The following is a 71771-nucleotide window of genomic DNA, read 5'->3' as shown; positions in this document are numbered from 1 at the left end:
GCCCAGGAAGGTAGGGCCTGCATCTGAACGCTGTCTGGGCCTCTGGAGAAGCAGTGCTGTCTTCTGTGCTGTTGACACATGAGCTGGGGAAACACTGGGTAAATTGTAGAACATACCTTCCTCCCCTAGACACACATGACAGGCCCCACAGAGTCCCATAAAGGAAAAGACTAATCATGACTGGAGGATCTGAGAAAATCTTTTAGAAGAGTGGACATTTGCACTGGGTATATCACAGGTGAGATCACTGTAATATGTGGCTAAGGCATATGCTCCAGGATGAGGTGGACATTTGAGCTGGGTATGTAACAGGTGAGATCACTGGGATATGTGGATAAGGTATAAGCTCCACGGTGCGGCCACACCCTCTACCCATGTCCACAGCAGGCATTGCTAATCAACCACGGCACTCTTTTCCACCCATCCCAGACTTCACCTCAAAATCCTCCTGCACTCAGCACTCCAGGCAGCCACCAACAATTGATTCACATAGGAACACATGGTAAAGTGTATGCAAGATCATCTCTGACCTATGGGAAGTGGAGGAGGAGGAGGAAGAGGAGAAGAAGAGTAGAGATGAAGCAAGCTTGGGCATCAAATGTCAGGCTGAAAAACTTCTTCCTCTGGCTATTTGATGATATGAAGGATATTACTAATTATTTCAGGTGTGATCATGGAAGTGTGGTTATGCTTTTTTAAAAGTCCTTATTTTTTAAAGAAAAATGCTAAAATATTTATGGATGAAATAGAACAACATCTGAAATGTACTTCAATAGTAAGTCCTAGACAATGAGGTGGGAAGATGGAGAGGCAAGACGTAATAGCCATACAATGGAATATTATTTAGCCATAAAGAGGAGTGAAGCATTGATGCATGCTACAACATGGATGAACCTCAAAAACATTATGCTAAGAAGCCAGGCACAGAAGGTTATATATTATCTGCTTCCATTTAAATGAAGTATCTAGAATAAGTAAATCCACAGAGACAGAAAGCAGTTTAGTGGTTTCCAGGAGATAGAGGGATGATAAATGGGGAGTGACTCTTTAACGTGTTGGGTCTTCTTTGGGGGTGATGAAACTTTTGGAACAAGATAGTGGTAATGGTTATACACTCTGAATGTACTAAATCTTACTGAATTACACATTTTAAAATGGTTAATTTTACGTAGTGTGATTTTCAGCTCAGTTAAAAAATATTTTCACCCAAAATAAAAATGCTGTTTTACCAAAAAAAAAAAAATTATAAAATTAATGGGAATTGAAGACGTAAAGACCAAGAGTCTGGAGGGAGGGGACTGCCCTTCCATGAGGCAGAGAGAACAGTAAGTTCAAAGGCCCTGAAGGGAGAGCACGTGTCTCATGGCAGATCATTCAGGGATCATCAGGGTCTCACTCAACAACTGTGTGTGCCAGCCTCTGCTCACCACGTGACCCCACAGAAAGTCCGCATGCAGCTTTGCAGACAGGCAGACCCTGACTGTGAAAGGTGGCATCTATGATTTGGAAGGGAGAACCAACAACTAACAGAAAAAGGCCAGCTGCCACACGTTAGCTGCCTCCCAGGTCACTTCATCCCCCCAAGGCTACCACATTTTGTTGCTGTCATCTTCGCTGGAATCCCAGCCTTGCCTGAATGGCCCCTTGTGCCTTGCCTCCTATCTGCCCTCCTGTGAATTTGCAGAGAGGAGGGCCAATTCTAATGGTCTGATTTTGCAAACCAGGGAAATCCTATGATTTGAGCATCAAAGCCTACATCTATATAAATAAATAAAGACCTTCCCACTCCTGCCAACCCTCTCTGTGCACAAACCCTCTGTCTGATGGGAACTGTCCCCGTCACTTTCTAGCCCAGCTCCATGGCCAGGCTCCATGGAGGCCACATGCAACACGCAAACTACAGAGCCAACTATGCTGGCCTGCCTCAACCTGCCCACCCTTCTCAGCATGGTGCGATGTTCAGGCCTCTCTGGGATGCTGGATGCTGTAGCAGGCAGCAGCTGGATCCCTATTTGCCACTTACTTGGACAGGGAGAGAGGAGGGTCTGAGAGCAGCACCCTTCCTGCAGTGCCATGGTTGTTAAACTTGAGCACCCATCAGAAGCACCAGGCCCCACATCCAGAGTTTCTGATGCAGTAGGCTGAGGTGGGGCCTGAGAATCTGCAGTTGCAACAAGGTCCTGGGTGATGCTGATGCTGCTGGCCGGGAAGCTCACTTTGAGAATGGCAGCTTCAGTGGTTTAGCATCGTAAGATGTCCATAGAGCTCAGACAACACTGGTTTGCAGGGAGGAGATACCCTGGGATTCTGGGTCTTTCTTGGGATCCTGCAGCCTCCACTCCAAGGTTGTCAGCCTCTCTCCACACAGCCCTGTTTCTGGAGGAAAGAGAAGCTCCTAGCCAGCTCTCTGCATTTCCCTCCCTAGGCTCTCAACCAAACCACCGTAATTACTGGCTATCAGGATTCTCAGTGCACACCAAGGCATCACCTACCAGAGTACAAAGTGTTTCCTGTTCATTAGTTCGTGGTTCATTAGTCTGTGACTTAGACAGGTTTTATGCCCATTTTGCAGCAGAGAAAACAGAATCAGGACGGTCAAGTAACCTGTCTGAGATCTCACAACCACAGTATAGTGGGGCCTGGAAGAGGACCTGGGCCTTCTACTTCTAAACCCCATACGATTTCTATACTGCCACAGTGGTATCCCGCACAGAAGCCCTGTATCCTAAGCCAGGGGCCTTATCACAAAGTCCTGCTCTTAGAGGACTTACATGAACACCTGCAAACCAGAGTCCCAACAGCTATGATGTGGCTGATCCAGCGGACTGAGGTGCCCTAGGAGGGCACCTAATGAGGTTTTGGGATCAGAGTTAGGCTTTTGAAAGAGATAAGCCTAAGAGAAGTCTTAAAGAGGCGTGAGCCAGTGAGAAGGCAGGGCTGGGGAAAGAATGGTGTGCTAGGCGAGGGAACAGCAGATGCAAAGGCCGAGAGGTAAGACAGATCAGGCACATCTGAACAACAGAAACTACAGCAGCTGGAGCACAGGGTTCTGCTAGGTGACGAAGGACAAGGCTGAAGAGATTGGCAGATCCTATGCTTAAGCATCTCACAAAACAAGAAGTTTGAGTTCACATCAATGCATTGCCGGCTGGCAGGCTGTAAATTGGTGCCACTTTCAAAACTGTTTGGCAGCATCCACAAAAACTAAAACATGCTGACCCTTTGATTCAACAATTCCACCCTGTGTAGAAGCCAGAAGAAACAAGTGCTTGTGTCCACCAAAAGACACGCCCAAGAGTGTTCTCAACAGCACTATTCATAACAGCCAAAAACTGGGATCGATCCACTTGTCCATCAACAGAACAGACATGGTACAGTCGCACAAAGGAAACCTACATGGCAATGAAAAAGAATGAACTCACAACCTGTATGGATCTGTGGATCTCGCAAACTATCAGGCAAAAGAAGCCAAGACACAAAAGAATCCACACTGCAGGATCCATTTACGCAAAGTTCCCAAACGAGCAACATTTAGTATGGTGCTGGGAATCATGCTAGGGGTTACCGCTGGAGGTAGGTATGGCTGGAAGGGGCACACAGAGAGCTGCTTGGGTTCCAGACGTGGCCTCTGCCTGCACCTGAGTGGCGGTGCCATGGGTGTGTGCACACATCACATACACCTAAGGTTAGGGCACTCTACACTTTACTGCTACACTTCATAGAAATCCCACTGGTCAGACTGGGCACGGTGGCTCACGCCTGTAATTCCAGCACTTGAGAGGCCGACGCAGAGAGATTGCCTGAGTTCAGGAATTCAAGACCAGCCTGGGCAACATGGCGAAACTCCGTCTCTGCTAAAAAAACACAAAAAATTAGCCAGGTGTGGTGCTGCATGCCTGCAGTCCCAGCTACGTGGGAGGCTGAGGCATGAGATTCGCTTGAACCTGGGAGGCAGAGGTTGCAACCTGGGTGACAGAGCAAGACTCTGTCTCAAAAAACAAAAAACTGTTGTTCTACATCCTTATCATACGTATACTATACCTCAATTTTTAAAAATGCTAAAAGGAGAAAAGGGTTCAAAACAAAGACCAGGGGAGAGGTGCAGGGTGGGGCACTGAAGCCTTCAAACCAGGGAAAAGAAGCCATCAGGCTCCTCCCTCCCCAATCCCCCAGCCCCATTCCTGAGCTGCCCACTTTCTCCACCAGCCTAGTCCTCCGGGCTGCTGTCCTCTCTGTTCCCTTTTATGTCCAATTCCCATCCTCATAAGAGCGGGCCATTCATATTATGACCCCGTCATGCCAAAATCCCTGCTGGCTGCCTTGGCCTACTGTACCAAGTATTCCACGGTCTTCTTGCTCTGGGGCCAGCTTGTCACCTCCCCAACCAGGGGGTTAGCCTCCTTGCATGCAATCACCACCTAAGACGGGTTTAAAGGCATGCAAGAATCAAACACAACAGCGGAAGCCTATAACATTTCAAGGCAAAGTTTCCATTCTTTGGGGGAGGTCTTTCGGGGATTCTACTTTCAAAATAATATAACCTTCAAAAAAGAAAAGCTCCTTAATCCTCACATGAAAGACAAATTGCCTCCAGTCCAAGGCTGTTTCTCGTTGACACCTGCAGAGCCCTTCACAGGGTGCAAAGCCATTCAGGTGCAATGTGTTGCGGATGTGTTAAGGATCTTGAGATGGAGAAGTTTTCCTGGATTCTTGGGGAGGGCCTTAAATGTTATCACAAGGGTCTTTATAAGTAGAAGACAGGGGGAGATGTGATCCTGAAGACAGAAGAGAAGAGGCAGTTGATGGAAAAAGAGTCAGAGAGAGATGAGACACTGCTGACTTTGAAGAGGCAGGAACAGGCCACAAGCCAACAAATACGAGGGGCCTCTGGAAACTAAAACAGGCAAGTCAACAGATTCTGTCCTGGAGCCTCCAGAAGGAACGCAGCATTACCAGTGCCTTGAATTTAGCCCAGTGAGACTGCATCAGGTTTCTGGCCTCCAGAACTGTAAGACGGTGCACATGCATCGCTTGAGAGTGCTCACTTCATGTTAGTTTGTCACAGCAGCCCTAGGAACCCCACAGGCCTCCTTATGGTGCTTTCAGCTCCTGAGCGTCAGAACAGTTTCTCAGTATTCCCATCCCCACCCTAGTGCTGTGGTATGCAGCAGGTGCTCAATGAATGCTGGTTCTATGAAGGGTGGCAGCCTAGGGATACCAACACAGAGTAACTGAGAATATCAAGGGCATGGAGCTCCCATACTTGTAGCAGAGATGATGCAAACACGTGCTTGCCAGGAGCGCAGATGCCGATGCTGTTGTCGTTATTAATATCCTCCTAGGCACCTGCTGGGCTCCGACCTGACCATGGTCTTCTGTCGAATTCTTAATTTCTTCCTCCCTCAAAGAGCAAGAACAATTTAAAAAGAAACCACCCTGGAAAAAGCTTTAGCTGGCCAGAGTGGAACCACGGCTGTGACAGCGTCCCTTGTTACTGATGACAACATTCACCCACCGAGCTGAGCCTGGGTGTGAGGCTTCCTGTCTGCCTGGGGCTTGGCTCGCCATCCAGGAAACCACCTGTTGCAGGCGCCTGTGAAATGGGAGCCAGGCAGCCTAGCCATGGCGATGGCCTGTAAACAGATTTATCCCGCCCACGTGGAGCCGCATCCCTGCAGCTCCTGAGTCTCCGGGCTGGCTAATACCTGGGGCTGCATGCTGCCTGTGCCAAAAAAAAAAAAAAACCCCAGACACTCACATCCCCCTGGAAATACCATTGGCCACAGGAGCTGTTTCTCATCCCCAGAGCTCCACGTTGCAGGTGCAGCTGGGGATTATCACTTCTGCAAATAAACACCAAGCCCAGGTGAATGCTCCGGGAGAGGCGGGGTCAGACTGGCCCCAGCAAGCCTCGCTGGGGAATGGGGAGCCCTGTCCTCCTCCTTAAAAGCGAGCTGAGCGTGCATTATCCAGAGCCCCATAGATAAATTCCCATAGCCTGTGACCCAATATTTCCACATCTAGGTATCTGTCCTCTAAGATCACCAGAAATGGGGACAAGAATGAACGTGCAAGGAGGTTCATCACAGCAGGAGGTACCAAAAAGCATGCAAAGCTGGAGATGCCCTGGATGGCCAACAGCAGTTAAGTCAGCCGCAGAAAGAATGCGTGTGCAGCCCCGAAAATGCTGGTTACCCAACATTTAAAACATGGGAAAACTCTGAGGTCAGAACACAAAGTAAAAAAAATAGGATCCAAAATTATATATATGATGGACTGAAATTGTAAACGGCAATGACAAGCATCTATTGAGCACTGACTGTGTTCCTGGCACTGTGCCAAGGGTCGACATGTTCCCATGTCCTCATTTGGCCTCGCCGCAAGCCTGTGAGGAAGGTCTGACTTTTCAGCCTATTTCACAGATAGGGGGACTGAGGCATGGAGAGAATTCAGCGGCGTGCTCCACACAACTACATGTCCTTAACACCCTCTACACTATTTATGTTAAAACTCGACACATTTACAGGGACAAAGCCCAAAAAGAAAATGCGTCAAAAGGTAAATGGTAGGCATTTCCGGGTGGTATCATTTGGAACATTTTGTATTTTTCCATATTTTATACAGTGGACATGTACTACTTTTAAAACCAGAAACTATGCTATTTTTAAAAGTCTCCAGAGATTTCATAAGCTCCCCTAGAATGGTTTAAAATAACAACACAAACACACACCAGTAATGAGAGATCTGCCCCCCAAGGGTCCCCCACCCCCACCTCCACCCCCTGCATCTTGGATCACAGGCTCCTTGGCCCTCCAGGAGGTGTAAGTAAAAGCCTTACTCTCTCCCTTACTGATTTTTGTCCTTCCTCTAAGACAATGTCCTCGACTTTAAATAACTTCAGGTCAAAAGCCTGAGCACAGCTCTCCCCTGCACACTCACGGGGACAGAGGGTACCCTCTGACTTCAACTGCTCTGCAGACTCCCAGGCTGGTGGTAGGGGAGGGTGGGGGCCATTATGCTTGTGACCCCACTAAAAACACCAGCTTTGCCATGAGCTAGGATTTGCTGGGAGCTGCAGAGAAATCAGCATAGCCTGATTAAAGTAACATGAACCAGCTCAGGGAGGGCGAGACGACGCTCCAAAAGCACAGGCCTGCGAGAGCACGGGTGCCCAGTGTGGGTCTGCTCCTCCAGGAACATGGCTAATTCCACCCCAGCACATCCAACCAGCCATGAACAACCAAGGAGCAGGAGAAAGAAGTGGGTGACATAGAGCAGAATGCAATTTTGCACATAGCCGTCCATGGCCATGAGAACTACTAGGAATGTATTTGGGAGATGGTTACAAATAAAACAATTAAAATGACAATAACTATGTCAGGGTAAATGGGATGGAAAATCCCTCCCCTCCCCTCCCTTCCCTCCTTCCTTCCTTCCCTCCCTCCTTCCTTCCCTCCCTCCTTCCTTCCCACCCTCTTTCCTTCCTTCCCTCCCTCTTTCCTTCCTTCCCTCCCTCCTTCCTTCCCTCCCTCCTTCCTTTCTTCCCTCCTTCTCTCCCACCCTCCTTCCCTCCCTCCTTCCTTCCCACCCTTCTTCCTTCCCACCCGCCTTCCTTCACAGCCTCCTTCCTTCTCACCCTCCTTCCTTCCTACCCTCCTTCCTACCCTCCTTTCTATCCTCCTTCCTTCCCTCCCTCCCTCCTTCCTTCCTTCCTTCCTTCTTTCCTTTCCTCCTTCCTCCCTCCCTATTTTCCCTCTATTTTCAAGTTTTCTCTGACTTGTTTTTAAATCAAATCAAATAACTATACATATCTTGAGGCCTCCCTGGGCAGTCTGTCAGCCTGTGATCTTCACTGTCATTCTCTCTGGACCCAAGGCCAGGGGAATGGGCTCTGTGCACCTGCTCCTGGCAGGCAGGGACGAGCTGCGCAGACCCCAGCACTAGAGGATAAGGACAGAGACACATGGGTGTACTCCACTCGCTGTCTCCCACCCACCCCCACCCCGCAGCCCTCTCTGGTTTGTGAAATGGAAAAAGCAGTCTAAGGCAACAACACATCCCCTGGCTGAGCTGTCCTGTGAGGCTGAGAATGGGGTCCAGGCTCCTTCCTTTCCCAGGGGTCTCGGGACCATCACACAAACCTGCAGTCTCCAGAAACCATGCCCAGTGTTGTTCTACATGGTATGGAATGAGGCCACATGAAGTAGAAAACAAGGCAAAACTCCCTCCCACTCCCTCCTCAGTCTCTCACTCAGCGTTCTAGCTAAAACTTACCCAACGCCAGCAGGGAAGGTGCCAGCCCCACTGCCTGGCTGGAGGGTGGCGCCAGAGGAGGAGGAGGAGGAGGCCAGAAGTCTGGCTGGAGGGCTTCCCCCCTCCCCAGGCAAACCTCTTCCTACCTACCTCACCCTAAACAGCCAGAAGAGTGCGTGCAGTCAGCCTGCCTGCCAAAGAACGGGTGGGGGAGTGGGCTGGATTCACTTATATTTCTAAAAGTATTCGCTAAGCACCTACTATGTGCCAGGAACTGGATAGACTACAAAGATAAGGAACAGGCATGACCCCTGCTTCCACGGGGAAGATAAAATTTAACCAACAAAGCACAACAGCAGAATTACAGTTAAGATCGCTGCAATGAAGTAGAAGAAAGCTGGGTTCCAGGACACAAACTCCCAGGACACCTCTGGAAGGAGAAGGGCTGGGGGCAGAACGTGTGCTTGTCTGGCATGCACGGGGCAGGCCTTGCACTCGGTCTGAGCCCAGAGGCATCCCCGGGGAAGAAGCCTGTCCAACAGAAAGGCCCTGGAGACAGACCTGCGTCCACATTCCGGCTCCCCCTCCCTCATCTGTCCCTTCCTAGTCACATGATCTTGGGTGTCCACCTTGTAAAAAAGGGCACTTATTTTCAAGTGTGATGCTGAGGATTAGGATAAATCCCTGTGCTAGTCGTCTTTGCACACCCCTCCTCCTACTTCCTCTTCCTTTCTCTCCCTGCCCTGTGTCCTGGGAGGAAGGTCCTCTACAGGTTGTGTCACTGGGCACCCTGGTCTTCTGGCCACTCACGGGGTTTGGCCAATGGGAGGCGCTGGCAGGACAATGTGGGGTGAAGGGGTCACATTACTTATTCCTCTGCTGCCTCCTACTCTTGCCCCAGCTCCCTAGCTGTGGTTTTGGCCAGGGCTGCATTCTTCCACCTGGGCCCCCAGCTCCAGCCAGAGTGCCCCTCACCAGGTGATGGCTTTGTCAGGCTCCTCTAATTCAGCCCCCTCTTCTTGCCCATCAGGCCTGGCAATGGTAACAGGCTCCCTGCTGCTGGGAGTCACTGGGTGCTACACCAGCCCTTGCTGGTGTCCTTTTCCTGCCCCACCTCTGTAAACAGCCTCTGCATCAAACCCTCTGGACTCACCCCTTTTGAGTTTCCTACTGGGCTCCCGCCTCATATGGCCCTACAATAAGATCGATGCAATTTTAGTCACGATTACAAGGTGGAGGCCACTACTCCTGGGAAAAACGTGTTCAGACTGCAATGCTCACAAGCTGGTTAGTTCCATCTAATCGAAGAGAGTAGCCACTGGAAAGGGTAAGCAGGAGACTTCAGAGCCACTGGTTGTGACGTCAGAGCTATCATTCACTCAACAACCATTGTGCCTCCTGCATACCAGGCATTGTGCCAGGTGGTAAGAACAGAGAGGTAAGACGCAGGCTCACCCTAGGGGGATAGCCCAGTAGAGGCAGTAGATGTACTGTATGAATGAGTGGCTGCTGCACAGGGGACACGTATGGTAAGAGCTGAGAACGGCAAGAAGAAACTCTGTCAGTCTGCCCAGGGGTGGTGTCAGAAGAGGACTCAGAAGAAGGGACACTGGACTAGCCCTCTTTGAATGCACAGTTTTCTGGGCTAAAAGAGCACTTAGCGCGGTGGCTCAAGCCTGTAATCCCAGCACTTTGGGAGGCCGAGACGGGTGGATCACGAGGTCAGGAGATCGAGACCATCCTGGCTAACCCGGTGAAACCCCGTCTCTACTAAAAAATACAAAAAACTAGCCGGGCGAGGTGGCGGGCGCCTGTAATCCCAGCTACTCGGGAGGCTGAGGCAGGAGAATGGCGTAAACCTGGGAGGCGGAGCTTGCAGTGAGCTGAGATCCGGCCACTGCATTCCAGCCTGGGCGACAGAGCGAGACTCCGTCTCAAAAAAAAAAAAAAAAAAAAAAAAAAAGAGCACTTAGAGCAAAAGGGAAAACATACACAAAAACAAAGGGGTGGGAGAGGCACGCTGGGACAAAGGTCAGTGTTCTCATGTTGACCAAAGGACCAGGCCACTTAAAGTGATGGCTGGCCAATGACAGATGAGTGACCCACAAACAAGTCAAGTTCAGTCCTACCTCAGGACCTTTGCACTTGCTGTCTTCTCTGTCCAAAGTACTGTGCACCCAAATCCTTGCATGGTGACACCTATTCTTCATTGTTCATCTCCTCAGAGAGGCTCCCCCTGACCACAAGTAGCTTCCTTGGTTTCCCTTGTTGTAACAAATTACCACAAATGTGGTGGCTGAAAACAACTCAAACTTATCTTATAGGTCTGGAGGTCAGAGTCCAAAAGAGTCTCACTGGGCAAAAATCAAGGTGCTATTCCCTCTGGAGGTTCCAGGGGGAAAGTGCGTTGTCTTAGTCTGTTTTATGCTGTTATAACAGAATGCCACAGACTGGGTAATTTATGCTGGACAGAATTTTGGCTCACATTTCTAGAGGCTGGGAAGTCCAAGAACACGACACTGGAATCTGGTGAGGGCCATCGTGCTGTGTCATCCCAGAGTGGAAGGCAAAAGGGCAAGAGACTACACAAGACAGAGAGGAAGGGGGCTGAACGTACCATTTTAATCAGAGACCACCTCCTGTGATAACTAACCCACTCCCTCAATAATGACACTAATCCATTCACCAGGGCAGAGCCCTTATGACATAATTATAAAGACTGATCAAAAGCCTGCTGTAAAAACACAGCAAAACTGGAAGTTGCAGTACAGACTGTTGGTTGCCTTCCCCACCCCAAATAACCATTCTCTCCTTCCTCCATAGAATCAGAACCTCTTGTTCTTAGGCGAGCACCACGGGCTTTATTTCCCAGTTTCCTGCGCAGTTAATCGCAACCCAGTGACTAAGTGCTGACCAATAAGATGTCAGCAGAAATGCTATCAGGTAGTTTCTTGAAATGTCCATTAACAGAGAGCTAGCATCTGCCCCTTGATTCTTCTTCATTATCCTTCCTTCTGTCATGCCGCCCAAAACATTAATGTAATGGCTGGAGCTCTAGCAGCCATCTTGGGTCATGAAGTCAAGAGCTACATGGTGGGATGGCAGTGCAATAAGCGAAGAGGAACCTGAGAACCTGCAGATAATCTGATGCACAGCTGCCACACCAGCTTGAACAGGAATGCGTTTTGGTTTACAACAATGTTGTTTTAGGTTTTCTGTAATTCATAGCCAAAACTAATTGAGACTGATCCAAAGTCACCCCTAGGTCTGTCTGACTCCAGGGCTGTGCACTTGAATCTCATCTTCCCATCAGAAGGGATAAGGGAACACCTTCTGTTGGAGGTGGAGAAAGCAAACAAATGCCAACTAGTCTGTTCCCAGGAAGGGCTCTGGGCTCTGTGTTTGCCAGGGGTGGGAGCGAAAGGGTGGCCATCAGATTCCTATCTGTGACTTTCCCTGCAGATATCACTTTACTAGGCTTGAAAGAAGTCTGTAAAGTCTCATTTACAAAGTAAGTCAATGCCTGAGGCTCAGTGGAGTTCCTGTGGTTTTTAGGAGGAAGGGATTTCAAAAATCACTTAGAAGGTGCTTACAGAATCAAAACGGCCACTTTGTGCAGTCCTGCTTAAACAGACACACCAGTGTCATTAAAAAACTATGATAAGAAGATTCCCAGCTCGCTAGTGGTCTCTCTTTAAAGTCAGATTTATTGAGGTCTAATTTACATACAGTATATTTCAGCCTTTCCTGTGTACAGTTCTGTGAGTTCTGGCAAACAAATAAAGCCATGTAACCACCACCATATGGAAGAAATAGAATATTCCATTACCCCCAAAATTCCTTTGTGCCCTATTGTACTCAATCCTCTTCCCCGACTCCCAGCCCCTAACAACCATACATCCATTTTTTGTCCTGATAATTTTGCCTTCTGCAAGCTGTCATATACATGGAATCATGCAATCTGTAGAGCATTTAGAATCTAGCTTCTTTCACTCGGTGGAATGGTTTTGAGATTCATCTGTGCTGTGTGCATTAGCAGTTCTTCCCTTCTTCCTCCTAAGCAGTATTCCACTGCATGGATGTGCCACAATCTGTGGATCCCTTCGCCAGTACAGGGACGTTTGGACTGTGCCCAGTTTTTGGATATTATGAATATGGCAGGCACACACACACACACACACACACACACACACACACACAGCATGCATATGTATGCTCGCCCATGTATATAGTTTTGTGTGTGGATATGCTTCCATTTCCCTTGGCAAATACCATAGAGGAAATCTGAGGCTGTACGTTGGAGTATGTCTCGCTTGATAAGAAACTGCTAGCCACACTTTCCGGAGCAGCTGTACCACTTTGCATTTCCCCCAGCAGCACATGAGAGCTCCAGATGCTCCAGGGCCTTGCCGGCACTGGGACGGGCCCGCTGTAAAGTCACAGAATTCTCGACTCTCCCAGCTCCCATGGCATCATCGCTCAACCCCACCCCACCTGGCCGCCACCATGGCACCCAATTCGAGCTGGGTTCCTGCCTGCAGTCCTCTCCCTTCCCTTCCCCTCCCCCCCCAACAGATTTTATACCCCAATGAATCACAAAACACAAAACACAAAGAAGAGCCTGTTCTCTCCCTTGTCATTACTCAGATCTGCCAGAAGGTGAGCGGTGGGTTCTGCTCGGCTTCTCCAGGCTAGCCTGCCGCTGCATCAGAAGGGGCATCCTCTTTAGCCAGAAGCTTCTCTCTTGTCTTGCCTGCACCCCTGGAGACCAAAACTGGTACAAGGAACCAGAGAGACTGTTCAAGGGGCCACAGAGCCACTGGTCCAGGCACCCCAAAGAGGAGAGGGTCAGTCATACAAAGAGATAGTAACCTCAGTCGCAGGAATGTGACTCCTCACTTGCCAGCAACTGCCCCACCAAACACACAATTTTTATAGGGAAGAAAGAAGTTTTCCACCAGGCTAAGTTAATCTTGGATCTGAACGTTGGCCCAAGTATAAACCAGGAGGACCTATAACAGGAGTATATTCACGTCTTTGCAAAAAGAGGTACATCTATACCTGCAAAGGAAGACAGCAGGGGAGACAGAAGTAACCATGAAATGGAGACAGGTGCACATAAATAAGCATATCTAACCTAACATCCAGGGTACCATCTGCCATTCCTATTTTACAGAGGACGAAAGGGAGTTTAGAGATGCGCCGTAACCTGCTCAGGCCACAGGCCAGGGTGACCAATTTGTGACTCGATCCAGGTTCTCTTGACTCCAAAATATCTTTGGAAGCAATCTTTTAAAAGCATCTATGTTACCACCAGGTTCCAGTTACTTTGGCGCCCCACAGAAAGCCACTTCCAGTACTCCCAACACTCATTCACTTATTTATATGTTTATTCATTCCTGTATTTATTCATTTACACATTTCTTGAGTGCCCTCTATGTGCCTGACATTAGGGAAGCCTCAGTGATTGAACCAGACAAAAATCCTGCCCTGTTAGCACATGGTCTAATGGGAATGAGAGCCAGCGGGGAGAGAAAACGGACTGGGCTGCTCAGGGTCCTCCCTGTGCCCACCCCCACCTCCCACCACCACCACCATGGCCGCAGGCCCTTTCCCTACCCAAAAAGGCTCATCCAAGTCAGGAGAGAGCAGATGTAAAAACCCAGGATCCAGAGGACCATTCTGGGCTCTTCAGTGTCCAGGCCCCACTGGATCCATGACAGAATGGGAGACACTCTGAAGGAGCAAGAACACTGCCCAAGAGCCAGGTCCCTCCTCCAGCCCCACAGGCCATGCACCAGGGCTTCCGGTGTTCATCCATTCATGCCACTGTTTGCTGAGTGCCTACGCTGCACCAGGCGCAGCACCAGGTGCTGGAGACACAGGAGGATGAGAGCCGGGCCGCTGCCCATAAGGCCTCACAACACAGTGGAGAGACCGCAACCTGTCCACGCCCACTAGGGAGTAGAAGGTAAATGATGGGATGCAAACAGGGCTTCTGAGGTTTGAAGAGACCCTGCTACAAAGAGGCAGAGTCAAGATTTGGGTCCAGGCTGTGGGCTCTAAGGTGTGCGATCGTCACCCTATGCCATCACCTCCTACTTGGATTTTTTCTGCATTTAAATCCAGTCTACCAGATCTGACCTGTGCTGGCCCTCTCCCTTCCCTGCCCAGCCTTTGGTTACCATATCTCTTCATTGTCATTCTTGCCTTTCATTAGAACTAGCTCAATAGTTCTTTTATTTTTCTGCCTAAGTGCCAAGTGACAGGAGTCTGGGGGGACCCAGAAACCTACACCCTGAAAGAAACAGAATGTCAGTCAAGCATAAATGTTGACCAAGGGCCATAAAATGTTTGACCTCATCATTGTTTTTCTAGGAACCTATCACGAGGAAATTTCACCCCAACATAGAGATGCCACTATAGAGCAAGATGCTCAATCAGGCAGCTCTGATTGGACAGCAGCCTCCTGTCTCCCACTGTGGAGACAGCCCAGACACTGAGTGGGGCATGGTGTGGCCACTCCTTGGGCACCACTGGGCTAGCTCTGAGCCAGGCTCCCAGAGGTGGCTGAGACCACATCCTGCCCCCAAAGGGCTCACACCCAATGAGAGAGCCACCACAGTGTGACAATGAAGTGGCAAGAGCTGAAATGCAATGCCAAGGGCACCAGGGGCCTCACACAGCCCAGGGAGGGCCCCCAACAACATGGAGGGTGGCACTGGATAAGACACTCACCGGCCAAGGCAAAGTAAAGAGTAGGACTCAAATGGGAGAAGTCCAGAAACACAAGTGCAAAAGCCACATGTTCAAATGGAGACAGATCAGGAGGGATGCCACGAGAGTGCCGGCAGCAGCTGTGCTGGGGTAAGGGCCCAAAAATGTGGTGATGTGACTTTTATAACTACACAAAACAGAAACAGTAGCCACCACAGATGATTAGCCAAGTGGATAACCCTCTTGAGGATTATACCTGTGCCGGGCAAAGAGCTTCACGAGCACTGCTACTAAGGGCGTGTCAGCAGGCATCGGATTTCAGCAACAGCAGAAGAGGAGACAGGCCAGGGAGGTCAGGGACACGCCCTCGAGCCCATGGTTGGCTTCCCGGTGGGCTCTGTCGCCCGTGGGGGCTCTGTTTTGAGACAGACCACCCTATAAGGGCAGCGGCCTCCCTCCTGCCTTTTCTCTCTGCTCTGCAACTGCTCCCACCAGCACCCCCATCACCATTTCAGCTCTTCAACCTCACAGTTTCTAGATTTGAGCCTACTTGAGGCCCGAACAGACGGGCCCATGGGTATCTATGGCCACTGGAGAGCAAATTCTAGGCAAATACTTCACTCATTTGCCCAGAGGCTTCTGATTCCCCTGCACCAGGTGTACAAGGCAAATCCAGGCCTCCAACCCACATCCTCCTCCAACGCCATCCCTGCCCCTAGGGCACAGGATAGAATGGCACCCCCACCCCATCTGACCTGGTGCCAGCTAAGATCAATGGGGTGGCTGATGTGACTCTGCAGCATGTCACCACTAAGGGACTTTGCTAATAAGAGATGAACATCACTGATGGCAGAGACTATGCCACACACAATTGCTGACCATCATGAGAGGGGCCCATGTTGGCTACAGAATGCGGAACAGGGGACTTCCTACTAGGTCCATCTGAAAAGTGGAGATCATTCCCTGTTCATACAGTTGTGAAAACTAAACATGAAAAACCCAACAGGAGTCTTGGCACATAGTTCAGGCTCTATGCACACCCTATTATGTTGTTTTTGTTTTTTTTTTGAGGTGGAGTTTCGATCTTGTTGCCCAGGCTAGAGTGCAATGGCGCAATCTCGGCTCACTGCAACCTCCAACTCCCGGGTTCAAGCGATTCTCTCGCCTCAGCCTCCTGAGTAGTTGGGATTACAGGTGCACACTACCACGCCTAGCTAATTTTTGTATTATTAGTAGAGACAGGGTTTCATCATGTTGGCCAGGCTAGTCTCGAACTCCTGACTTCAGGTGATCCACCTGCCTCAACCTCCTAAAGTGCTGAGATTACAGGCCTGAACCACTGTGCCCAACCCACACCCAGTTATCTTAATAATGTCATAAGGAGGGGGTTGTCCAAGCCCATTTTATACGTGGTGCTTCTGAGACTCAGAAAGGTGAAATACCTTGTTCAGGTGATGTTAGAACAGGTCAGTTTCTTTCCTCCAATGGAGTCAAGGGTCAAGTAGGAGTCAAGGGTAGGAGTCCCACTGCAGAATGTCAGGGATAAAATGGGGCAAGTAATTCAGAAAAAGGTTAAGAGCTCAAACACACTACATGATTAAGGAAGAAGAGAATCCTAAGCATGAGAATTTAAAAGGTTTCTTAGAAATTATACTCTGGGTGTGGGAACTCACACCTGTAATCGCAGTGACTTAGGAGGCTGACACAGGAGCATTGCCTGAGCCCAGGAGTTCGAGTAGCCCTATTATAGAAAGTCAAATGAAATGGGAAATTGATTTCAACAATGTATTTCATGCAACTGACTATATCCAAAGCATTATCATTTCAACATTTAGGTAATATTTTAAAACAGTTAATGAGATGTTTTGCGTTCTTGCTTCATCTGACATCTTCAAATTTCATGTATGTTTCATACTTAAAGCACATCTCAATCTGGACTGAACAGGGTTCCTCCATAGCCACACGTGACTGGCTCCTACCATCGTGGACAGTGGAGGTCTAAGGTTCCTCGGTTTACACAGAAGAAACTGAGGTTGAAATGGAGGACTGAACAAGAATCCACATGCTTGTCATTCGCAGAGCCATACTCAGTTTCGGTGGTGAATTGGTGTGGCTTAGTGGGAAGAGCACAGGTCGAAGAGTGAGAACGATCCAAGGCCAAATTCTGACGCTGCCACTAACTAGCTGTGCGCCTATGGACTTTGTATTTGGCCTTTCTGAGCTTCAATTTCCCACCTGAAAGTGGAGATAATTCTCTTACCATATAGTTGTGAGAAATAAATATAAAATACCCAACAGGGGTCTTGGCACATAGCAGATGTTCAATAAATGGAAACACGATGATGATGATGATATAGGTAGTGAATATATTCCCATCACCTTTTTTCTTTTTAGCATTTTAATTATCCCCAACCCAGAAAAATGATGCCCTGTCCTAGTCCAGGCAGATCTGCCCACCAGATGGCAGGGGGGCAAAGACAGAGGCAGGAAAAAGAAATGGGAGAGACAGTCATGGGGAGAGTAGAGGACACAACCACAGCGTGCTAGAGCCCCAGTGGCCTGCTGCCCCCCAAAGCACATAGATGAGTAAAACAAAAGTCACCCCAACTCTGTGGGCTGGTGTCAGAGCCAACCTGTGGAACCTCTTTGGAGCTAAGCCTGTTTTAAAAGAAGCAAATCACAGACCTTTTGGACTCTCTGATAACGCCCCAGTCCATTGCTTCACTGAATGGAAGAAATCCAGAACCTGCCTCCAATGGCAAAGATGTGACCATCCTCACCTGGCAGGGCGCAAGGGCTCTGTGTATTCGGTACTCCAGATCAAAGGAGACCTCTAATGGAAACCTTGTTAGCTCAGGGCAATAGAGCATGTCCATGAGCCATGCCGCTGCCCACCTCGGCTTCTGGGTGAGTTGTTTCCTCTGCAAGGAATATTCCTCCCCCTCCCATTTGGCTAACTCCCGTGTATTCTTCTCATTTCAACTTAAAAACACCACCTTCTCTGAACAGCCTTCCATAAAACGTAATGCAGGGTCCCTTTGTTAGACACTCTCCCTGTAGTCTGCCATCACAGCCATCACTATATCCTGATGAGACCGGGGGGGCTGAGTCCCTGCCATGGAGCAGAGACTAGGTCTGTTCTCCTCACTTCTGTATCCCTAGTGCCTGGGAAAAAGCCTGGAACCAAGCAGACGCTCAATAAATATTTGTAGGAGGTTGCTGTTGCATGAAGTTAACTCGGGAATCAGAAGGGCTCTGGTTGGTTTGACTTGAAAATAGGCAATATTTTGGAAAATAGAAATAAAAGTTGCAGCATCTGCACCTGATGCATTCAGTAATTTTCCATGAAGTAACTTTCCAAAAGGGTCATGCACTATGGTGTCATTTTGTTGGATTCTTCCCACAACTGGAGAGTCTCTGGTTATAATGGACACAATTCACAGAAGAGCTATTACATCAACTATTGATTTTCCAAGGGCCCTGAAGCTGAAGCTTCATATCAAAGAGTCTTTTGAGTGAAGGCACACGTAGTTCCCATAACTCTTGTGTGTCCGAGAGTGGAGACAGCTCTTTGGAGAAACACAGCTCCCCCTTCATTTGCCTATTACCCTACCAACTCTCAAACGGGCAGTACCACTCCCAGGTGGAAATGCTGGGGGAAATTTTGACTGCCACATGACTGGCATTTTGTGGACTCACTCAAGGATGTTAAAACCTCCTGCCATGTGTGGAACATCCCACTCACAGAGGACCATCCCGCTCCAAAAATCGAGTGGCCACCCCACACTCACACATTGAGGGATGCTGGCCTCAAGCCAGCCTAGGCCATGTCCACAGGGTGAAATGGCTGCAGGGGAAAATGAGTCCAAAAGGTCACATCATTATTAATGAGGAGCCCTACTCCCTCATCCCCAGGTCCGCTGCCCACCCAGGATGGACCGGTCACCTTCCTGAACACCCAGCACATTCCTGCCCTTGCATGCTGGCTCATACCAACCTCCTCACTCACCTGGAGGCCATCCCCACCCAGCCCCACCTACCTGAGCCTCCACCCAACACAAAGTCCTTCTATAGGAAACTTTCCTGGATCACTCAACCCCAATAATCTCTCCCATCTCCAAAAAATTCCAGACCTCTAACCAGACAATTCACTTAGTACTTGTCAACTGCTGCTGTGTGTCTGTCCCTGAGTACAGACACCAAATCTGACATGCCCCAGCACAACCCCAACAGATTGACTAATTCATTCACCTCATTCAGTTGGGCCACGATTCATTCACCTCATTCAGTTGGGCCATGACAACACTGAGCTATGGTCGTGCCACTGAACTCCAGCTTGGACAACAGGGCAAGACCCCATCTCGAAAAAAGGAAGCAGGTGGATCACTTGAAGTTAGGAGTTTGAGACTAGCCTGGCCAACACAGTGAAACCCCATTTCTACTAAAAATATGAAAAAATCAGGGGGGCATGGTGGTGTGCACCTGTAATCCCAGCTACTCGGGAGGCTGAGGCAGGAGAATCGTTTGAACCCGGGAGGCAGAGGTTGCAGTGAGCCGAGATCGCGACACTGCACTCCAGCCTGGGCAACAGAGTGACTTTGTCTCAAAAAAAAAAAAAAAAAGAAGAAAGAAAGAAAGAGGAAGGGAGGAAAGAAGGAAGCAGGGAAGGAGGGAGGTAGGGACGGAAGGAGGGAGGAAGGAAGGGGTTAACCTAGACCTAGTCCAGATTAACTGAAATATAACATGAACCATACATATAATGTTACATTTTCCAGTAGCCCTGTTATATATAAAGTCAAAAGAAACAGGGAAAATTGATTTTCACTATATATATACATCTATATCCAAAGTATTATCATTTCAACATCTGGGTAATATTTTAAAACAATTAATGAGATTGACCACCAAAGCAAACACATTCCTCTTTTACTTTAAATAAAGGAAAAAAAACAAAAGTTCATTCAAAAAAGCCTTTACTAGTACTGGGCATTTTTAACACTCATGATTTCACTGAGTCCCCCAGACAACCCTGGGAGGGCTTGACTATTTGTTCAAGTCACATTACAGATAGAAGAGACCAACACACCACAAGGACCCATCATTTGGCTAAAGCACTGCAGCTGTAAAGCGGAGAAGCTAAAATTGAAATCTGGGCCTGGCTTCAAACACTTTCTGTCTTCACCACAGGCCAGGCAGGCTGTCCTTTCTCTGGCTGTGTTCTTGCTGATCAACAATGTTTACTAGATAAGGGCTGCAGGATGAACAGGCATCATTTCAGCGGTGCTGGAGGGCAAGGCAGTGATTCGTTCTTTACTGGAGTCTCCAAAGAGTGTTTCCACAGTGCTCCCAGTTCCGGGTGATCCCAACCACTCAAAAATGTAGAAGATCAAGTCAAGTCAGTATCTGATAGAGGCTCAAGCAGGATAACTTTTAATCTTGCCATGAAGAAAAGCTTCACTTAAAAAATTTGGCACCAGCCAGTTCTCCCTCAGGTAGCCTGTGGCTTTGGGCTTGAGGAGGTTTTATAAAAACAGGCAGGACTCCAACACCAAACAATGCACGTTCTACCAAATAACGCATTCCCTCAGCGGTGTGGCTTTTCTCTCCCAAGGGGCCAGTGCACCGCACCCCACGTGCAGCAGCGGCTGCAGCTTTAAAACAGCAGCAATCCCAACAAGTGCACAAAGGTGAGTGGGGTGTCAAATTAACCCCACGCCGACCCCTGCCAGGCCAAGCTCAAAAGAGCTTTCAGCCCACTGATGGGTGATTAGAGGCCGGGGAGGACCTTGGCAGGGAGTTCACTAGAGAACGTCCTCCACCTCTGCAGCTGCACCCCATATGGACCCCCAACCCTCATGCCTTGGGACCTCAACTACGGATGAACCAAAGGGTGCGGCTGAGAAAATAGCCATTAGGTGTGACCAGTGCCTCCTCTGCAATCCCCCGATTTCTCCTGGTAACCAGTATTCAGCTGCAGCCTGGGAAATGGTCAAAATGAAATGAACATAACCAGTAGGGATCTGCAGACTTGGAATCTCCAAAGCTAGGACGATGGCAGCATCCATTTGCCAGCCTCCCCTCTGGCTGGTTGCCAGCCTCCCATCTGGCTGTTCGGAGACGCTTGGAAAAGAAGGGAGAGATTTCTCAGAGATGCGGACGGACCCAACTGGGCTTCTAATTTCAGTCCATCTCTCAACTTTATTGAAACCTAGAGGAAAGGAATTTTGTTTTATGTATGCATTACGTAGATAATAAACCCTCAACGATGGCAAGAACAGAAGACAGGGAGACAGCAACACAATTCTAGGGAGTAGCAAGAAGGACCAGTGGTCACGGATTTGGCAAATTCAAAGAAATCTACATCTTCAGCCAGTCGTGGTGGCTCACACCTGTAATCTCAGCACATCAGGGGTCCAAGGCGGGAGGATCACTTGAGCCCAGGAGTTTGATGCCAACCTGGGCAACACAGTGAAACTTTGTCTCTATAAAAAATTAACAAAATTAGGCATAGTGGTGTGCGCCTGTGGTCTCAGCTACTTGGGAGACTGAGGCAGGAGGTTTGATTGAGACCAGGAGTTCAAGGCTGCAGTTTGCCATTATGGCGCCACTGCACTCCAGCCTGCAGCCTGGGTGACAGAGAGAAACCCTGTCTTAAAAGAAAAAAAAAAAAAAGGAATCTACATGCTCAGTAACATCAAGGAAGGATAAAAATCAAGCCAATGTACAACCCAGAAGTCCCAAATGGTTGGGAATTAGTGGTGGCACGTATCTCTGGAAATGGGGTTAAAGTGCAGGGATGCACTAAGAGGATGAGACGAAGAACCAGCTGGATCCGTGTATCCCCTCCCCCATGTCTCCCAGCTGGGTGACTGTCCCTCCCCCATCAGGCACAGGACTGGAAGTTTATTCTCTAAAGAGGTTGAAAAAAACTGAGAAGATCTCAATGCAAATTGTACTGTACAATCTGTATAGTACGACTGTACTGATTGTACAGATTGTTGTGCAATCTGTACAATAGGCAGATTAAGTGATTTTATACATACTACATACAGAGGACCAATGCCCCCAAGCACACTTCCTTCTTGCAGCTCCCAAACCCCTGACTCCTCACCCCCAGCAGCCTGGTCTTGACCCTCCAGATAGGAGACTGTAAGACCCTTCCGTGGGGAGTCCAGGCAGCCCGGGAGGAAAGACCTAAAGATACTGGCATGGGGGTCCCCATGAAACAGTCCAGTAGGGACCTATGGGAGAAGCTTCCAGTCAGGAAGGACACCCATGTGCTCAGAACCTGCATAATGCTTATTAGTCCCCAACTCTTAAATAGGAGAAAGCAACCAAGGACTATGAGGTAGCTAAAGAAAGAAGTCCTCTAACACGAAAGCTTCAGATCAGGCGAAGCCAAGAGAAGGGGTGCATAGGTCCATCACATCCAGTGTGCGCTGGGCCCTCTCTAAGACCTTCACCTCTAGTAACTCATGCAATTAGCGCAGCTCCCAAAGCAGACATCAGTATTATTCTTCCCGTTGTACAGATGAGGCCTTTGAAAAAGAGAGAGGTTAAATAACTTGTCCAAAATCATAAACCTAGTAAGTGGCAGAGCCAGGATTTCCAACTAGCCATTTGGCTCCATGCCATTGAGCGCTGTGTGAGCCACCTCTCAAAGCTCCACCCCAGCCCTGTCCATCATGACCATCCTCGGCGTGTAAGAGAAGATACTGCAGTCATGAACAAGAGGCTTCTTTGAAGAATAAGAGAGAGTTCTCGCAAATTAAAAATGTGATAGGTTAAAATACGGAATGTAAAATCGATGGCATCTCCCAGAAAGCAGAACAAAAAGTAAAAGGGATTAAAAAATAGAAAAAGTAAGAGAATTGGAGGATCAGCCCATGAGGACTGATATCCAAGTAAGAGGAGTTCTAGAAGGTCAGAAAACCAAGAAGCAGAAATCATAATGGATTGTCCAATAAAATTTCCCAGAACTGAAGGATAGTTTCCAAAAAGGTCTCACTAAGGGCACAGCATAACAGACAAAGAGACCAGCACCAAGGCAGGTCACCTTGAAGTCTCAGGTTGCTGGGGACAAACCAAGGCTCCTGTGAGTCTCCAGACAGCATGAAGCAGGATGCACACAGAGGACCAGAGATGACTTCACGCTTCTCTATAGCTACCCTAGAAGCAGGCAGACAGTGGAGCCAGGAACACTTCAATACACTGAAGGAAAATCATTTCCAACCCGGAATTTGATGCCCAGCTAATGTAGCAATCAAGAAACAGACAATAAGTTCATTTTCCCCTGCACAAATTCTCAAGAGAATCTACCACCCAGGCACTCTCTCTCAGGAAGGATGTGCTCCTGTATTCAAGGAGTGAAGCCGTCAGAGAAAGGCACAAAGCAGGAGATCTGACTCAGGAGAGAAGCGAGGGGGACCCCAGGTGACAGTGACAAGCAGTCCAGGTGACAGCTGGGCCCCAAATGTGGAGGACAGCACAAGTTCAGACTGAAGAAAGTCAGAGGCGCCAGACTTGCTCAAGAAGAGAGAACTAGCCAGGCATGTTGGCTCATACCTGTAATCTCAACACTTTGGAAAGCGGAGGCAGGCAGATTATTTGAGGTCAGGAGTTCAAGACCAGCCTGGCCTACACAGTGAAACCCCATCGCTGCTAAAAATACAAAAAAATTAGCTGGGCGTGGTGGTGCACACCTGTAATCCCAGCTACTTGGGAAGTGGCGGCTGAGGCAGGAGAATCACTTGAACCCAAGAGGCGGAGGTTGCAGTGAGCCGAGATCACACCACTGCACAGACAGTGATCACACCTGGGCGACAGAGCTAGACTCCATCTCAAACAAAAAAAGAGAAGAGATAAATGAGATACTTTACCTGATGCACCCAAACAACTTAAAGAGATCTAGAATAGTAAGAGAGTTTCAGATGAATTAATAAGCCACACCCCACCACCAACAGCAACAGCAGACAATATTTAATTCCAAAGAAAACAAAAAGCCGATCAGTTAAGGAAAAGTGACCATCATTGACTACACAACTAAGCTCTGAAGAGTACTGACCTACTACTGACACTGTAAACCCCAATTACCGATCTTACCAAAATCCTGATGAAAATACGTTAGGAAGTTGAGAGAGGGGGCAGATTTGAGGTTAAAGGAGGTAAAGAGGAGTCCTACATCCTCACCTTCTACAGAAAGAAACCAGAGCTGAGAACCAAAAAATCAAGATGAAGCAATACATGCATGTTATTTAGAGACATGGAAGAAAATACGAAAATCATCAGCTTAAAAAACAATGCAAGCCGTATCCTCCAGGGAAGGGGGCTGGGGTGTCACTGTTTTCCATAGAAACCTTAAAGGAAGGGCAAGGGAATGGGGAAACAGGCATTGATGAAGACATGTGACCTCACTGAATGTTCTAGCAACCAGGAGAAGTTGGCGTTATCATCCCTTTCCACCAAAAAGACAGGGTCAGGCTCATAGCTACCCACAGCCAGTCAATACTGAAAACAGGCTCAAACCCAGCTCTGCCAAACCCAGCATCCACACTCTCCCTTTGATTCCACATTCACGCATTCAACAATATAAACTGAGCACTCTCTAAGCCTGGGTCACAGGGGTGGCCAGGGCAGACTCCAGCACCTGACCCAATAGGGCTTCTGGTCTACCCGGGCAAACCATCACTAACAACAAATCCAAGTGTAGCAGTGCCTACCCTACACAGCCTCAACCTAGGACTACAGCACTTATCTGATTCCCGCTGTTCCTCTTCCTTTCCTCGCCCACTCGCAGCCCCTCACTGACCTCATGGCATTGTGACATCTCTGTCTCCCACGGGTCAGCCATCACATGCCATTTCATGGCCCTTGACCACGGTACTCCTGGGAATTCAATACAGGCCATTGCCAGGGCAACTTCCTGCTTTCAGCACCCAAGGCCCTTGGCTTTGAATCGGGAGGTAACACGTTTGGTTTGTTTTAGATCACAGTTAAGCTCACAGGCCAGGCCACCTCTCCAAGAGAGAGCTCCACACTTGTGTACACGGAAGGACAGTAAGTAGCCTTTGTAGACCGGCCTCCAGAAAGGCCTGGTGAGTCTAGGGCGCTGCAGCAAATACCTGGAGATACCACAGTGTGCTGTGAAACCTCACGTCTGCTGCTCACTCGCTGAGAACAGGGCAAAGCCACTGAGCCCCTCTGACCTTGGAGTGTGCATCTGTGAAGTAGGGGCCCTAGAAGGTTACATCAGCGTTAAACGACATAATGGAGATGGCTCTGCTTTATCATCTGCCATCGCCATAACACAACATGGGGACGAGAGGGTGGTTCCCATGGCTGCCTCTGCTCACTTCTGCCATCATTCAAGGTTATGAGAATTTCATCTCCTCAATTTCTTCAGACGGCATCCCTATCTCCACTCTTTTGAGATCCACCCCGGGGAATCACCAGGCAGAAATCTTCAGTCAACAAGTCAGCCTTTACTTTGTTAGTTCAAGAAACCTGGTGTGTAAATGACTCTAAACAGAACCAGCTGGGCCACTGAACAGACTCTGATAAGGCTCAGCAGCAAGGCTGGTTGACATCTTGCCCAACATCCTTTAGCTGGGGTGCAGTTTTCTTTCTGGGCTCCAAGTAAGTCAATTGCCCTCTCGAGCACCACCTGGTCCTTGATCTAATGCTGGTTAAGTCTCTCCCCATGTCCCCACATTCAAATCTCATCTTACTACCCAGCCCCTGCCTGACTTCACCTTCCCAGGCTTACCTCTGATTCTTGGTTCCACCACTTATTAACTCAATGGCTTGGAACCTGTGACAATCTCACTCAGCCTTAGTTCTCGGGGCTGATAATAATGCATGAGAGTTCTTTCAAGGACATGGCACAGGGACCTGCACTGTGGTCACCTCTCCCCAGCCTACCAACCCCCCCCCTCGCACACACTCCGCATGATCACATCAGTGCCCTATAACCAATAAAGACAGTCCCTGACTTAATTGATTTTTATACAGCATGTACTATGTATTATACATATTGCAACAACAACAATACCACAGATTGTCTTCTGTAACTCAGGTTGCAACTCCCCCAGTGTGGTCTGACAAGGAAGAAGCCGTGCGCACGCATGGGGGAGCTTTTTCAGCCACACAGCCATATATTTGGAATATTACTGGAATGTCTGATTGCATTTCATCCTTGTTTTATAAAAATAAGTAGAAACAGAAGAAAAAAAAATGGGAAGTGTGGTTATCCATGATCATTACTGGTTTCACAAACCTACCAGGAGACAACCATGGAACTGGGGCCATGAAAATTGTGGGGCTAATCCCGTGTTCAGCCAAGGAGGGAGAGCGAGGCCAGGGAGGTTGGAGACACAGATGACATCATTCAACAGCACTGAAACAGTGAGGTAGGATTACGACTTTTTCCCCCATTATTTGGCAGTTGAAGTCCCTTGTAGCTTACATGTCTAGCCTGGGACTTTCAGTATGTGATGTAATAAAATGAAAACTTGGAAACTGTCTATAGAACCGTATTTTAATGATGCTCTCTTGTTTTCTAAACAAACATATTTCACATCAAGTAGAAGATTGCTTACCCAACACAACCAGGACTCAGCTTGCTCTAGGGTAACGACATTTCCAGGGTTCATGTATCTCCACTCCAAAAGAACACAAGGATTAGAATAGAGATGTTACTGCTGCCAGAACATGTCCAGTCCCAGAATCCACACAACAGTGTATGCAACTAGAGGACACTATGATGCCACCCTCTTTGTCCCAGGGCCACAGGGCATAGAGGAGAGACTACCATGACACAACGCCACCACCTTCTCTGGTCTCCTGGGTAAAGAGTTTGTTGGCTCACGCTGGCCTCTCCCTTCCTCTTAAAGCCCACTCCTGCCCTTTGTCAGGAAGCCTCCCCGAGTTCTCCAGCCAGGCGGTGGCAGCCCTGTGACCACAGCCCTGGTCTGTGCACTCTCAGCTAAAGCTTGCTGCCCCCACCCTGGTCTCCACCAAACTCGCAGAGAAACCTACAGGGCAGTCCAGCTGTGCAAATATCTCCCCAATGTGTCTATTCTACGGAAGCAGAGAAGGCTTGACAGCCATTTGTTATTTATTTGTGTATGAGATTCCCATGGCTGCTGTGACAGATTACCATACGCTTAGTGGCTGAAAACAACACAAATATATTCTCTTCTAGTTCTGAAGGTCAGAAGTCTGAATGGGTTTTACCAGCTAAAACCAAGGTTACAGGCAAGGCTGTGTTCCTTCTGGAGATTCTAAAGGGGAATCCAGGTGTTTCCTCTTCTGGCTTGTAGAGGCCTGATATGGTTTGGGTGTGTGTCCCCTCCAAATCTCAGGTTGAAATGTGATCCACAGTGTTGGAGGTGGGCCCTGCACTGGCTCCCCTTCCCTTCTGCCATGATTGAAAGCTTCCTGAGGCCTCCCCAGAAGCAGATGCTGGCACCACACTTCCTGAACAGCCTGCAGAACCGTGAGCCAATTAAACTTCTTTTCTTTATAAATTACCCAGCCTCAGGTATTTCTTTAGAGCAATGCAAAAACAGCCTAACACAAGGCCCCTGCGTTCCTTGGCTCCTGGCCCCATCCTGCAGCAGCACCGCTCTCAACTCTGCTTCCATGATCACATCTCCTCTCTCCCTCTCTCCCTGACCCTCCTGCTTCCTTCTTAGAAGGAGGCTTGTAATTAGTTGGGTCCACTTGGATAATCCAAGATAATCTCCTTATCTCAAGATCCTTCACTTAATCACATCTGCCAAGTCCCTTTTACCAAGGAAGAGGACATATTCACCCGTTTGGGGGATTAGGATGTGGACATCTTGCAGGGGGAGGCACTGTACAGCCTATAACGGTTCTGAAGACCTGCTTCATGTTAGGGGCTGGCAGGACAAAGATGCACACACTCCACTCAGGGTTCCACTCAGAGGCGGGCTCAGAGGGCATTTGTGAAGCCCCTGGGAGTCCAGACCCCAGGACTGTGAGTTCTGCCCAGGAGGGCACAGAGAGGGCCCAAAGAGGCTGTTCTGGGCATGGTCACAGTCATTCTCTGCAGAAAGGACTGTGTGGACAAAGGCAGAGCAAGGGGAAAGGGCATGGCCTATGGGCGAACCCGGAAGACACCTGGGTGCAGCTGTGGCCCAGCTCCTTCAAGGAAGGCCAGGAGAGATGGGGGCAGGGCACAGAGCAGTGCTTCTGCCCAAGGGCAAAGAGCCCTGGTGGAGAGATGGACCGGGTGCGAGAAATGTCTTCAGGTTGCACGGCCGGAGCAGGACAGGGGCACTGGAGGTAGGGTAGACAGTGGTCGTGGCAATTAACAAGGAGAATGTGTGCAAAGGAGGCAAACATGGGAAGGCCCAAGTGTGACAGATATTCAGGGCCAGGAGTGATGGGACACGGCAGGCAAGGGAAGGGGCACGTGAACAGTGCTATCTGAAGGTTCAGGTTCCTCCACCACCAGATTGGCAGGTCACCTCCGAGCCCCCTCCCCACCTGCCGCCCCAGTTCTCAGCTGGAAGGGCTCAGAACACTGCTTTTAAGTATGTCATACCATAGAGGATTAAAAATAGTTTTAAAAAGGAGAGGGATATAAATACCGCAAAGGCTCCTGGCTGCATGGAGAACCCCCTAGGAGAGGAAAGCAGGGGTGGGGCGTGCCTCCACCATCGGAGCCCTGGGGTCCTTGCAGTTAGAACCGGAGGTCTGCAGCTCTGCAGGAGCTGAAAGTAGTTCTGGTCAACACCAAAATGACCCCAGGGCTTCTGTAAATTCCCCAAATCCTAATGACCCCAGGGCTTCTGTAAATTCCCCAAATCCTCCTTGCTTTTTCTGTGCTTTGGGGACACTGGACCACAATCTCCAAGAAGCAGTAGAACACAAGGGAACCAAATAAAAAGAGGAACAGAAATAAAAGGTGAAGGTCAACTGCATGGGCCCATCTGGGATGCACCATCCTGCATTCCCTGACCCAACCCTGGCTTCTGTCCCGCTGAGGAGCTTGCTGGGACTCTCCCTGACCCCATGACCCCCCAAAACAAGCTCCCCTACCCAGTGGGTTTATGGGACATATTCTCCTCTGTGCCCCATCTTCTGCCACCTTCTTCATCCCAGGGATACAGAACATACAGGCAACCACTGTGACATGACATCACCACGTTCTCTGGCCTCCTGGGTAGACAGTCTGTGACTCACGCGGGCCTCTTCCTTCCCCTGAGTCCCACTCTCCTGCCTTCTGTCAGGAAGCCTCCCCGGGGTTCTGTGGTCAGGTGGTGGCAGCCCCGTGACCAGAGCCCTGGTCTGTACACTCTCAGCTCAGGCCTGTTGCCACTATCCTGTTCTCCACCAAACTTACAGAGAAACCTACAGGGCCGTCCAGCTGTGCAAATATCCCCCTCAAGGCTGGACTGGGCCTCCCTCTCCACCCTACACTCCTGCAGGACCCCACAGTTCCTACACGCTGATCTCAACCTCACCACACCCCTGTCCTCTCTGTACTGAGAACTCCTAGCGTGTCCCATTCACCCATCCCTCCATCCCAAGCTCCCAGAATTTCAGGAGGACTCGACAACTGTTATTTGATCAAAGGACCAGGCTTTGAGTGGGTAAGCCCATTTCTAAAGCAGGTTCAAAATGTACCCCAGGCAGAAAGGCACCCTTTGGAGAAGGTTGGGCTGTCACACATACAACAAGCATTCCCTGCTGTCATCACCAGATCACGTGCCCCGGGTCTAGGTTTAGAAAATACAGTTCCTAACTTCCTACAGGAAGTCTTCCAGATTGCCGTATTCTGCATAGCAGCCTGATACTTGCTGACAAGGACACCTTTCCTACTCTGGCCTCACCCCACCAACCTGATTCCAGCCTCCTAGGCCACTATATTCACATCTTGCTGCTGGAAAGAAGAGTGATCCCTTGTACCACAGATGTTGGGGTTTTCTTCTGGATAGAATCACACGTGGGATAACAATGACCAGGCAAGTGTGGGAGGCACGTGGCCGTGGTTCCAAGACAACGCCTGAGTTCTGGGATGTGGGGGCATCTTGATGGTTTTCATCCTGGGCTGCTGTTACAAGGCGGAGCAGCTGACTTAAGCAAAAACATCTCTCACACACACACACACAGATACACACAAAAAATACACATACACGGCCTGGTGCAGTGACACACCTGTAATCCCAGTACTTTGGGAGGCCGAGGCGGGTGGATCACCTGAGGTCAGGAGTTCGAGACCAGCCTGGCCGACATGGTGAAACCCTGTCTCTACTAACAATACAAAAATTAGCCGGGCATGGTGGCGCATGCCTGTAATCCCAGCTACTCAAGATGCTGAAGCAGAAGAATTGCTTGAACCCAAGAGGCGGAGGTTGCAGTGAGTCAAGATCGTGCCATTGCACTCCAGCCTGGGTGACAAGAGTAAAACTCTGTCTCAAAAATAAAAATAAAAAACACACATACACATACCCCTTTTCTTTTGCTGAGAGCATTTTACTAACACTTTCTCCATTTCTATCTTCCTCTTTTTCTACACTGGGCTGGATGATACATAGTTTTGGTTTTGTGGGTACTTCTTTGCCTCAACTACTCAGCTGTTCCCTTGTCCTGCAAAAGCAGCCATAGGCAATATGCAAATAAATGGGTGTGGCTATGTGCCAATAAAACTTTATTCACAAAAAGAGGCTGCGGGCCAGATTTGGCCTGTGGGCCATGATTTGCAAATCCCTACTCTGATAGAAAGAAAGTAGGAAAAGAAGACCTAGAAAGAAAGAAAAAGTTCAAGGTTTTTTGATGCTGCACTTATGATTTCTGATGCTGCCTCTAATTCCTTCTGTGACTAACGCAATCTACCACTGTTTAAACAAAAAAAAAAAGAGGCACGGGGAAAGAAAAAAAAAATTTACAAAAAGGTTTCCATGGGAATGGGGAGTTCACTTTTAATGGTTCAATCACAGAAAAGACAATTACTTTATTTTTCTCTCTTCCCCTTAGACATAGGGCAGATGTGATCTATGGCTTGTTGGGCAGAGGGACTTTGTCCAGAGCCTCAGCTATTCCAGTGAAAAATTAAATGCCAGAGTGTTCCACAGGTCAAGGAGGGCAGTTGATGAAATCTGGGCCTCTTGGGCAAACGGTTGCCTCCCCAGAGCTGTCGATCTGGTAAGACAGCCGCCTCTCTCACGAGGCTGCAGGGCCAGCAGGCAGCTCTGGACTGCTCTGATGCAAAGTCGTGGCTGCTGACACGTGATTCAGTGGCGAAACCTCTTCCTCGGTCTCCTGCCAACTGGACTGAGGGCTTCTCTCTCCCTGCTGAAAAGCCATTTGCGAGATGGGCTTCTGTTTGACCTGGCCCCTGAACACTCTTGTTCCTTGGTACAAACATGCATGGGTGGAGTCCGGAGCCCCTTGTTTGTCCTGATTGCTGGCTGGCCACTAAACCTCCCTAGGTAACTTCAACTTGACAGCCAAGGACAAGCCAAGAATGGACATCATTTACCATGTGTACTTGTATAGCAAAGCTTATGAAATGCAGCATTTTCTACCCGGGACACTTGGTGGAAGTGAATCTCCAGCACTCCACAGTGAAAAGAATCTAGGATGCAGCCAGCAGCGCTTAGCAGAGCCCAGAGTCACACACCAGCCATCACTCATGCATGCCAGGGGATGGAATGCAGATGGCTTTAGGTGGGCACCTGCCCAGGCCTGCCACTCCTTGACCACCTTCCCAGGGGTAGATTTGAGCCCCAGATAAACCAACCCTCTCATTTTGCAAATGAGGAAACTAAGGAACAGCAAGGGAGAGAGATTTTCCAGAATCTCACAACAAGTTCGTGACAAAGCCAGGACCCGGGCTCAGGCCTTCAGCCTCTGAGTCCTGGCTGTGGCTTCCTCAGCTGCACAATGCTCCACCTGGAAAGGCCCCTCGGGAAAAATCCACACCATGAGATAGGGATGGAGCCGGCACTAGAACACGGCCTTTTGCCTGTAATCAGGAATGAACTCAAAGCCCGTGGCCTGACCCCAGCCACGGCCAGAAAGACACTTTCTACATGATGATTCATCCCTTAGAACCAAGCACACAGCCCCAGGGGTAGTGCCCTGGCAGGCAGTTCCTTGACAGGAAACCTGTGCATTTGGTTTTCTTTGAGTTTTTATATAGAAACCTTCAGTGCACTTGCTGTGCCCTCTAAGAGCTGGCGGAGGTGGGAACGGGAACAGTCCCCACTTGGCTCCATCCCTTCTCTGGCTGCTGGATAACAGTGACCACGGCGGCATCCCATCCGACTGCTGCATGCTCCACTGCTGTGTGAAAGTAAGGTCTAGAGATAGGGAGGTAAAGATGGGGCGATAAGGAACTGGAGGGGCAGGCTGTGGGGGCAGGAAGTGCTGGGGAGTTATGGGAGAGAAGGTTGGCGTGGCATCCTGAGCCAGGCCACAGGTGACCTTGAACAGCAGGTCAAGGGGCTTGGACTTCATCCTGTAAGCCAGTGCAACCCAGCCTTTTTCTCATGGTGACATGGGACCATGACACTGTTTGTCCTGGGGTGGACCAAAGAGCTGTGTTGCCCTTAGCTCACGGGGTTGGGAAGCTCTGCTGTAGGTCACAAAACCTACTGGTGGCTTCAGCAACAACATGCTGGAGAGGCCAGGTGGTGGGTGGAAAGCAGTAAAGAAGTCAGTCACTGCGGAGTCCAAGCTCGCATGAGGAACACCTGCGCCTGGGCCTGAGCCAGTGGAACAAAAGGAGAAAGTGGGCCACACGGGCCGGGGCTGATCCTTCTGAAAACGCGGGCCCTGCCCTGCCTCTGAGCCTGCCTTGAGGGGATTCCAATAATTTCTCTCCCTTCTGCACTGTGCAACCCAGAACCTACGCAGTCAAGTTTCTGCTTGGCCTTCGAAGTCCAGGTCAAGAATTACAGCATCAAACCCCAAAAGTACCAGAACGACAGCGGATGGCCCAAAGCAGAACTGACCTCTGCACTGCTAGAATCAGAAAATTCATGCTCCAGTCTGGCTGGGTGCCCAGGACGGTTTCACGCTCCTGAGAGGCAAAGACTAGAACCAGCTTTCATTCCCCAATGTCTGCAAGATGCTACGTGCTCGACACACATGTGCTAAACTGCTCAGAGAAGGGCTGTGGGTTTCTCGGGTGCTGGAGGCTTCCCACATGAATGGAGTCTTCTTTAAATCCTGGCCTGACACCCCTTTTTGTCCAACAGTACAGTGATCCCCAGAACTGGTGGAATACTGAGCTGGACCCCGAGGTTCAGGCAAACAAGGAGAGGGGGCAGCCGGAGTAGCTTGTCTTTGGAAGGACACCGGAGCCCTTGTAGCCAACAGCCAGGCAGGGAATTAACACACAGACCTATTAACTCACCACCTCTAACGTCAATTCTAGAAAATATGTCCCTGCCTTCCCACATGGCTCCAAGGAAGCGGGGACCACCTGGCAGAGGCTGCCAGCATCCTGCAATTCTATCTTCTCCTCTCCAAAAAGGTCAACAGCTTGGACCACCCCCGTTTCCTTGCAAGGGACCCTGTGAGGGTGGCACAGGCAGTCTGCCCAGAGGGACATGTCCATGCTCTGCCAGAGGGCTCCTCCTTGACAAAGGTCTTTTTGAGCTACGCATGTGAACATATCCATGAGAACTGCATCTGCTCAGACACAGGAAGGTGAGTGGCAGGCCTCTTGGGAGGGGCCACCACTCTGCCCAGCTCACCCTGACCTCCAAAGACAGGTCTGGAAATCTTCATTCCAATGTTTTTTGGGGGAGGATCTATGACATCACAATCATATTGCATGGATTTCAGAATCCCACTGTTCAGCGTGAGAGATAAAAGCCTCGGATGAGCAAGTGAGCAGAGGCCAAGATACATCTAAGTCAACTTAAACATATGGATATATGGAAAGATACAGCTCTATTATGAAACTATTCTTCCCTGAAAGGCAATATCCCAGAGGCTGTAACCTCAGGGCTACCCCTCATTAATGACCCCAGGATCACCCCATCCCAGGGCCCCAAGGGAGTCAAAGCTTTCTGAAAAGAATCAGGAATGCCTGACCCTGACAGCAGCTGCTGCCTGCAGACGGAGGCCGGGAATCCTTCTCAATCCCTATGATTACAGATCCATAAGATCCCACAGTAGCCCTCCTTCCATCGCCACGACAACTGCGACTACCTGTGCTGTAAGCAGGCACACAGCTTCAATGGCAGCCCCTCTGGCTGGACTCCTCCTGACCCCCTTAACTTGACTATCCCCTGCACTGAGTTCAGAAGAACAAGGCCCCTGCTGGTGGCCCCCAAAGCCAATCATCCAGGCACATCTGGGGCCAGCTGACATCCGACAGCCAGTTATGGCAGATGCTCTAAGCTCGGCGTGGAGCACCTTCTGGACTGGGCCCTTTGGCTGAGACTTCCTGAGTACCACAGGAGCAAGGAGAGAAAACGCCTATTAAGCATTCGGTCAAGAGACTAACCAAGGGAAAAATCAAGAGAGGACAGATGCCTGCCCCCACTCCATTCCCAGCCTCTTCTCAGCAATGCTAAGCAAAGCACAAAGTCCGACACGGTAACTCTACAGTGCTAATGCCCCCCAAAGACACAGACAGCTTCATTCATTCATAATAGCCCCAAAATGCACACAACCCAAAGGACCCTCAACAGGTGAATGGATCATCAAGCGGTGGTGCATCCATACCATGGAATAGCACTCAGCAAGAAAAGGAGGTCCAGACACAGGCGAGAGCACAGAAGAATAACACCAGCACAATACTGAAAAAAAAAAAAAAAAAAAAAAGGCCAGAGTACACACTGTATGATCCAATTGTATATCAGGTTCTAGTGGCAAAACTAATGTTTAGTAATGAAGATCAAGCTAGTTCCCTTGGTGGTCAGGAGCAGTGTTACTGGCTGGGAAAGAAGATGAAACCATCATCTAGGTTACTGGAAATCTACACCTTGATCTGGGTGGTTGTTACATAGATATACCCAAACATAAAGCTTTCTTGAACTTAAGAATAAGTGCACATTTAAACATGTACATAAATTTAAAAGTTTATTTTTTTAATGGCAAAGCCTGTTGATGCTTAAATTGTAACTGACATTTGCCTAAAAGTGAGGACAGTTCACTGGGAGCTGAGGGAGAGGAGCCTACTCAGTGAACTCCTACCCAACCTCCAGGACCCATCTCAAATTGTCCCTAGTCTGTGAAACCTTCTCCCACTGTTCTGGTTGTAACCTAATGCTCATATTGCGGGGCATCTCTTCACAACAGTCAATCTTCTCTAAACCAGGAGCTAATCCTAGAGGAATGCAGGAACTTGTTACACCAAGCATTGGTTAGTATGTGCTTATTAAACACTCAATGATTGCCTAAGAAAGACAGGTACACACACACCCTGACAGTCCAAACAAGACCGCATCTCAGTAGACACTAATGCCCACCCCCAAAGAGGATGTCAGTTCTTCTCAGGCAACAGGATCCAGGCACTTGGCTTATTATCAAAAGAGATCACTTTCAACAACCCAGCCCAAGCCCCCTCCTCTAACACAAATCACAGCCAGAAGAGATCAGACAGGCACAGAGCAAACTCAGTTTCCAGTGTCCACCCCAGGAGGTTCCTCACTCCTTTTGAGGTCACCTCTGCCAGCACAGTCCTTGCCCAACCTAGGGACGGGACAGATCCACCTAGGCTCCCAGGAAACATTTAATCAGGTGTAATGTTTAAACTTGACTGCTTGGCCATCCCCCAGCAGCTGGGGCTCCCTGCCCTCCAACAGTAAAGTCGCTGCCCTCGCTGGGGGAGGGCACCCACAGCCCCATCGCCTCTCTGCCCAGGCCTCCCAGCTCCTAGCCACTCCTAATCTTGAACTCTCTAGAAACCCAAGCCTGCAGGGGAAGCAGCTACAGAAACTTCACCTGCACGGGTCAATGTGGGTGAAGAAGGGCCAGAAGTGGTGTTTTGTCTAGTTCTGCAAAGTTCACACATGAAAAAAAAAAAAGAAGCTGGAGATACAGCTCCATGAATAGCAGCTCTCTTTTGGGTGGGTAGGTTGTGGGGGGGAGATTATGGGTGACTTTTTTCCTTCAAATATTTGTGTGCTTTCTAAGTTTCCACATTGAATAAATTATTTTGAAAGAGAAACACACTTCATGTGTGGCACCGCCACCCCCAGCCGCTCTCCACCACTGGAGTTTCTTTTTCACCTCTTCTCAGCTACCTCCCAGGTAGACGCCTTGGTCCCAAAGTCCTGTGCCCAGGCGGGGTCGGAGTTGGGGGTGGGGGGGCTCTTGCCCTCTCCCCATTTGGAGTCCTGATCCTGCAGGGGAGAGGCAGCTCCCTAAGCAAAGAGGCCGCTGGAGTTGGGTGCTTGACTGACCCCGCCGATCCGATCCGCACCCCTGGCACCCTCTCCCCAAATCACCCCCCTGAAGCACCGCCCACCATTCAATTCCCCTTGCCTCGAAGGTACTTAGGAAGTGCGCGAACTCTCTCTCACACACACACACACACACACACACACACACACACACACACAGAGTCGCACTGTCTCCTCCCCTCCCTGACCTGGGCCACCGCCCCCAACAGCCCACGTACAAACTTCTCCAAACTCGCAGCGGTGGCTGGAGGGGGTAGTGACGTCCCCCTAATGAAAATGAGAGCCCTCTCCCCTCAACGCACACACGTGTGGCGCCCCACCCCCTGGGCAACTGTAAATCTGGCCGGAGCTGGCCGCCCTGGGGCTTGGGGGCGGGCGTCCAACCCCAGCCTCTCACCCCAAGGCAAGTGACAGGAACAACTAGCGGCCGGAGAGCGGGGGCGGCGCGGGGGAGTTGCCAAGTGTCTGAGCTGCGCCCCGGGCTCCCCGAGCGCCCGGCCGGGCGATCCCGGGGCGAGCCTGGGCTGCGTTACCTTGCAGGTTCTGCACTCGGATGTCGCTGATCTGCCCGATGAGCTCCTCGCGTTGGAACCAGTCCCACTCGTGTGCAGCCATGAAGCGCGGGCGGGAGGGCCCGGGCCAGCGCGGCGCGGGCGGCGGGCGCGGAGAGCCTGGCGGGCGGGCGCGCGAGCGGCACGCACCCGGCGAGGGCGCCGCGGAGCTGGAGCCGCGGCGGGCGCGGGCGGGGCGCGGGCGGGGCGGGCGGCGCGGGCGGGGCCGCCCCCGCCGCGGGCTGGCAGCGAGCGAGCGCGGGGCGGCGGGTGCGGGGCGCCGGGCTCGCGCTCACTCCCCCGTGCGGGGGCGGGGACCCCGGGGGGCGAGGGGCGGGGCGGGGCGGGGCAGGGGCGGGAGGCTGGGTCAGGCCAGTTTGTTTTTTTTTCTTTCCGGGGTGTTTGTTGGTTGGATTGTTTGGTTACAAACCGGCGGTGATGAGGCGGGTCCCGGCCCCCAGATTGTGATGTCTCAGGAGGCGGTGGGCCAGGTGACGCAACTGGAGGTGGGCCCGCGGCTCTCAGTACCTGGTCTAGGAGGCAACCCCTCCCTCCTGTCCGGAATAAGACGCCCCGTCGGCGGGTTCCGTGTCCCCTGCCCACTCTTGAGAGGCAACCCCCACTTGGAGGGACCAGGACCCGAGTCCTACCCATCCCCGAATCCTAGGAGCCCTACGGGGAGCGTCGAGGGCCTGGGTCGGGGGTTATACTAGTGTAGAGGTAAAGTTGTGGGAGTCTCCAAAGTGGGGGGCTGTGGGGGAAGGGCCTTCTTCGTTGGTTTAGATACCAGGAGCCTTTTCCGGTCCAGTGATGTGACTCCAGCTTCTAGGAAAGAGCAAGAAGCAGGCCAGCTCCTAAGAGCTGGGGTACGCTGTGGGGTCTCCGGCCACTGAGTCTCCAAGTGGCTGTCTCTGGGGTCACTTGAAATTACTGAAAATGCCAGGACAGGCCTTCCGGTCCCCTCCTTCCCCACCTCCACTGTTGAACTCTAGAGAATTCCAGGATCTTATCTTGTTTGGGGCCCACCATGTGGTTTACACTCCTTAAAAGTGAGACCCTCCAGTTACCGAATTTGCCCAGGGCTGAGGAATTACTTAGGAGCAGGAAGTCCCAGCCCCCTGCTCCCAGCTCAGCGCTTGGTCCCCTTCTGTGACAACTAAGGCCACAAAGACAATGGCTTTAAATATTCAGTGTTCCAAGAGGGGGGAAAAATGGACAGGGCTCACTGGGCGTTGAAACACATGGGCCTAGGTGCATCACTGCTCTGTTCACAGCGATGAATCTGGGAAACCCCGCTGCTCACTAATTACCCAGTAGCTATGGAGGTCCCCGTGAAGGACAGACCTGTGCCCTTGAGGCAGGGCCCCGAAGGAGGGTGAGTCTACCCTGAAGTCACCCATGGGGGCAGGGGCTTCGGGTAGCCATTAAACAAGGGAAGGAGATTTCTAAAGTGGACTCTAGAAAGGAGAAAGTCAGTTTGGGTTAAGGAACTGTGAATGGGGGTGGAGAGCAGCACAGGTCTCTAAAGGCTGGCCTTGGAGCTGAGCCCAGAAGGAGGAGAGGAACCACCACTGGGACAGCAGTTTGGGCGGGGGAAGGTGGCATCTGTGGAGACAGAAGTGGAGGCCCCATCAGGGGCTCCTGGGTGCTTGGGCTTCAGGCAGAAACTTCCTCCCCGCTGCCTTGATTCTTAATCTTGTGGTCATTTCACACTCCAGGGAGCAGGATCTCTTTCTGCGTGGTGTGGAGCCAGTATGGTAGTAGCAGCCAGGCTAATTTTGCCCCATCTGCTAGCCGTCTCCCTGTTTTTACACTTCAATTTATTTTCCATAATTGCTGTGGGGTGAAGTTGTGCTGAAAACCATTTTCTTTACAAAGCAAAGAGCTAAGAGAATCGGCGTTGTTCTCCATCATGAGGCAGGTCACAGGGAATCTGTCTTTAAGCGACGTGCCCTGTGGATGTTAGCTACGGGGATGGGCCATTTTTCATGATGCAAAGATGACTGATCTTGGGAATGGACAGCCACGTCATTTAGGGAACATTACCCAGGCAGCAACAGCTCCCTGGCAGGGACGGACTATGATCGCCATTGACTGAGCACCAACTCAGAGACGACTTTCAGCCTAAAGAACTTCTTTGCTTTGCAGTAAGGTGGAAAGAATTTTAGGTGTTTTTCAAAAAGCAATAGAAGCCAGTATTGAGCATGAGGCTGGCCTCTAAAAGGTACTTGAATATTCATTGAACTCGTGTGTCAATATCACCCCTGTCTCCTACAGTGTCTCTGGGCTCCTCAGTGGGTCACAAAAGTCATCTGTGATTGATCTGTGCCCCTCAATCCTGGCTGTACACTTTTTGAGCCAGCAGTGCTGAGCTGCCGCAGGTCCTGGCCACATCCAGTCACTTCCAGACCTTTGCTCAACTGTCCCCCTTGAAACGCCCTTCCCCTGCTCCCTGCACTTCCCCTTTACCTAGCTTACTCCTGCCTAATGATGTGCACCTCAGAGACTTCAACACCACTAGGCCCAGCTGGGTGCCTGTCTTGTACAATTCCCATAATATTAGGTACAATCACATAATATTCCATGAACTCTGCAATTCTGTTTCCCCATAATTGTGTTACTATAATTATGTTTACTTGAAGGTTTTCCCCAATAAATTGTGAAGTACATGAAAACAAGGACTGCTCTGTGTCTGGCACAGGGAGAGGTCTCAACATTAAATGGGTGGATGAATGAATGACTCTCACTATAGGCCTGAACCCAGAAAGCAGAGGACCAAAGTGAAAACACAATTGACCTTCATGTCCAAGGCCCCAGTACGCTCCTGGAAAGGTGATAAAGAAGAAGTTTGCTTATGTGCAGTAGGCAAAGCATCTGCTTTTGGGAACCAGGTATATAACAATCTATGATATGTCCCTTCCTCTGGGTGTGTACAGCCTCCTGGATCTGGAGTTCTGGCTGGGAAAGAAGGGTGTGTGACTTTCAGAAGGAATTAGGTATTTGGCATATTTCATGAATCAACAGTCCTCTTTTTCTTTTGCACTTTTTTTGGGGGAAGGAGAAGTATTCTGCCTGAAGGCTTGGCTTCCTGGGAGTTTCCAGAAACTGGAGATTATAGAAGTTGACCAATCCTGCTAGAATCCTTGTCATTGTCTAAAACTGATTTCTGCTGAGGGAAGGGACTTGAAGTCAGAGAATTGTAGAGAATCCCCGAAATGAACCTTAAAGATCACTAAGTCTAACATCTCTTCCCATGTGAGGGCTTCTAAAACATGGTCCAGACAGGTCCAGATTCCCTGCAACCTGTCTCATGATGGATGGCCAAATGGTCTTCCTGCCTCTGCTTATGGGAACTGATGAATTCTGGCAGGAAACCCAGGTAGAGGTTTGCATCTCCTCATCCCAGACCCACTTTGAGGAAGAATAGGACAGTGAAGATGGCCCCAGTGCACCCTCCCAGCCACTTCCAGGAGAGGAGTGTGTTGGGGGCTTTGGCAAGGGGGATGCTGCCTTCTCTGGTCACGGCCCCAAGCCCTCACATGTGCGCAACCCTTTAGGGTCTGGACAGCCCTTAGCTAGTGTTCATTTGGTCTTTGCAGTGACTTCATGAGGCCAAGGAGGCAGGGATCAGTTTTAGGTGGGGCTTAAAGCTACTAAGTAACCCGCCCAAGATCACAAAACAAGGCAAAATCAGTCTTTGTCCTGTAGCTCTTACTCCTACCCGCATCTCTCCCAAATATCACTGCATAAAGGTTCCTGCTGTGGGCCAGACTGATGCTTAGCAAGTGGTATTAGTCATATGTTTATGTTGTGTTTTTTTAACGTCTTAACTCCTTCAAATCAGAATGCTCACCAGCATATAAAAATCTCTAGAAATTTCAAATTAATCCGATTAAGTGATTATAGTGGATCCTAGCTAGACTGACCAATGATTATCCTTCAAATGGACCAAAAACATCTCCTGGGCAGGGGGCTTGCATTATGATGTCACCAGGCTGCACTATATCATAAAGATCCCCTGGAATCATTGGTCACCTAGGGTCTGGCCCCGTGCTAGCACCCAACTGTGAACAAGACCCAGAATCCACCTGTGAGGAGGGAGTCCAGCTCTCTACAGTGTAGCCTGGCTCTGCAGTTTAACCCTTATGGAAAGGACATCAAGGAGCCTTTGGAGGACTTAAACAGGAATCAGATTGTCCCTTTGGTTGTGGTGTGGAGAAGTGATCAGAGGAGTGAGGCAGGCTGTCAGGTGGCCCTGCTGGCCTTGGTGATGTGGGTGTCAGGCAGTGGCAGCCTTTGCCAGAGGGGGTGGTCATGAAGATGGATTCTCTAGCTGTTCAGACAGTGGAATCAGCAGTACCTGGCGGCTGGCTGAGGAATTTGGCAACGCCCTGTCCATACGCTTTTGCTTCTAGGACTTCTGTATGTCTGTTACACCCACTATACTGCACACTCCTCAAGAATGCCTTGCAAGCAGACCTGTCTAATTCATCTGTGCAACGCCAGAGCCCAGTACTGTGCTGAGCACATAGTAGGAGCTCAGTAAATGTTAGTTGCATACATGAATAAACAAATATTTAAACTTCACCAAGCAGTAACTCCTAATGCTCATTGAGTGCCAAGCTCCTCAAGAGAGCCAGGGTCTCATCTGTGTCTTGGGAGTGCTGGCCGTCAGCCTGTCTGCCGAGGTTTTCCTGCTAAACTTTTCTCACCCATTGCCACCTACCTCCAGGAATCCTGTGGGATATAATGCAAAGGCTGGTAGCAGAGAGAGTGCTGAGACGTAGAAAGAATCCAGGCTCGGCCGGGTGCGGTGGCTCATGCCTGTAATCCCAGCACTTTGGGAGGCTGAGGCGGGCAGATCACGAGGTCAAGAGATGGAGACCAGCCTGGCCAACATGGTGAAACCCTGTCTCTACTAAAAATAAAAAAATTAGCTGAATGTGGTCGCGCCTGTAGTCCCAGCTACTTGGGAGGCTGAGGCAGGAGAATCACTTGAACCTGGGAGGCAGAGGTTGCAGTGAGCCGAGATTGCGTCACTGTACTCCAGCCTGGCGACAGAGCGAAGACTGTCTCAAAAGAGAAGAGAAGAGACAAAAGAGAAGAGAAGAGAAAGAGAAAGAGAAAGAGAAACAGAAAGAAAGAGAAAGAGAAAGAATCCAGGCTCAGGCAAAAGGATAGTGGGTGTGGCGCAGTAGACAGCAGACAGAAGTGGCTACTCACAAGCTGTGTGACCTTGGGCAAGTTCCTAATTTCTTCTGGCCTCTGTGCGCTCGTCTGTAAAATGGGGCCCAGTGTCCCTACCTGGAAGGATTGTGTGAGATCAAAGATGTGCATACAGAGAAGAGATGTTTCAGTGAGGCTCTTCGGTAAGATTCAGATCATTTCCATGGTTCAGAGTGAACAACATTCAGAAGAAAAACTTCCCCTGAACTTGGGAGATTACCTGTAAGTAAAAGATGAATATAGTCTCTGAGATTTTATTAATTTTTTGGGTGTGTGTAGGTGTTGGTGGGTGGTTAAAAAAATCCTGCTTCCCTAAGTAGACAGCACCGGATGCCCCAATTTCCACAAATAAAACCCTTCATTTCTCCCAGGTTTGAACAGTCAAAGGCTGCTTCCCTAGAGACAGGTTTGCTAATTTTTTTTTTTTTTTTTTGCAGACATTAGAACACTATTTAAAGAGTATACATCTCCCAGTGAAGCAAATGATAAACTTTCCCACCTACAAAGTGTGAGATATTGGCAATGTAAAGATGTGAAGAGAGATAGGATACTATGGAGGGAGAGAAAGCACTGTATATGAGGTATTTGCAACAGCATTGCAGATTTATATATATATATATATATATATATGTAATTTTTTAACATTTGGAATCAAAAGCAAACTTTATTGCTGATAGTCCCAGGAAGCTCACGCCTATAATCCCAGCACTTTGGGAGGCCAAGGAGGGTGGATCACCTGAAGTCAGGAGTTTGAGACCAGCCTGGCCAACATGGCAAAACCTCATCTCTACTAAAAATACAAAAATTAGGCAGGCATGGTGGTGAACACCTGTAATCCTGGCTACTCGGAAGGCTGAGGCAGGAGAATTGCTTGAGCCCAGAAGGCAGAAGTTGCAGAGAGCCAAGATCATGCCACTGCACTCCAGCCTGGGTGACAGAGCAAGACTCCATCTCTAAATAAATAAATAAATAGTAAAGTGTGGCACAGATAAAATCCTTGAGCCAGCGCTTCGAGCTGACATTCCTTGCATGGACAACTCAATTACAACAAATTTGTTGTGCATCTATTAACTTACTGTGCGGCTGACATTGACCAAGAACTCACTGTTTTCCAAGGATTGAGTCAAGCGCTTTGTATGTATTATCTCATTTAATGCTCTCAACAACTCTTCCGAGGAGGTACTGTTATCATCCTGATTTTATTGATGAGGAAACTAAGGACAAAAAAGTTTAGTAATGTCCCAAAGGTCACATAAGTCATTAGGTTAGCCAAGAAGGAACTGGAGTCCAGATGTTTTGCAGAAACCAAGTCTGATCTTTCTGCTCTGCAGCGGCAGCCTTTGAGGAGAATAGTTCGAGTTAGAAAGTCACTAAGAAATACTTTCAGTCAATTGTTGGTCTTAGGTAAACAAGAACGCAAGGGGCAAGTTTTCCCTGTTAGGCCAGGAGCCAAAAGTCTCTCCATTGCCCTCTGCAGAAAGGTTTCTTCTGTGCGAAATGCTGGGGGCATTTCTGCCTCTGACCCCTGAGCATCCCAAACACTGTGGCTATGCTGGAAAAGTATGTATGTTTCCTGCTGTTCAAATTGATTTCAACGTGTAAATTCTAAAACAAAGCAAAAAAGAAAAGAAAAGAAAAGCCTTTATCCAACCCAGCAGAAAGTCCAAATCCATCCTTGGTAGCCAATGTCATCCCAAGAGGACTCCACCAACCCTTCCCTTCCCACAGGGGCATGTTGCTCCTCACATGAAACAGGAGAATCTCATTTCTCCTCCCTTGAAACTGGGCTGTGATGCAAGACAGGTGAGCCCCAGAATTGGGGCTTAGCTCGGGAGGGTTCTTGGCTTCATCTGGGAAAGAATACAAGGGTGAGCTGGTGGTGGTAAACAGAAACTTTTACTGAAGCAGCAGCATACAACAGCAGCAGCAAAGGCATTGCTCCTTGCAGAGCAGGGCTACCCCATGGGCAGCGTACCCAGAATAGTAGCTCAGAGCAGTTCTGCAGTTGCATTTATACTCACTTTTAATTATATTGCAAATTAAGGGGCAGTTTATGCAGAAATTTCTAGGAAAAGGGTGGTAACCTCTGGATTGCTGGGTCATTGCCATGGAAGGGGGTGGTAACCTTCAGGTGTTGCCATAGCAATGGTAAACTCACATGGCACACTGGTGGGGTGTCTTATGGGGAAGTGCTTCTGTCCCAACCTGTTTCAGCCAGTCCAGTATCTGAGTCCAGTTTGGTCCAGTATCTGAGCCCCACCTTCAGAGTCGAGTCCTGCTTCCTACCTCAGCTGGACTTAATGACTTGCTTGGCTAAGAGAATGTAGTGGATGCAATATTTGGGAGCCCCTGAGGCTGGGTCATAAGAAGCCTTGCAGTGTCTGTCCTAGCCTCTTAGAACACTCGCTCTGGTCACAGGCTTCTTCCATTTAATAAATCCGAGAGTGCCACGCTATGAGGAAGCCCAGTCAGCTGCATATGGGGTGACATAGGTCCCACCAGCCCCCAACTGCTTCAGCCATCTCAGCCCAGGAGCCAAGCAGGTAAGTGAAACAACCACCTCAGGCAAGAGCTCATCTTCAGCCCAGCTGAGCTTTTGGCCTGGCTACAGCCCCAGCTATCACCTGACTGCAACAGCATGAGAGATTCCATACAACAATTTCCCAGCAGAACTCAGTCAACCCCCAAAATCCTTGGAGAAAATTCGTTACTTAGTTTTAAGCTGCTCAGCTCTGTTATGCAGTACTAGCTAACTAGAGCACAATCCTTTCCTCTCCATCTCCACGGCGCTCTGGTCCAGGTCATGGTCACCTCTCCCTTAGTTTCCCTCCACCACCACCTGCCTGTTTCCTTGTTCCCTATGGTGGTCCCCAACCTCACTCCCCAGGGTGATCTTAAAATGTCATCGGAGCATGTCACTCCCTGGCCTCCCTCTGCACATCTCATGAAAATCAGCCTCTTTGCCATGTTCACAGTGCTTGAGAAAGTTTGACCCCGCCTCTCATTGGTTCCCCCCTCCTCTTTCAAGCCACCTGTTCCCTTCAGTTCCTCTAAAGAGCTGCTTTATGTGCAAACCATATGACCCAAGAATTTCACTGGTAGTCTGCACTCACCAGAAGTGTACAAATATCAGCCAGGCATGGTGGCTCATGCCTGTTAATCCCAGCACTTTGGGAGGCCGAGGTGGGTGGATCATTTGAGGTCAGGAGTTCGAGACCAGCCTGGCCAACATGGCAAAACCCCGTCTCTATTAAAAATACAAAAATTAGCTGCGTGTCATGGTGCAGGCCTGTAATCCCAGCTACTTGGGAGGCTGAGGCAGGAGGATCGCTTGAACCTGGGAGGTTGAGGTTGCAGTGAGCCGAGATCACGCCACTGCACTCTAGCCTGGGCGACAGAGCATGACTCCATCTCAAAAAAAAAAAAAAAAAAAAAAAAAAACGTGTACAAATATATTCCTTGAAATATGTGTTCAGGAGTATTCATGGCAGTGTTATTCTCCATAACCAACACAGCCCAAAGATCCATCAGGAGGAGGATGGATAAATAATGGAATACAATTTATCAAGAGGAGGAGAGAACAACACGAATGAGTCTCACAACCCTAACGTGGGGTGAAAGCAGCCAGATACAAAATAGTGCACAGTGCAGAGTCCTGTTGAAAAAGTGCTCAAAAACACACAATCCATGATGAGAAAAGTCAGGATAGTGGTTAGCCTTGGAGGGAGGTGGGAAATGGGAAGGAGCTTAAGGAGTGCCTCTGCGGTGCTGGTCATGCTTTGTTTCTCATATGGATCTGGTTGTACAAGTGTGTTATTCTCTAGGGGGTAGTTCGCCAATTGTACATTTTCTGGCTGGATGTTCAATAAAGTGTTTTTTTTTTTTTTTTTTTTTTTTTTAAAGTGCTGTCCTACCTCCTTCCAAATGACTTTCCTACGCACACCTTCGACATTCTTCCACCTGGAATTTACTGCTTTCTCTTAGTCTTCTTCTGGTTGTTTAGATCTAGCTCAGCCGTCCCCTCCTTGGGGAACCCTTCCTCTGTTGCATCAGTTAGCCTTGGCAGTGGGGCAAACATACCTGCAAGCAAAGCACAGTGGCTCAAAGCAGTCTCATTAATTAGCTCTTGATTCTGTGCTTGGCAGTTTGGATGGTTCTTACGCTGCTGGGGAGGATGATGTGGGCCAGTTTTGAGGAAGCAAGGCATGAAGAAAGAGAATCCCGCTTCAGTGCCCATCTGGAAAGCTTCATTCGTGCTAATCTGATTTAGTGCTTCATGAAATTGTGTTTTATAAATGCATAAACAAAGAATTGATAAGATTTGTTCTATAATCCAAGCCGAACACACATGTCCGTTACTGTGCTGGGAGCTGGGGACAGATTGATGGAGAAGATTAATGCAGGAGGCGGATACGGGTTCATTTGTACATTTTTTATTCCTTTATTTGTGCATTCATTTCACCAACCAACTTTAATGTAGGGCCTACCAAGTGCCAGGCAGCATTCCAAGCCCTGGAATCCAGTGATGAACACGACAGACAAGATTCCTGCCCCCAAGGAGCTGCACCTTATGAAGTCCGGCGATGAAGGAGACAGAAAATAAACAGAGGAAAACATACAACATGCCAGCTGGTGAGAAGTGCTAACAAAAAAAGACACAACTACGTCCGCAGAGTATGAGATGTATATAGGTATGTAGAGTTCAGTTCTACTGGGGCAGAGGGCAGGAAAACGTTGTAAAAATAAGTACCGTGTTTTGCTTTTAGTAGAAGCCTTGTCAGGGGCTTCATGTGCATTTTTCCTAACCTGTGCCACAAACCATGAGGTAGACATCATTTTCCTACTTTGTTGATGGGGAAACTGATGTTCAGAGAAATTGAGTCACTTGTCCAAGGTCACACAGCAGGGTGAGGGTGGCCTCACACTGGTGTGTCCCAAAGGGCATCCGCCGTCCAGTGTTGTGCTGTTGGTAGAGGTGATGAGGCCTGATGAAGCCAGGAAAGATAAGTGGATGTTTACCTGGTGGGCAATGGCCAAGGGAAGTGAAGGGAGCCCGGTGAGCAAAGCTGCTGGGTGTGAAACTGCCTGGTGTGGTCCAGGAGCTCAGTGTAGCCTGGGGCAAGCATGTGAGCTGGAAGGGAAGGGTGGAGGGCCGAATCCAGAGGGAGAGTGGGTTCTTGGTGATGGAGCCACGGCAGGTGCAAGGCTGGGGAGGGACACTTGTAGGCTCCCATTGAAACTCAGCCATCTAGAGCCTGTTTTCCCATAGGCCTCTAGCTCCTGAGCTGCGGGAAGAAGGCTGTATGTTGTTCAGAGCACAGGCTCTTCAATCAGACGGCACAGCCTGGGTACGTGGTGGGCTTAGCAATTTGCGCTTGTGAGATACAATGAGATTTCTCAGCAAATTCTGCGTCTCGGCTTTGGCTTCGTCTGTGTTTGAGTCTCCATCTCATGCAGCTAGCTTATCATAGATCAGTACATTCACATTATTTATATGATCGTTTACAAAAACAACAGCCCGGGTTCAAATCCCGGCTCCACCACTTCCTCCCTGTGAGGCCCTGGGGATGCAACACATCCACTTGGTACCTCTTGTAAAATGAAGGTGGCAGTGACTTTTATTATTTATTTATTTATTTTTAGACAGAGTCTCACTCTGTCACTCCGGCTGGAGTACCGTGGTATGATCTCAGCTCACTGCAACCTCCACCTCCCAAGTTCAAGTGATTCTCATGTCTCAGCCTCCTGAGTAGCTGGGATCACAGGCATGTGCTACCACACCCGGCTAATTTTTTGTATTTTTAGTAGCAACAGGGTTTCGCCATGTTGGCTAGGCTGGTCTCGAACTCCTGTCCTTAAGCAATCTGCTCGCCTCAGCCTCCCAAAGTGCTGGGATTACAGGCATGAGCCACCACGCCCAGATAGCAGTGATTTTTCATGAAGTAATACATACATGATGTCGAGAATTTCCTGGCACAGAGTAGGCACGCAGCAAGGACCATGCACTGTCCTTGGGGGCATCTGACCAGACCCTGCAGGCCAGTGTCACTCCCAGGCAAGTGCAAGCGTTTTCTGAAGGCAACATCGCTAGTGAAGGCAGGACCCTGGAGAGGGCAGGATCCCCGGTGAAGGCAGGTCCTGAGGTTTCCAGTGAACTCAGTGCCTTCTATTCAGTGGGCAGCTGCTGGCCCAGATGGAGCCGGGGGGATTCTTGAGCTTGGTTCACAAAGAGAGGAGGATACTGCATGATATTGGGAGCCAACCACATTTTTTTTGTACAGCTCATTTCACCAATGAAAAGGCACTGGCAACATCTCCTATGCTGATTAGCCACAGCCTCCGGTGCCAATTTAGCAAAGCCATGATTGACCAGATCCGAGGCTCACTGCCCTGTGGAGCTGCTTCCTAATTATGTTACTTCAAGCGCCCGTCCCCAGGATGTACCTACCAGCACCCGTCCCCAGGATGTACCTACCAGCACACTCATGTACATCAAGCAGTGTAGACGGAGGTGCAGTTCTGAAGATAGTCACCGATATGTGGCAAATACCTATTGTGAGATCCATCACCTGCTGGGTGGGTCTGCTCCCTCTACCACTCCCCTCCCTCCTGCGCCTGGATTGAGGAACTGGCCCCTCGCTAATTAGTCTAATCCCCTTCAGTTGGTCACAAGCCCTGTGGAGGTGGGAAGGAGGCAGGGCTGGGAAGGCAGTGAGGAAGGACAGGATGAGACTGCAGGGACAGCAGGAGACTCAGTCTGGAGTTCGGGCTGCCCTAATTTGCTGCGTGGCCTTGGAAGCCGCTTCCCCTTTTGAGAATGGGCTCATCTCTTTTCTAAAGAAGACATTCCGTGGGAGAGATGGTGCCATGGAGGTGTCACCTGGAGGCTGCAGGCCTGCCCTAGGGCCCAGTCATTCTGGAAGAAGCCCTTGCGGGCTAGGAGATGACAGGCTCTGCCTCTGGCCTTTTGGCTGCCTTCTGTCTGCCACTGCCCAGAGGTCAGAATCCTGGGTGCTCTGGCACGGGCATCCACTCTCACCAAGACAGAGAGGATGGAGCCCCTTCCTTCAGGGCCTTGAGGCCTCACCACAGGCATTGCAGTCTGGGGACTATTGAACCAGACTGACTCTGGTCCTAGAGGGTGACCGTGGACATCCAGCCTCCCTGAACCTGAGTTCTCATCAATGGGATGGAAAGATCGATATGCCTGTCCTAGATTTCTCAAAGGGCCGGTGCGGAACTCAGTTGAGAGGCGCATGTGCAGGACAGCTTGGGCAGCAATAGGCGGGGGTGTGGGGAGCTGCCTGAGCCAGGCAGATGCTCAGGAGGAAGGGGTCGAGGGGAAGCTGTTGGGAGTGGGGAGAGACCCTTGAGATGCACGTGGAAGGAACCCAGGGCTGAGCCAGCAGAGGAAAGAGGGTGGGAGCGTAGCCAGGTGGGAGGGCAGGAGGAGCCAAGATATGGAGGCTAAAAGCAGCACAGTGGGCTTGGGGGATGCTCAGGGCACCCGCTACCCAGAGAGGTTCCAGTTAGTCCTCTGCCTAAGAAGTGACCCCATTGTTCCAGGACTCCTTCCCTCCTTTTGTCCTGCCCTCTTTCCTCCCTTCCTCCCTATTTCTCCCTCTGCCCTCCCTGTCTTCTTTTTCTTTTTTTTTTCCTTCTCTCCTTCCTGCTTCCTTCACCAGTAGTTACTGGTACCCACTATGTAGCAGCCACTGTGCTTGGCGCGGACGGACACACATCAGCCCCCGCCCGCATGGTGGAACAGGGATAAGGGAGAGAAAGACAACAAACCACTCAGTGTACAAATAGTCAACTACAGTGGGTAAGTGCCCTGGAGAGAAACTTCAGGGAGTGGTGAGAATATCTAACAGGGAAACTGTTCTCTGTATGGGGTGTGGGTGGGGCAGGGTGGTAGACTGTTTCCAAAGACATGGCCTCAGTAACTCCTCTCGGCCAAGGTAGGGTTCCTTTCTTCACCTCTTGATTCTGAGCTTGGCCATGACTTGCTCTGGCCAATGGACATTAGCAAACATGGCAGAGGCAGAGGCTTAAAAAGTGCTCGTGCATTCAGACTTTTGCCCTCTTTTGTGGCACTTGGAACTCTGAGACATTGATGGGACATTGATGGGAGGAACCCAAGCTAGCCTCCTCGAGAGGCCACACGGAGGAGAACCAAGCTGCCCCTAGCAACAGGACACTAACTGGCACACACATGAGGCCATCCTAGATTATCTAGCCCAGCCAACGCAGAGGCGTGAGTCCGTGTCTTCCTCCCTGACAGCATCAGTGAATCTTAGGGAAAGAGCACTGGCAGAAGCTCTGCAGCCGAGAGGGTTGGGCCTCCACTCAAACATCCAGCTTCTCTTTGTTTTCACAACTTGCAATGTTGCATGCACTGAAGTTTGCTTGGTTGCTGAAAATGCACACAGTCATGAAATCACTCATTATGGTACATCATGTCGGTGGAATTTGTGGTTAAGGGAGGGATCGTCGTCTTCACAGAGGCTTTAGATGGGCTTTAGCTCCAGAAAAATCTGTAACCCCTGCCTTCACCTGACCCACAGCCACAGCCCTGTACAAATGGACAGGTTCTGCTTGCCCTGGGATCTCTCTGCTGGGAGGATCCTGGGCCCTGTGAAGTGATGGAGGTCAGCACTCAGTAGCAAAGGCTGGCTCCTCCCACACACCAGTGCCTGATTTGGGGAGGAAGGGAATGCAGACCTTCTGAGAAAGGGTGACCTTTGCAGCTAGGCCATGTGGCCAGACTTTGGTAACACCTCTCTATTAAAATTGATGTTCCTCCTAATCAGCAGTGATGGGGAGATTGTTTCTTAAATGCTGCTAAATGCAGTGCCGGGTACCAGGCGAGAAGGCAGGGGTCTCGCTAATTCTCCTCCGTGATGTTCTCCAGCCGGAAAAGAATTCTGGCAGCCCCTACCTGTGAGAAGGGCTTGTTTCCCGAGGTGGGTTGACAAGCATCTGGAAACTAAGATTCTCTGCACATTGCCTGTAATTTCCCTTTGGTTTTATATGTCCTCCAGCCCTCAGAACCATTCTTCTTCTTATTATTATTTTTATTTTTAAGAAAAGCAAAGATTAAATCCTCATACCTCTCTGGCAGAGTGGAGGTGACCACATTCCAGCATCTGGTGCCCTGTTTGCCCCAAACATGACTTCAAGTGAATCCACATAATACTCTTCCAGAGGGAAAGCAGAACCATCTTCAGGGCTTAGGGAGCAAGAAACACAGCGAGGAGTTCCACAGGAGGCCCACGCGGAGGGATGCGGCACCCCCGGTGGACTCTAGGGGACGCTCACTTGGAACGTGCATCACCCAGAACTGTGTCTGCCACCATGACTTCAGAGCAGCACAGACCTGAGGTGGATCCAGCAATGCCCACAACTGTCCAACAATTTGATTTTTCCAAGGCTCAGTTTCCATGTGGAAAATGGACTGGCTCTGAGTATTAAATGAGAATGAATGTCCATATGTCTCACTCCTTTCTTCATGAAAGGAAGACACCTCTGGGACTCAGACAAACATCCAATAGCATCTAGTCTTTATTCAGTCCTAACTGCATGACAATACAACTAGTGTAACAGTCATCAACATAAGGGATGCTCTCAGTATCGCTCGATGCCCTGTGCGCTATCACTAACAACAACTGCTGTTCAATAGCCACGGTGTGCATCAAATCTACACCACTCCTGCAAGGTATCACTGTCTCCATTTCACAGATAAGAAAACTGAGCCCCCAGAAGGAAAAGTGTAGATGTGTTGGTATTTTCCTGCCCAACGTTGATTCCCATTCCTTCTGATCATGGTACCCTGACCTCTTTTGGGGGAATTGCCTCTTCCCTGTGATGGGCTGACTGGTGGGATTATCAGTCAAGGTGCCCACCTCCTTTAGCTATCCCCGTCTCTCTCAGTCTCTGGAGTTTCTGTTTCAAGCATAAGGACAGAAGCATTAGAAATGACTGAAGTTGATTTACCCCAGGAGGGGCGTGGGGTCGTGTCCTGAGAAGATGCTCTTGTGGGACCCTGCTTCTTGGACTCCTTGGATCCCAGCCCCAACCCCACCCCGCAGACAGCCTTATTCTGCCTTCAGAGTCTGGTCCTTTGCTTTCCTTTAAATTCCGAGACCCTCTTGGGCCTGCCCTTTCCCATGTAGGTTACAGCCAGATTGGTTTCTGTTGCTTGCATCCCTCAAACTCTGCCTGACACAAGAAGTGACTCCTCCAGGGTCATCCAGCCCAAGAGTGACATAGTCAGAGGAAGCCCTCTGTCACCAGGCTCCCAAGCCAGTGCTCTCTCCATCATGCCATGTGGCTGGCCTTGAGGTGGTCCTGACTTAGGGAGAGCTTTCTGAGATGGGGGCGGGAAAGCAGATTACCATCAAAGACCTGGTGATGGAAAGACACATGGCATGGCCTCATGGTCATGGAGCCCACATGGAGGCCAACGTGCTGGAGGAGAGCTTTGAAGGCATCCATGGAAGCAGATGACGGGAGCCTGAAAGCCATGTGTGGCCACACACCTGCTTCTGACATAATTAATGAGACACCTTTATTGTTCCTGTCAGTGAGCTTCTTTGCTATCCAAGCCCTCAGTTCATCATATATTTTTTAAAGCAAAAATGGAGGCCTTCCTGAAATAGGCTTCCTCATTTTGCTGCAGTACCGACCTTCTGTGAGGGTGAGTTGACACCATCTCAGGACGATGCACTAGACCCCCAGTGATTAATGGCACGAGAGACAGCAGTGTTTACTTTTTTTTTTTACTGACACCTTGAAAAGTAAGGGCCCCTGTCAGACTACTGAGCAAGTAGTTAGCCTTGGAACTTTACTAACGGCAACCATAATTTCATGACTTATTTCACCGTGCCATCTTGTGTGATTCTAGTTTGTATGATTTCCTCACTTTTCAGAGGTGGAATCTGAGCCTCAGAGGCTAAGTAACTTGTTTAAGGTCACACAGCTTGTAAGCAGAGACAGAGATAAGATCCCTGAGGTTACTGAAGTTATTGAAGGAATAACTTGCTCCTTTGCCATGCCCTCCCCTCCTCCCTGGTACCTGCCAGAATTCTCATCTGCACCCTGGATTCCTCTGGGAGTCACTGGCTGCCCATCTTCCTTGGAACCGGCTCCTCTAGGTTGCTGCCAGGACAGGGCAGTGAGTGGGGCTTCAAACACCAGCAGGGCCCTTCAGCTTGGCTCAGGGTCCTGCCTCCTGCCAACGTGCCTTTGCTTTGTTCTCATGACCAAAGTGAGAGCTGTCCTTGGCACACTGTTTACAGCTGTGCCTCTCTGGTCAAGATCCAGGAGTAGAGGGTTGATGCCCATCCCTACCATGGCACAGCTTCAGCTAATGTGAGCCAGAGCTCATGAGCCCACGACTCCTCTCCCTGCCGGTCTCTAGAGATCATGAGTCCATGGCTCTTCTCTCCGCTGGACTCTGGAGCTTGTAAGCCTCTGGCTCTTCTCCCTGCTGATCTCTGGAGCCCATGAGCCCATGGCCCTCCTCCCGGCTGGTCTGTGCTCTCCTCCCTGCTGACCTCTGGAGCCCATGAGCCCACGATTCTTCTCCCTGCTGGTCTCTGGAGCCCATGAGCCCATGGCCCTCCTCCCTGCTGGTCTCTGCTCTTCTCCCTGCTGATCTCTGCTCTTCTCCCTTCTGGTCCCTGGAGCTCATGAGCCCATGGCTCTTCTCCTTGCTGGTCTCTAGAGTTCATGAGCCCACAGCCCTCCTCCCTGCTGGTCTCCTGAGCCCATAAGCCCACAGCTCTTCTCCCTGCTGGTCTCTGCTCTTCTCCTTTTTGCTGGAGCTCTTTTTCCCTGGAGCTCATGAGCCCATGGCTTTTCTCCCTGCTGGTCGCTAGAGCCCCCTTTCTCTCCCCACATGTCTCTCCAGGACGCCTCTTTCTATTTGTCCAGAGAATATTCCAAGACTCGCCTTTGCTTGTCTCTGGGACAGCAATCCATACAGAAGTCTGAGTCGTGGTAGGTGCAAACCTGTGGAATTCACTTTGCCCCCCCCACCAACCCTGCTGTGGCCACTTTCACACCCTCTGTCAGAATGTGCCTCTCCAGCAGCGTAGGGCAGCCAGGCAACCCTTAATGGTAATAGCTGTAACTGCAGCCAATTTCCAATAATTGGTGGCCTTTGCCAGGGAATTCCTGCCTGTCGCAGTAACTCCTTCTTGCTGCCTTTGATCTCTACCAGTCTCTGTGAGACACAAAATACTGTTGTCATCTTCAATTACTCCAAGGGACAGAGTGGCCTTGACCTTGCCACCGACGTCCCCAGCCCACGGGGTAGTGGCAGCCATGAGGGAGGCTGGGTCGTGGACAAGGGGAGTCCCCAGGCCCATTTGTGGGGCTGGTGCTTCTGGAAACCCCACTGCTGCTATGTGTGAAGATGGGCCCTCCAGCTGAGGGTGTGGAGAGCGTGCTGGCAGATACTAAGAAGCACAGGCTGTGCGGGTTGCCGGATGCCTCCTTTGTGCCCGGCACACCTCTTCGCTGATCCTCTCAGCAACTCCTCTGTCAGGACATGTTATTATCTCCATTGTACGAAGGAGGAAACTGAGGCTCAGAGGCAGTCACACGGCAGGTGAAAGGCATGGCCAGTGCGTGGCGGGGGCAGTTCAGCCCCGGGTGCTGGGCTCAGGTTCAGAGCTTCTTCCATGTTGCACAGCTCCCCAGGTCTGTGGTTGAGACGCACACTCCACCTTCCCTACAGGCTCTGAGTTCCTTGAGGACAGAAACTGGGTGTCCTTCAGATCCACCCCCTCCCAGGGCTGCTAGTACATGGCTGGGTGTGGTGTTAATGCTCAGCCGACCCTTGTCAAGCCCAGGGATCAGTTCCTTGGTCCTCTTCTTTTATCAGATACACTTACTCCTTGGTTATCTCATCTTAGCTCGGGGCTTTATTTCCCCACCTATACACTGATAACTCCCACCTTTACATCTTCCCATAGCCAACTGCCAGTGTGATATCTAGCAGGTGTCTCAAATTCAACTTGTCCCAAGCTGGCCTCCTTATTTTCTCTCCAAAACCAGCTCTTCTACAATTTTCCTGATCTTCGTGTTTGGATTCTGTAACTTTGCAGTTACTCTGGCTAAAATCTGTGGGGTCATTCTCGTCTCCTTCATTTCTCGGGTATCCTACCTTCAATCCACCAGGACATCTTGTCAGTTTAACCTAAAAAAATCTATAATCCAACTAGTTCTTCCTGCCTTCACTGCCACCATCAGCTCTCACTGGGATCACTGCCATGGCTTCCTGACCTGTCTGCCTACATCCATCCCTGCTCCCCTGCTGTGGTTACGCTCAGCCCAGCATCCTGTTAACCACTAAGGTGATGATGCTTCTCTGCCTCAGCCCTCCTGTGACCCCTCCTCTCTCCCATGGGGAGACTCACTGAGGCCACTGACGTAGTGCCTGTCATTCACGAAAGGGGACTGCTATGGTGAGTAGAATGATAAAGGTCATAGCATGGTCATGGAAACACGGGGCAGAGGGGATTCATTCCAACCAGAGGAAGGAGAGGGCTTCCAGAAGGAGGCGTCATTGGTGCTAAGCTTTGAACCCTGAGTCTATCTATTATGTTGTCTAGAGACGTGGAGATAGTAGTGCCTGTAACGCTGCACACTGGCGAGGTGTCCACCGAGGGCTGATTCCAGCAGACAGTCTGCCGCAGCTCTCTGTTCTCCTGTGTCCGGCACTGGGCAGGTTCTCCAGGTTGCCCAGGGCTCAGCATCCTCATTGCAGAAGCAGATATTCCAGCGGGCTCAACAGCGAGCAACTGTGCACACGAGAAAGCCCCTTGAGAGTGGCACAAGGGCTGTTACCATTATTATTTGTTTAATATAATATAACAATAAATTCCTGCACCTGCTTCTTTCTCATCCATTGGTGTGAGCTCAAAGGATGCAGATTTTTTTTTAAACAGAGTTTTGCTCTAATTGCCCAAGCTGGAGTGCAGTGGTGCTATCTTGGCTCACTACAACCTCTGCCTCCCAGGTTCAAGCAATTCTCTTGCCTCAGCCTCCTGAGTAGCTGGGATTACAGGCACACGCCACCACGTCTGGCTAATTTTTTGTATTTTTAGTAGAAACAGGTTTCACCATGTTAGCTAGGCTGGTCTTGAACTCCTGACCTCAGGTGATCTGCCTGCCTTGGCATCCCAAATTGCTGGGATTACAGATGTGAGCCACAGTGCCTGGCCAGATCATGTTTAATATTAGCCAGAACTAAGGAAGGTCCCCATTCAACTGCAAAAAGTCCAGACCAGCGGAGTTGAGCTTCACTCCTCCTCCACTTTCTGGGATCTGGTCCCATGCGTGCTACATGGACGATCTCACTTCTTTTTCATGTAGTCCTGCAAGGTAGGTACTACTGTCACCACTTTACAGACTGGGTAGTGAAGCCACCTTCTCACAGTGCCACAGCCAGTGAAGGGCAGAGCCAAGACAGGAACCAGATCTATCTGTCACCAGAAGTGCTGTGCTCTTAGCCACTACACTGAGCTACAGCCTGGGAGACTTACAGAGCCACGGGGAATGGATCTTTCTTTCTAGGCTGATCCACGAACTACCTCTCAGTTTCTAGGCAGGTGAGTGCCGACCTGAAGTGCTTGCTCCGTGGGCTTGTCCTGCCTTGCCCCCACGCAATGCAGGTTGAGGTGCACTGGGCACACACCCAGAGACCTTTGTACTGCCGTTTGAAAAGTTATTTAACGAGAAACTTTTTGTACTTCTCTTGTCCTCTTGCCAGAGGCTTCTGTATACATAACTCTGCAAACTGCTGTGCTATTTGCTCATGGAAGTCAAGCTGATTTTTAGTCTCTCTTCCTTCTATGTAGATCCCTCTAAATAGTTCTATGGCCGTTTCCTTTTTTATAATTATATATCTTTATAACTATGTCTTCCTTTATTTATAGGTGTATGTAGGTTCTATTCTTTCTCCTTTATTTAAGCATTTCAACAGGAGGCCAGGATCTGAAGCCAAAAAATGAGAATTATCTGGGTCTTTTTGTTTTTTTGTTTTTTAATTTTTATGGGTACATAGTAGGTATATATGTTTGTGGAGTACATAAGATATATGGATACAGAGAATTGCCTGTTTATTCATCTAAGACCTAGAAAATAATTCACAGAGAGCAGGTCAGGTTCAATGTGAAGCTTCCACAAAGTCAAATTCCTGATGCAGAAACATGTGGGAAGAATCAAAGTTCTGGCCCTGAGCCTCATCAGCTCTGAGCCTTCACCCTCCTCCCCTCCTGTGCAGGGGGTGGAAACCATGTGGGCTTTGGCATCAGAAGGACGGGGACTAAAATTCCAGCTCTGCCAGTGTCCTTGGGCATGTTCCTAAACTGCCCTGATGATGTTTACCTGGCAAGATCTTGGGAGGATTGGTGTCATAAAGCTCACAAAGGTCCTAGCACAGAGGCCAACACACAGATGGTGCTCAACTCTCTTTGTGGTCTGTGTCTTGAATCCCACAATTTTAGGTGTGTGGGCAGAGCTGGACAAAGGCACAATGCCATGCTGATCTGGCCAGTCTGTTTCCTGCCTGGGGCATGTTCTCTTGCAGCAAGGCCCTGGAGAGGACTCCAGGAAGAGACACACTGAGAAAGTGAGCTTTTATGGACCACACTAGCTCACACCCAATTATTATCATGATGAAGTGGTTTTCCCAAGGGATGGTATGAAAGATTGTAGATTTTGCAGGTTCTATGCTTTGGTGTTTTTTCCTTCCACCAACTTAATGATGGGTCACTTTGCCAGTGACCTGTCATTCACCAGCCCCACCTTGGTAAACAGGGGCAGGATGTGACTTTTGAGTCAGTTTCTCCACATGCTGGAAACATTGTGAGCGGGGATGAGGGAGAGGGCACAGATTGGTTTGTTCAATCAACAAATATTTATTGAGCTCCTGATAAGAGGCAGACACTGTGTTAGCACCAGGGATGTGGAAATGAACAGGTGCCTGCCCTCATGGAGTTTACATTCTCTTATGGAGGCTGCATAAGCAAATAAAATGTCAGGTAGCAGTAAGTGCTATGAAGACATGTAAGGCAGGGCAGGAGGATGGAGAGAAATGAAGGGAAGAGGTGGTGCTGTTTTAGATAGAGTGGTTAGGAAGGGGCTCTCTGAAGAAGTGACATTTGAACAAGGACTTGAATGAGGATGTTACCTATGTGAGGAAGAGCAAATGTAAAGACACTGAGGTGGTGTATTAGTCAGCTATTGCTACAATGATGCTGCATAACAAACATCCTATGACTCAGTGGCTGAAAACAACAATTATTTGTTCTTGATGATGCTTCTGCACATCAGCTAGTGAGTGGTTGATGTAGGATGGGCTCAGCTGAGCTTGGCTGCAAGCTGCATATCTGTGTCTCTCATCCTCTTTGGATCAGCGGGCTAGGGAGGGTGTGTTCTCAGGCTGGTGGCAGCAAAGGGATAGGACAAACAGAAAGAAGTGATTCACTTTAGGGCCTCACTTGGAACCGACACACTGTAAGTCTACTCATATTTTACTGACCAAGACATAGCACAAGGCCAAGCTTAACATCCGTGGAGCTGAGAAGTATACTGTACCTCTAGTAGTACGAATGGCAAGGTTATATGGCAGAGGGCATGGACAGAGAGATGGGTGAAGAATTGGGAACATCAGTGCTGTCTGCTACAGGTGGGAACTAGCTTTGTGGGCTGAAGCATCGGCAACAAGGTCAGAATGGCCAATGTGGAGTGAAAGAGGCGGAGAAGGGAGAAGATGAGGTCAGGACCTGGATGGCAGCCACTTCATAAATGTCCTTGATAAGAATTTGGACTTATTCTAAGTGTAATGGGAAGCCACTGGAGGCTGGTTTTTATCCTTTGGTTTTAATTGGCATATATCACATACTATAAAGCACACAAATATTAGTTAAATATACAGCTCAATGATAAGTTTTTAGAAAGTGAAAAGTTAGTTTTGACTTTTTTTTTAGCTTTATATAAATGGAATTAAACCGTACATATTCCTTTGTGTCTGTTTTCTTTTGATCAACTCTGTGTCTGTGAGATTCATCGATGTCCTTACCTGGAGCAGCTATATCCTCTCCTGTCACTGTATGGTATTCATTATATGACTATATCTCGATTTATTGATCTTTTCTATTGTTGATGGACGTTTGAGGAGTAGTTGCCAGTTTTGGGCTATGAAGAATAATCCTGCTAAGAATATTTTGTTTGTGTTTTCTGCTGCATAGATATAAACACTTCTGTTTGGTATATATGGAGGAGTGTGTATGTACCTGTTCATAGGGTATATGTACGGTCAGCTTTAGTAAATATGGCCAATAAATGTCATTATATATATTAATATAGAAAACAATATATTAATATATTACATAATACATAACAATATATATTACCGTGTGTTATATAGGTGTATAAAAATATAAAACAAGTTTCTTCTCCTACTGTATGGCTTACCTTTTGACTCTTAAAAGTGTCGTTTAGTGAAGGCAGGGCATGGTGGCTCACACCTGTAATCCCAGCACTTTGGGAGGCTGAGGTAGGAGGATTGCTTGAGGCTAGGAATTCGAGACCAGCCCTGGCAACATAGCAAGACCCTGTCTCTACAAAAGAAGTTGAAAATTAACTAGGTGTGGTGCTATGCAATTATAGTCCCAGCTACTTGGAAGCTGAGGTGTGAGGAATCACTTGAGCTTGGGAGTTTGAGGCTGCACTGGGCTCTGATCACACCACTGCACTGTAGCCCGAGTGAGACCCTGTCTCAAAAAAAAAAAAAAAAAAAAAAAAAAAAAAGTGTCATTCAGTGGATAGAGGTTCTTGGTTTTAATGTAATTAAATTTCTCAACTTTTCCTTTATGGCTAAGGCCTTTTGTATTCAGTTAAATAAATCTTTACCTATACAAAGATCATAAATATAATTTCCTATGTTTTCTCTAGAAACTTTATTATTTTATTTTCAACATTTAAGGACTTGTATAGAGAATGTTTAATGAACCAATACAGATCAATAAGAAAAGCAATGGAGAGTTGTTGGTCAAAGGCACAAAGTTTCAGATAGAATGAGTTTTGAGATCTATTGTATAGCAGAGTGACTATAGCCAATAATAATGTGTGTGTGTGTATATATATATATTTTTTTCTTTTTTTTCTTTTTTTAGATGGAGTCTTGCTCTGTCACCCAGGCTGGAGGGCAGTGGCGCAATCTCACCTCACTGCAAGCTCCGCCTCCCGGGTTCATGTCATTCTCCTGCCTCAGCATTCCGAGTAGCTGAGACTACAGGCGCCCACCACCACGCCCGGCTAATTTGTTGTATTTTTAGTAGAGATGGGGTTTCACCGTGTTAGCCAGGATGGTCTCGATCTCTGGACCCTGTGATCCACCTATCTCGGCCTCCCAAAGTGCTGGGATTACAGGCATGAGCCACCGCACCAGGCCAATGATGTATATTTTAAAATAACTAAGAAAGTGAATGTCCAATGTCTCACTACAAAAAATAGTAAGTGAGGTGTTATATATGCTGATTAACTTAATTTATGTATTCCCCATTGTATATACATACATTGCATCCCATAAAAAATATACAATTAGGCTGGGCATGGTGACTCACACCTATAATCCTAGCACTTTGGGAGGCCAAGGTGGGCGGATCACCTGAGGTCAGGAGTTCAAGACCAGCCTGACCAACATAGAGAAGCCCTGTCTTTACTAAAAATACAAAATTAGCCAGGTATGGTGGCACATGCCTGTAGTCCCAACTACTTGGGAGGCTAAGGCAGGAGAATTGCTTGAACCTGAGAGGCAAAGGTTGCAGTGAGCCAAGATCATGCCATTGCACTCCAGCCTGGGCAACAAGAGCAAAACTCTGTATCAAAAAAAAAAAGTATATATATATATATACACATAATTAATATTTGTCAGTTAAAAATAATATTAATAAAACATTTTTAAAGAAAAAGACAAACCAATTTTTTAAATGAGTAAAATTATTGAATAGGATCTTCACAAAAGGGGACATTCAAATGACCAATAAGCACACAAAATGTGTGCAACATCGTTAGTTATCAAAGAAGTATACATTCAAGTTTTATGAGATTTCACTTCACATCCACCAAAATGACTAAAATTAAACAAAACATAGAAAATACCAAGTGTTATGAGGATGTGCAGCATATTAAATACAACCACTTTTGAAAACTTTGTGGTTTCTACTAAAGTTGAACATACATAGACCCTATTAGTATACACATCAGATGGGCCTAGGTTAAGGGTTATCCTACAGAATAGTTGAGAACATGAAAGATAGGGAAAGAATAAGAATAAGGATTCATTCCAGATTGAAGGGGATAAAGAGAAACAACAATGAAATGCAATTTGATGTTTCTCATAACAACACTCTCATTACAGTTTTGTTTCTTCTTTTACAAACTTATTTTTTTCTTGCTTTATTGCATTGGCTAGAACATCACCTGAGAGTGTTAAGCAAAAGAGTGGAATAATATAACTTGTTATTTTTAAAGATCACTCTGGCTGATGCATGGAAAACAAATGGGGCAGGTTGTGGCAGCAAGGAGGTGTTAGGAGAGTCTTGCAATAATCCAAGACAAAGGTAATCATGATGGGGATCAGGGTGGAAACAGGAAGGAGGGAAGTAATCAGATTCCAGAGATATTCTGAAGATATTGACAGCAACTGCTAGTAGGAGAGGGAGAACAAAAATGCAATAATGACCATACAAGGTTTTTGGCCTGACCATCTGGATGATCAGTGACATCATCTATTGAGATGGGTGAGGCCAGCGGACTGGGACAGGTTTAAGTATGGTGAGGTAAGCAGTAGCAATCATGAGTTCAAAATTTGAGACATCCAAGAGGAGGCAAGTGTCAAATAGGCAGTTGGCATTGTCAATCTGAAGCTTAGAAGAGAAGACAGAGCTGGAGATACTTTAGAGTTATCAGCGTATAAATGGTGTTTAATGCCTTAAGAATGGACAAGGTCACTAAGGGAGTGATTGTAGGAAGAGAAGAGCAGAGGACAAGAGAGGAAAGGAGAGAATGATTGGGGAAGAGAAGAGAATGGGAAGGGAGAGGAGGAGACATCTGGAATGAGCAGCTAGCTAAGGAGAAAAGCCAGGGAAATGTGGTGGTCCAGAAAGCAAGCGAAGGAAGTGTTTCAAGATGGATGCCGCCAAGAAGCATTTAACATGGTTAATCACTATTAACTATGAAGGATAAGAATTGACCATTGAATTTGCAAAAGGAACGTGTGAAGACTGTTGACTAAAAGTGAGACTGGGTAAATGAATTTCCTTCATAAACAGTCTGAGGCAGGGGATGTACAGTGTCTGATGGAGGGCTCGTAATCACAGTTACTGTTGCTCCACTGGGAACAGGTCCTTTGCACCTCTGGAGTTACAGAAATGGCAGCCCAGCAAAGAGTGAAGGAACAGCCATCACCACTCAAAACATGGTCACTGTGGCCTCAGAACCTTGGGATTTGCCAGGTACTTGATACTTTGCTGCGAAGACCTAACATGAACCACACTCTTGCTACTATTCATCAGTCTCTATTTCTAGGTGAATGGGGTAGAAAAATATAGATAAATTTTTATGCAGAGAAAATCCCATCATCATTTCAGCCATCAAGGCCCCCTTAAAACTGCTCAGCAGAGGTGGTAACTTAGGGCAGGATTCACTGAGGAGGATTTCATCCTTTTCCTAGCATATTGATGATGGATTGATTTTTTAATTGGTAGTTTTTTGATGCATCCATCCATTCATTCACTAGTAACTCATTCATTCAATAATCCTTGCACACTAGGGCTATGGAAATGCATAAGCCATGGTTTGAAGTCGTGTGTGTGTATGTGTGTGTGTGTGTGTATGTGGGGGTGAGGAGGTATGACAGCAGCAGGTTGAAGACCTTGCAGTGAGTAGGATTAGTGCCCAGGATAGAGGCAGAGGACATGCTACAGCAAGCGCCAGAATAAGAGAGGGGTCAGCTTCATCTGGGGAGGTGGGAACAGCCTGCCAATGTGGCCATGGCTTGACTGGAGCTTGGAGAAAAAGCCTAAGTGTTCCAGCCTAAATGTTCCAGTGGGATGGGCATCCAGGGCAAAAACAGTATAGGCAAAGGCAGGAAATCGAAAACCTTGGGAGACCTTGGAGCATGAAGGCAGAGAGGACTTGAAAGGGCTGAGCCTGGACAGGTATGGATAGTGATGATTAGTAGTAAGAATAGCACTGGCTAGCACTTATTTATTTAGTTGAATAATAACATTTATTGGCCAGGTGCAGTGGCTCACGCCTGTAATCTTGACCCTTTGGGAGGTCAAGGCGGGCAGATCACTGGAGCTCAGGAGTTCAAGACCAGCCTGTGTAACATGGTGAAACCCAATCTCTACAAAAAATAGAAAAATTAGCCTGGCGTGGTGGCGCACACCTGTAGTCCCAGCTACTAGGGAGGCTGAGCTAGGTGGATCACTTGAGCCAGGGAGGCCAAGGCTGCAGTGAGCCGAGGTCGAGCCACTCTACTCCAGCCTGGGTGACAGAACGAGACCATGCTTTTTTAAAAAAATGAAAAATAACATTTATTGAGTGTTTGCTATGTGTTAGTCCCTTTAAGTGGGAAGACTATTCTGTTTTGTAGTGTTTCGCTGGGAATATTTTATTCTTCATTTTTATCAAGGCCCTTAGATAATGACTCAAATGAATGGACTCCTGAACTCTGGAGTGGAGGCTAGACCACAAAGATAGAACTCGCAAAGGAAGTGGCTGAAGACTGCTTTTGTGACTTTTGTCTGCTCATCCACCGCAGGACAGACACAAAGGACAGGCTCAGGGATTGGAGGATTCCTAAGTGAAGTGGTCTGTATGCTGAACCGTGAGTGGCCCCTCCCAGCTCCACCTCCCCACCTCCAACTCCACCTCCAATCAGGGATGCATGGGTACTGCTTTTCTCTCATCCAAGCTGGTTAGGGGGCTTTGAGGAGGCCTCAGAGAGTGTGATACCTGTTTTCTCCAGCTTCAGAGACACTGGGCTGTGGTTTAACTCACCCTTGAAAAATCCCAAGGCCTTTACGAGGCTGCATGAAGTGGCTTTGGCAACAGAGCAGGGCAGCACAGCTGTGCTCCTGTTGACAAGGGGCAGATGATGCTGACAAGGGGCAGATGATGCTGACAAGGGGCAGATGAGTTCTCAGGACCCAAGATGCTGTCTGGCCCTTAGGTCCCTACGTCAAGCCCTGTCTAAGGGAGTGAAGAAGCTTTAATTCTGAATGAAGTTAGGAGTGTTGGCCGCTACCTCAAATGAATGTAATATTTGCTAAAATGTGATCAGGAGACCACTGTGACCATGGTATTATAATTAGTAATAGCAGTATCTAAGAGTGAGCATGGAAATTCCCCAAGATTTCTTCAAGGAGTAGGAAACAGTCCCCAAGAGCAGGTTGGAGCAAGCACTAGGGTGGAAGGAGAATGGGGGTGTTAAGGTAGGGGAGAATGTTCAGTGCCTGTACCTTATGAGTTCTCCTCATTTGATGCAACAGTTACAGGCCTTCCAGCAATGCTAAAAGGTTGATCCTACTACTATTCCTATTATATAGATAAGCAAACTGAGGCACACAGGTATTGAGAGGTCTTATGGTAGCTCCAGAATTTCAATATAGGCCAGGATGATGGGTCTCCCTTCACGTGGAGAAGGAGATACGAGATTTGTGTTGAAGCCGTTCCCATAACAAGCCAGCTATTTTCCTCCTGGACTGAAGTCTATGGGGAATGGCTTGGGAGGGAGGAGGCTGGCAGAGATAGAGGTGAAGTTAGTTAAGGCACCCTCCCAGGCTGGTTTTGGGGCTCCCGATGGGTGAGACCCAAGGCAGAGAGACCTCTTTAGAGGCAACTGCAACAGTCCTGGGGGGAGTCTGGGTACTTGGACCCTACCCTTGGGATGGAGATGCCAGGAGGAATTCGGGAGAAGTGAAAGGTCAGAAGTTTCCCCTGGAGTAGGATTCAGGAAAAAAGAGATTGCAGGAAGACACTCACATTTCTGCTTCCAAAAAGAAGCAACTTGCATGCAGAAGGGGAGAAAAAGCCAAACAATCATGCATCAGGCAACCTCAGAGAAACAAATGGAGGGGGCATGAGGCATCTAGAAACATGAGCCCTGGAAAATGAGGACTGGGCACCTTTGACGTTGGCACAGCCCAGAGAAGCAGAGTCCCTGAGGAGGGTGGAGGCAGGGGCTAGGGAAGACAGCACAAGAGTGGGAAAACCTTGGCCACGAACAGCTCCTCAGCACCCCTCACTGGCCGTGTGTGGGAGACGGGTCATCATTGAACAAGTTGCCTTTCAGCTCCATCTTTGTCTATCTGTGTCACCCACGCCAGGAAACACCAATCTAGCCTTTGGACATCCCTTCAGATGCTGACACAGATTTGGAGAGGAAACCAAAGGCCCATCCCTAAAAACTCACCGTCTTCCAAAGGGTGCTTTGGGCTTCTTTCCAACAGAAGTTGCACCCGGCCCCCCACACCTGCTTGGTCTTGACTCCAGGAAATGACCTGTAGAATCTAGGAGATAGCTCCTATTTGTGTAACATTTTACTGGCCTCACCTGGCTCCAAAGATATTTAATATAAGGCAATATAAGTCCATAAAAGGCAAAAAGCCCCAGCCAAGCCTTCAGCATCCCCAACAAATGTACTTCATGCACCCGAAGTGAATATCTCTCTTGCCTCACTCTAGACCTGGCCCAGGGTAAAACAAGCAAAATACTCGCCTTGGGTGCAAATTCCCTCCAACTGGAGGAAAATAAGTGAATTCTGCACAGCCCGATGGAGTCAAGGACAAAGATTTGGGCAGTATTTGAGTCTCGGCTGTGCCGATTACCATGGACCCTGGGACAAGTCTCTGCTTCCTTTTGATGGACAGTTTCTGTAAAATGGGCACGTGATTCTTACTTTGAGGTCTCAGAAGATGACTGCGCCAAGATCTGATGAGATGCAGGATGGGGCTTTACAAGTCATGAAATGCATATACAGGTAAAGACACAGATATTATTCCAAACCTACAAACAACTCCCTCTCCTCAATATTTTACGGTGCTGCTTGGTGGATGTGAATGGACTCTGCACTGTGTGTGGGTGTGGACTCTGAGCAGGAGCAGGGGGGCGTTCTCGGGACCCTCGTGGCTGGCCAGCTGTCCTGTCAAAGCAGCTCCTTGTTCCCCAGGGGCCAGGTAAGAGAAGGTGGCTGAATCTGTAAGCCACGCTAAGGACACATCTGATGGATGGTGTCATGGAGCACTTATCTTTATTTAAAATTTTGAGGGCTGGGCATGGTGGCTCATGCCGGTAATCTCAAGACTTGGGAGGCTGAGGCAGGAGGATCACAACATAGTGAGACCCCCGTCTCTACAAAAACTTAAAAAAAAAAAAAAAAAGCTGGTGTGATGGCATGCACCTGTGGTCCCAGCTGCTTGGGAGGCTGAGGTGGGAGAATCACTGGAGTCTCAGCATTTGAAGCTGCAGTGAGCTATAATTGTGCCACAGCACTCCAACTTGGGTGATAGAGCAAGACCCTGTCTCAAAAAAAAAAAAAAAAAATTTCGTTGACATTTTGCTCATCAGGGATTTTTTGCAGTAATTTTGATTTTCTAAAATATTACTTACCTTAGTTACAGAGTTTCTTGGTGCCCCCTTAAATTTTGCACCCAAGGCAAGTGTCTCACTTGCCTTGCCCTAGACCTGGCCCAGGTTCTATCAGTTACTGAGAGAGATGTGTTAAAATCTCCAACCATGATTGTAGACTTGCCTCTTTCTCCCTTTAATTCTGTTGATTTTTGTTTTACCTGGTTTGAAGCTCTATTATTCCTAAATACACATTAAAGATTTTTTTTAATGAATTTACCCTTTTAACATCAAAAACCTTCCTTGTCTCTGGCAACACACCTTGTCTTGAACTCTACTTTCTCTGACACTATTATATTCACACTCGCTTACTTATCCTTTGTGTCAGATTTTTTTTCCTGTCACTTTAATTTCAGAACTGTTTTCTTCTTTATATTAAAAGCTCTCTCTTGTTAACAGCATAGAGCTAGGTCTTGCTTTGATTCTTAACTTTTTAATCTAGTCTGACAATTGTTGTCCTTTAATTTGGGGGTTTATTTTATATTTACAGGAATTATTGATGTGATTGGATGTAAGTCTCCCATTCCTACTTATCTTCCTTTTCTTCTTTTCTTATTTCTTTATTCTTTCTTTCGGGAAAATTGAGTATTTTGTGTGTGTGTGTGTGTGTGTGTGTGTGTGTGTGTGTGTGTGTGTGTGTGTGTGTTACAGTTTTACTCTCTTCAGTTATTGCCATTTTGGCTGTATCCATTTTTTTGTTTGTTTGTTTTTTGGGTTTTTTTTTAAGTAGTAATACCTTACCACTAACACTTTGGGTATTACAATACGCACCCTTAATTTATTTCAATTTACCATAAATTAATACTATACTGCTTCATGTAAACTACAAGAACCACAATGGCATAAATCCATTTATTATTCTCTCGTTCTTTGAGCTTTTATGGTCATATTTTTATTTCTATATAAGTTTTAAATGCTACAATATGTTTTAAATTTTTTCACTTTAAATGCATAGCTTGGCCAGGTGAGGTGACTCACGCCTATAATCTCAGCACATTGGGAGGCTGAGGCAGGAGGATCACTTGAGGTCAGGAGTTTGAGACCCAGCCTGGCCAAAATGATGAAACCCCATCTCTACTAAAAATACAAAAATTAGCTGGGCATGGTGGTGCACACCTGTAGTCCCAGCTACTCAGGAAGTTGAGGCAGGAGAATCACTTCAACCCAGGAGGCAGAGGTTGCAGTGAGCCGAGATCACGCCACTGCACTCCAGCCTGGGCAACAGTGTGAAACACCGTCTCAAAAAACAAAACAAAACATACATGCATATCTTTTAAAGAAATTAAGGAAAAAATGCTCATTTATACTTACTCATACATTTAATCACCTAGTCATCTTCTTTCCTTCCTTGAGACTTGTATCCTTTGCCTTTAGCCCAAAGAATTTTTAAAAACATTTCTTGTAGCATGACTCTGCTGGCACTGAATTCTCTTAGCTTTTGTTTTTCTCAAAACATCTTGATTTCCCTGTATTTCTGAAGAAAATGTTTACTGAATATAGAACCCTGGCTTGGTGGTTAGTTTGCTTCAGCATTTTAAAGAACACAGCACCATTCTGTCCTCCGCTGTTTCTACGGAGAAGGCAGCTGTCATTCTTATCGCACCCAGAATTTCATTTATCTTTTAACTTCTGGAGGCTTTTAAGATTTTCTCTTTATTTTGGCTTTTCAGGCATTTGATTATGATGTGGATTTCTTTATGTTGTTGGTTTTTTTTTTTTTTTTTTCTTCTTCTTGGGTTTGTTGAACTTTGGGAGCCTGTAGATGTTGGAAATTTGAAAAAAAAAAATATGGTCATTATTTCTTCCTGTATTTTTTTCCATCTTGTTTCCTCCCTCTTTGGGACCCTGGTTGACATATGCTAACCTGTCAGGTACTGTCCCACTAATTACTGAGATGCTCTTCATTATTTTTTTCAATATTATTTTCTCAGTTCAGATCATTTCATCGTGTGTTTTTTTCAAGGTCATTGCTCATTTCTTCTGCCACGTCTGATCTGCCTTAAGCCCATTCAATAGATGTTACAGATTTATTGATGTATAATTGCCATACAATAAATCACACATATTTAAAATGTAAACTTGGAGGAGTTTTGACATAGGTTTCCGGCCTTACAAAGGGCACCAACCCCAAAAGCTTCCTTGGGCTACTCTGAAAGCCATTCCTCTCTCTCTGCTTTCTGATTGTTTTGCATTTTCTGGAATTTCATGCACCCTTTCTTTTTCTGGCTCTTCCTCCCAGCATGATAGCTACACGCTTCATCCATGTTGTTGCGGGGTGCTGCATGCATCCCTGCTTGACTACGTGCCTGTTTTTATTGTTATATGGATGCACCACCGTTTGTTGATCTGCTCATTGGCTGATGGGCCCCTGGGCTGTTTCTGGTTTCTAGCTATTAAAAATAAAACTCTTGTGAGTATTCATGTATTGATCCTTGTGTGGAAATATGCTTGCATTTCTCCCTTTCCTTCCTTCCTTCCTTTCTTCCTTCCTTCCTTTCTTTCTCTTTCTTTCTCTTTCCTTCCTTCCTTCCTTCCTTCCTTCCTTCCTTCCTTCCTTCCTTCCTTCCTTCCTTCCTTCCTTCCTTCCTTCCTTCCTTCCTTCCTTCCTTCCTTCTTTCTTTCTTTCTTTCTTTCTTTCTTTCTTTCTTTCTTTCTTTCTTTCTTTCTTTCTTTCTTTCTTTCTTTCTTTCTTTCTTTCTTTCTTTCTTCTTTCTTTCTTTCTTTTGAATCTTCACCCAGGCTGGAGTGCAGTGGCGGGATTTTGGCTCAATGTAAACTCTGCCTTCTGGGTTCAAACAATTCTCCTGCCTCACCCTCCCTAGTAGCTGGGACTACAGGTGTTACCACCATGCCTGGCTAATTTTTGTGTTTTTAGTAGAGGTGCGCTTTCACCATGTTGGCCAGGCTAGTCTTGAACTCCTGACCTCAAGTGATCTGCCTGTCTCAGCCTCCCAAAGTGTCCGGAATACAGGTGTGAGCCACCATGCCCAGCCGTGCTTGCATTTGTTTTGTGTAACTATGTAGGGATGGAATGGCTGGATCATACGTAGGTATGTATTAAGCTTTTATAAAAACCACCAAACTGTGCTTCCAAAGTGGCTGTTCCATTTTACATGCCCACCAGCAGTGCAGGAGACCCTACATTGCTCTACATACTTGGAAATACTTGGTGTGGTCTGTCTTTTTAAAATAATGAAGAGCATTAGAAGTGATAAATGCAATATGTTGGTAAATATAAAATATATGATTTATTTTAGAAAATCCCTTTAATGGCTAGGCAATGTGGCCCATGCCTGTAATCCCAGTGCTTTGGGAGGCTGAGGCGGGAGGATTGCTTCAGGCCAGGAGTTTGAGACCCGCCTGGGCAACATAGCAAGACCTTGTCTCTACAAAAATATAAAAATAATAAAAGTTAGCCAGGTGTGGTGGTGCACACCTCTAGTTCTAGCTATTTGGGAGGCTGAAGTGGGAAGATGGCCTGGGTGTCAGAGTAAGACCCTCTCTCTAAAATAAATAAATAAATAAATAAATAAATAAATAATTCCTTTAAAAGGTAATTGTTAAAAGTAAAACTACTAACAACTAATACATAGAAGTAAAAATATATGATAAATTAGAACAAAGGCCAGGAGAGGAGAAATGGAAGTATACTGTTATAAAGTTTTTATAAAGCACATGACGTGTTATAATATCATTTGAAGGTAGACTGTAATAAGGGAAAAATGTGTACTATAACCCTAAAAAGAAAACAGAGAGGGGTAGCCAAGAAGCCCACAAGAGATAAAATAGGATCATAAAAGAATTCTCAGCCAGGCGCAGTGGCTCACGCCTGTAATCCCAGCACTTTGGGAGGCTGAGACAAGCGGATTGCCTGAGGTCAGGAGTTCAAGACCAGCCTGGCCAACATAGTGAAACCCCATCTCTACTAAAAATACAAAAATTGGCTGGGTGTGGTGGTGGGCATCTGTAGTCCTGGCTACTTGGGAGGCTGAGGCAGGAGAATCACTTGGACCCAGGAGGTGAAGGTTGCAATGAAGCTAAGATCATGCCATTGTATTCCAGCCTGGGCAACAACAGCGAAACTCTGTTTGAAGAAAAAAAAGAAAGGCCGGGCGTGGTGGCTCATGCTTGTAATCCCAGCACTTTGGGAGGCTGAGGCGGGCAGATCACGAGGTCAGGAGTTGGAGACCATTCTGGCTTACACGTGAAACCCTGTCTCTACTAAAAATACAAAAAAATTAGCTGGGCGTGGTGGCAGGTGCCTGTAGTCCCAGCTACTCGGGAGGCTGAGGCAGGAGAATGGCGTGAACCCGGGAGGCAGAACTTGCAGTGAGCCGAGATCGTGCCACTGCACTCCAGCCTGGGCGACAGAGCAAGACTCTGTCTCAAAAAAAAAAAAAAAAAAAAAAAAAAAAAAAAAAAAAAAAAAAGCTCAACCTAAAAGATGGCAGAAAAAGAGGAAAAGGAAACAACAGATGGGACACTATCAACCAATGTGACTTAGTTGATATTTATAAAACACTTCACCCAAGGGCAACAGAATACACACTCCTTTCCAACGCACATGGAATATATACCAAAGTAGGCCACATTCTGGGCTACAAAACAAGTCTTAATAAATGTAAAAGGACCCCAATTTTACAAAATTTTCTCTGTGCTCACAAATTAGACATCAACACCCAAAAGACATCTGGAAAATGACATAATTTTAGAAACAAAATAACATACATCTAAGGAATGCAGTGGCCAAAGCAAAAATCAAAAGTTGCCCGTATCAAAACATCTCATGTACCCCATAAATATATACACCTACTATGTACCCACAAAAGTTAAAAATTAAAAAAAGAAGAAATCAAAAGTAACTCAAAGTGAACGAAAATAAAAACTGACATTATCAGTTCTTGCAAGATGCAGC

At 48.3% G+C, this 71771-nt stretch overlaps 1 protein-coding gene and 1 long non-coding RNA gene across 4 annotated transcripts in view; one reads left to right on the top strand and one right to left on the bottom strand.

Annotated features, from left to right (window-relative positions):
• CLMN (calmin) overlaps positions 1 to 37090 on the bottom strand; it is a 132790-nt gene extending 95700 nt beyond the window's left edge. For 2 of the 3 annotated variants that reach the window (XM_050799030.1, XM_050799031.1), the window contains exon 1: positions 36899 to 37090. In XM_050799030.1, coding sequence (XP_050654987.1) covers positions 36899 to 36980 — 82 coding nt within the window. In that variant the 5' untranslated portion in view covers positions 36981 to 37090. The remainder of the gene's footprint in view (positions 1 to 36898) is intronic. The other variant, XM_050799032.1, reaches the window with a different exon arrangement.
• Positions 37091 to 44520: 7430 nt separating this feature from the next.
• LOC126959729 (uncharacterized) lies at positions 44521 to 52712 on the top strand. Its single transcript, XR_007727636.1, has 4 exons — positions 44521 to 44685; positions 46623 to 46833; positions 49828 to 49967; positions 51236 to 52712. It is a non-coding gene; the product is annotated as an uncharacterized LOC126959729 (long non-coding RNA).
• Positions 52713 to 71771: the final 19059 nt, after the last annotated feature.

The sequence above is a fragment of the Macaca thibetana genome, chromosome 7 (genome assembly GCF_024542745.1).
Source record: "Macaca thibetana thibetana isolate TM-01 chromosome 7, ASM2454274v1, whole genome shotgun sequence".
Classification (NCBI taxonomy): Eukaryota; Metazoa; Chordata; class Mammalia; order Primates; family Cercopithecidae; genus Macaca; species Macaca thibetana.
The sequence above is the reverse complement of the archived record's forward strand: the minus strand, read 5'-3'. Positions and strand labels throughout refer to the sequence as shown.